The 72,089-nt window shown below is 34.8% G+C and overlaps 2 protein-coding genes and 3 pseudogenes across 3 annotated transcripts; all 5 read right to left on the bottom strand.

Moving 5' to 3' along the window:
• LOC120166815 overlaps positions 1-382 on the bottom strand; it is a 9,643-nt pseudogene extending 9,261 nt beyond the window's left edge.
• Positions 383-8,457: 8,075 nt separating this feature from the next.
• Positions 8,458-11,479, bottom strand: LOC120166863 (annotated as a pseudogene).
• A 5,041-nt stretch (positions 11,480-16,520) lies between these two features.
• On the bottom strand, positions 16,521-18,989 carry LOC120166836 (annotated as a pseudogene).
• A 5,420-nt stretch (positions 18,990-24,409) lies between these two features.
• On the bottom strand, positions 24,410-27,655 carry LOC120166867. Its single transcript, XM_039176049.1, has 5 exons — positions 27,463-27,655; positions 25,334-27,359; positions 25,116-25,176; positions 24,799-25,022; positions 24,410-24,591 (listed from the first exon to the last, which is right to left on the bottom strand). Exons 1-5 carry the CDS (start codon positions 27,575-27,577, stop codon positions 24,537-24,539), a joined length of 2,481 nt encoding a protein of 826 aa, XP_039031980.1. The 5' UTR covers positions 27,578-27,655; the 3' UTR covers positions 24,410-24,536.
• A 1,818-nt stretch (positions 27,656-29,473) lies between these two features.
• On the bottom strand, positions 29,474-34,739 carry LOC120166880 (COP1-interactive protein 1-like). Of its 2 annotated transcripts, XM_039176061.1 has the most exons (4): positions 34,642-34,732; positions 34,126-34,183; positions 32,195-32,367; positions 29,474-32,059 (listed from the first exon to the last, which is right to left on the bottom strand). In XM_039176061.1, exons 3-4 carry the CDS (start codon positions 32,286-32,288, stop codon positions 29,649-29,651), a joined length of 2,505 nt encoding a protein of 834 aa, XP_039031992.1. In that variant the 5' UTR covers positions 32,289-32,367; positions 34,126-34,183; positions 34,642-34,732; the 3' UTR covers positions 29,474-29,648. The 2 variants fall into 2 exon arrangements, with proteins under 2 accessions (XP_039031992.1, XP_039031991.1); XM_039176060.1 differs by lacking the exon at positions 34,126-34,183 and having other exon boundaries at positions 34,642-34,739.
• Between the last annotated feature and the right edge of the window lie 37,350 nt (positions 34,740-72,089).

Below are 72,089 nucleotides of genomic sequence, written 5' to 3' on the forward strand. Positions count from 1 at the left end.
CAAAATCTGAGAAAGCTTTTCCAGAGATTGAGGAAATATCAATTAAAGCTCAACCCTGCTAAATGCACTTTTGGGGTAACTTCTGGAAAACTCTTGGGATTTGTGGTCAGCAAAAAGGAATCGAGATTGATCCAGATAAAGTAAAAGCAATTCAAGATCTTCCACCACCCAATACAAAAAAGAAGTTCGAGGCTTTTTGGGGAGATTAAATTATATATCTCGGTTCATTTCTCAATTAACTGACAAATGTGATCCAGTGTTCAAATTACTTCGAAGAATAACCCTGAAGTCTGGAATGAAGAATGTCAAGAAACTTTGGATATTATTAAGAAATATTTATCCAATGCCCCCATTTTAGTGTCACCAATACCTGATAAACCATTAATTCTCTACTTGACGGTCTTCGAAAATTCGATGGGATGTGTACTAGGACAGCATGATGAATCAGGAAGGAAAGAAAAAGCTATTATTATCTGAGCAAGAAATTTACCGATTGTGAAGTTAGATATCCACCAATACAAAAATTATGTTGTGCTTTGGTGTGGACTACTCGAAGACTCGACAATATATGTTATACCATACTACTTGGTTGATATCCAAACTTGATCCTTTAAAGTTCTTAATGGAATCACCAGCTTTGACAGGCAGAATGGCTAGATGGCAGATGTTATTATCTGAGTTTGATATTGTATATGTCAACCAAAAAGCAATAAAAGGAAGTGTCATATCTGATTTTCTGGCCAGTAGTGTATCAAATGATTATCAGCCTTTGAACTTCAATTTTCCCGATGAAGATCTGTTGTGCATATCCATGAATGAAGAAGTCAAACAAATGATGAATTTGCAACTTGGAAGCTTTATTTGACGGAGCATCTAATGCTTTGGGACGAGGAATTGGGGCAGTGTTAATTTCTCTCAGAAAATGTTTATTATCCCTTTACAAGTAGACTGGAGTTCTTTTGCACCAATAACATGGCGGAATATGAAGCTTGTGTCATGGGATTGAAAGCAGCTATAGAAAGAAAAATCAAATTTCTCAAGATATATGGAGATTCATCGTTAGTGGTGTATCAATTGCGAGGAGAATGGGAAACAAAAGATCCCAAATTGTTGGAATATCGAAATTTTACCCTCGAATTAGTGAAAGAATTTGAGAAAATTACCTTCAATTATCTCCCTCAAGAAGAAAATCAAATGGCAGATGCTTTGGCTACATTAGCTGCTATGTTTCAGGCAAATAAGAAAGTTGATATGATGCCAATCAAAATGCAAGTGTATGAAATTCCTGCACATTGTTATAGTGTGGAAGAAGAGGTAGATGGTAAACCATGGTATCATGATATCCTGCAATATCAAAAATCAAAGTTATCCACCAAATGCATCATAAATTGATAAAAGAACCTTGAGAAGAATGGCTGCTGGATATTTTCTTGATGGAGAGATTATGTATAGAAGAAGCAGTGATCAAATGCTATTGAGATGTTTAAATACCAGTGAAGCTCGAAATGTCATTGAAGAAGTACACAGTGGAATATGTGGAACACATGCAAATGGTCTTTCTATGGCCAGAAAAATAATGAGATATGGATACTATTGGGCTACCATGTACACAGATTGCATTGATTATGCAAGGAAATGTCATAAATGCCAGATATATGCAGACAAAATTCATGTACCTCCATCTCCTTTACATGTAATGACAGCACCCTGGCCATTTTCTATGTGGGGAATAGATGTCATTGGAGCAATCACACCAAAAGCATCGAATGGACATTGTTTCATCCTTGTGGCAATTGATTATTTTACCAAATGGGTTGAAGCTGCTTCATACACTAATATTAAGAGGTCCACAGTCTGCAAATTCATAAAGAAAGAGATAGTTTGCCGGTACGGCCTACCAGAAAGGATCATTACAGATAATGCTCTGAACCTGAACAACAAAATGATGACCGAACTTTGTGCACAGTTTAAGATCAAACATGCAAATTCAGTGGCATATCGTCCAAACATGAATGGGGCAGTTGAAGCAGCAAATAAGAACATCAAGAGAATCATTACAAAGACTACTGAAACTTACAAAGATTGGCACGAGAAGTTACCTTTTGCTCTATATGCATACCGAACTACTGTTCGAACATCTACTGGGGCAACGCCTTTTTCTTTAGTCTACGGGATGGAAGCAGTCTTACCAATTGAAGTTGAGATTCCATCGCTTCGAATATTGAGAGAAATAAAATTGGATGAATCTGAATGGATCCAAGCTAGATTTGATCAATTGAACCTTATTGAAGAGAAAAGATTGAAAGCTGTTTGCCATGGACAGATGTATCAAAACGGATGATGAGTCTCATGATAAAAAAGTACATCCAAGAGAATTCCAAGAGGTGATCTAGTACTAAAAAAGATCTTGCCTATACATAAAGATTTCCGTGGGAAATGGATGCCTAATTGGGAAGGGCCATACGTTGTGAAAAAGGCCTTTTCCGGAGGAGCATTGATCTTGGCAGAAATAGATGGAAAAATTCTGAGAAATCCAATAAAATCAGATTCTGTCAAGAAATATTATGCTTGAAAAAAAAAGAAAGAAAAGGAAAAAATAGAAAATGAAAAAAAAGAAAAAAAAAGAAAGGGGGTCAAGGTGAAAACCCGCAAAGGGCATCTTGTAACCAAAGGAAGGATTTGAGTTGAAAACCTGAAAAGGCGGCTCAAATGCAGGTTGATATTAGGCATCTGGCAATTGAACTTTCTTAAGATTTTGATAGTTTGGGAGAAACTTCACATCTACAAGCATTTTGACAACGTTTGAGATCTTCCAGACAAAAGCTTACATCATTACTCTAAATTGTGTCAACTTGATTAATTTAGAAATACTTATGCTTATAATTTGTTGAGACATTTGAATTTTTATTCTTATGCTTGCCATAACTTTGAAAACAATTATATCTATTTCAATTTCAATTTATTTGAGATTCAATTTATTTTTGGAAATTCAATTTATTCTTTTGAATTAACATAATTTTGAAATAAATTAAAGATTTCTGAATATCACTTTATGTTAATACCTTTTAAAAGCATGGAATACAAAGTAAGCAAATCATCACTAGCTTAAAGCCATGAACATCAAGATTGTTACAAGTGGTGCTACCGACAACAAGGTCGAATCCGCCAAATCTACTCATCAATTGCTCCAACTGATCACCATTCAGTTCTTGCACATCTGTTTTCAAAGATATACTAAGGCAATAGAAAGCAACCTTTTGTAGCATTGATTCCGGCAAAAAGAAACAAGACATTGATATCACTGGGAAACATGTCTCTATACAGATCCTTGTGTATGGTTTTTTTTAAGGAAACCTAGAAGCATTTCCACCTCATCAGGTTCAAATAGAGCAACTTTATTCCTTCCAACCCATACTAGATACCTTTTTCAACAATCATCAAGAACATACTTCTGGACACTCGAAGGTGGCTCATTGTCATAAGCTTCAAGAGCCTTACAGATCCTTTCTGTCAATTTGGCACTTCCTGTACATGTTTATAAACAGTTCAACTTTGTTCTTGAATCCCATGAAAGCCATCATTTCTTTGTCAATGGAAAAGCATCAGCACATGGAGGAAGCAGAATAAGAGAAAATCTGTTCTTAATTGGCAGAATTATGAATATAGCCCTTTTCAGTGTAGTAGCATGGAAATACTTCGAATCTACAAATTCTGGCTCTACATCAAATAAGTGTTGTGATATATTAGTCCAATCATTGAATTTGGAAGATGAATTTGTTAATAGCATCTTCTGGAAGTGTTCTTTGAGTTATCTGATCTGGTTGGACAGAATCAATCATTGAATTAGGAAGATGAATTTGCCAATAGCATCTTCTGGAAGTGTTCTTTGAGTTATCTGATCTGGTTGGACAGAATCAATCATTGAATTAGGGAGATGAATTTGCCAATAGCATCTTCTGGAAGTGTTCTTTGAGTTATCTGATCTGGTTGGACAGAATCAATCATTGAATTTGGAAGAAGAATGTGTTAATAACATCTTCTGGAAGTGTTCTTTGAGTTATCTGATCTGATTGGACAGAACAAGCATTGAATTTAGAAGATGAATGTGCTCAATAGCATCTTCTGGAAGTGTTCTTTGAGTTATCTGATCTGGTTTGGTAAGAACTACAGAACCAATCATTAGAATTAAAAGATGAACTGCATGATCGTCTTCATTAAGAAGTTTCTTTTCAAGCTTATTTTGCTTATTTCTTTCCCAAAAATCATAGCACAAGTTTCGCCTTTGCTTGTAACTGGGATTATCACATAATGGCTTCCCATCTTTTACCAGAACATGGCTATTAAAGTTTCAGCCCATGATAAGCCCATTTTTGTCAAGTATAACAGTTTATTCTCCTCATCAGAATCAGAGTTCAAGATTTCTCGGTATTAGAAGAACTATCGATATCTGTGAAATCATCTTGAAAGGTCACTTCATAATCAGATGAGCTGTTATCAGAATCAACATGTTGCCTGAATGCAAGCTTTTCAAGAGCTTATACTATTGAGTTTTATTCTCAAGAGATTTTTGTGACATTATATCTATATTGGTCAAAGATGATAGATTCTTTTATTTGAAGAAGAAAAATCTATTGGGTTTTCACAATTGAAGAAATACTCAATTCACTAATCTGAAATCAAATAACTCAACATTCATGCATCATATTTTAGGTGTTTACAAAAATAGGTGCATTTTCATTCATTTTCATCTATGTTGAATTTTCAACAGGAATTTCAAAGAGTTTAGCAAAGATTCAAATCCATCACTTGATGGATCAACATTGCCAGATAAGTTCATAATGAGAAGAACTCATCTGAAGAAGGAAGAAGAAGTTCATAATGAGAAGAATTTGTTCAACCTTTTGTTTGAATTCATCATTGGATGGATCAACATTGCCAGAGAAGTTCATAATGAGAAGAACTCATCTGAAGAAGGAAGAAGAAGTTCATAATGAGAAGAATTTGTTCAACCTTTTACATGAATTCATCAATTGATGGATCATCCTTTCCAGAGAAAGTTCATAATGAGAAGAACTCATCTGAAGAAGGAAGAAGAAGTTCATAATGAGAAGAATTTGTTCAACCTTTTACCTGAATTCATCAATTGATGGATCAGCCTTTCCAGAGAAAGTTCATAATGAGAAGAACTCATCTGAAGAAGGAAGAAGAAGTTCATAATGAGAAGAGCTTGTTCAACCTTTGTTTGATACTATCACAGAAGGAGATAGATTAGCATTAGCCTTTCTAGAGAAAGTTCATAATGAGAAGAATCATCAAAAGCTTATTCAACCTTTTGAATGACTCTATCACAGAAAGGAGGTCATCATCATCCCCAGCAAAAAGATCATAATAAGAAGAACTTATTTGGAGAGAGAGAAGAATTTATTCAATATCTCCATCATGATCAAAGTAAAGTCAGAATGGATAAAAAATTTTATTATCTTTTCATCTTTGCCCTATTCTTGTTAACACAAGAATGAGCAAAGAGGGGCAGCTGAAGATATTAATTTTTTTTATCCATATTATATTATTATTATTATTATTACTATTACTATTATTATTATTATTTATTATATTATTATTATATTATTATTATTATTATCATTAAATATATAAACATATATAAATAATAATAATTACAGGCCCAATTACAACTGGACCGGCCCAGTCACAAACCAACCAGAACCGGTCCAAATCAAACCAGAAACCCTAAACATTTGGGTTTCCAGTTAGGGTTTCCTAACCCTAATCTAAACCAGCCGCCTCAGCTTGCTGCCGTTGGATCTGGAGAGATCCAACGGTCCAGATGGTGCCAGAGGGAAACCCTAGGGTTTGATACCCTAGGGCCACGCGGCGCCGCCCCAGCTTCCACGCGGCTGCCGACAGTTTTCTCGCCGCCTCCGCCGCTGCCACGTCCCCAACCGAAGACTCCAGAAGATAGAATACCAGCCGTCCACGCCATGGCTACTCGGTGAGTCACCACTGGTAGTCCGGTGACTCACCGAGAGCCCTTCTTCGGACCGGTCCGACGGCTACAACGGTGGTGGCTATAAAAGCCACCACCCGAACCTGAAAAAAAAAAAGGCAGAAAGAAACAGAGACAGAACCGGAGAGAAAGAAAAAAAAACAGAGAAAGAAAAAAAAAACAACAACAACAAACTATACCAACGATCTCAGTCAACATCAACGCAGCAAGAAAAAAAAAGAGAAGAGAGGAAAGAAGCTTACCCTGTCATCGGAGAACCACAACCGTCGCCGGATCTCACCAAAACCTTCGAAAAGCCGAAGGTATTATTTTAGATTTGCTCCGATTGGGAGCGTTTAACGGAAAAAAAACATCGGAACCGTCATTAGGACGGTCCGATCTACATTTAGAATAAAAAAAAATTTTCCGGCCACCGAAGACGGTGGCCGGCGGCGGTGGTTGACGGCGGATGAACGCCGGCTAATGGCTGCCGGCCGGCTGGGCTTCTCTCTGTTTTAGAGAGAAGCGAGAGAGAAAGAAGAGAAGAAATGAAATGGCTGGCCCTTCGGGCCAGCCGGTTTGGACCATATATAGTCCTTCCCGAACGACGTCGTTTCGGGAAGGACTATGCACGTAATTATAAAATAGTTAAATCCCGTCCGTAGTCCTCCCAACTTGTAAATTTTATATTTTGGTCACTAAACTGAATTTATAATAATTTTAATTCAGTCTTTGAATTTTAATTTTATTCATTTTAGTCCTTTTTATTAAAATAATATATTTAGGATAAATGACAGATTTAGTCCCTTAATTTTAATAAATAATTTTTTTAATCCCTAGTTCATATTTTTAATTTATTTTATTATAAAATTCGAATTTTAGATAATTTTATTTTGGTCACTAAATTATTAAATTAGAAAATAAAATATTTAATACCTATAATTTCAATTAATTAGGAATTAGATTTAGTTTTATTTTTATTATAATTTAGTTATTTATTTTATATGTTTTCATTTTACTGCTTAAAATATATTGTTTTAGTGATATTTTTATATTGTTAAATATTTTTATATATTCATAAATATACATATAATAAATAGTAATTTTTAAATATTTATTTTTAAGAAAAGGACAGTCTTAATACAACTGGATGTCCTATTTTGATATTTTAAAATTAAAAATTAAACAATATTATTTAAATTAATATTTATCAATATCAAAGAAAAGAGCTGTCTTAAGGTACCTAGAAGTTCTTTTCAGATATTTTTAAATAAATAAATATTTTTTTATAATTTTGAAATAATAAGATTAAAAATTAAATATATTTTTGAATTTTTAATAATAGATACAATTTATAATTAAAAAGTACCAATTTTGGGCGTTGTAGGGGTGCTAATCCTTCCCTAAACGTAACCGACCACGAATCCCTTTTTACTAAAAAGAACGAATTTTTGGTTATAAAACGCAGATCAGTTCATTTTTTTTATTAGTGTTTTCTTTAAAACTCTTTTTAAAAAAAAAATTTTAGGTATTCGACCTACCTGATCCAAAAGGCCGATGGCGACTCTCAAATTATTTTCAAAATTATTTATTCACATCAATTTCCCCGCCAAATTTAATATTTCGTGCCCGGACGAAAACCGGTTACGACAGAGATGTCACCACTTAACGACATAATGATATTTTATTACTTTTCGATAATATCAATAATCATTTTGTTCTTTTTGAAACTTCAATAAAGATAAGAAAAACTTATTTATATTTTAGTGACCATTTATATAATTTACCTTTAGTTAAAATAGACGAACGTATAGTATGAAAATAAATATAAAATGCAATAGAATTAAACAATGCCAAATTAAAATACAAAAACTAAACATTATAGATTAGTGCAGTACAAAGATGAGAAATATAATTTGACCTCTTTGAAGTACCAAATCGAAGAAAGCAATAAATTCCAAGGGCACATTCGACATTAATCATATAATATTGTAGCTACACAAATCATTCATGTGAAGTTGTGGACTTAAAATATACACTTAGTTACAAAAAAGGAGACAGCATATTTCATGGGTTTTATGGTAGGGTAAATTAATCGTTTAGTATCTAAACTATTAGTTTTGATCCATTTTAGTATTTAAACTTTAATTTTAGTTCTTGTAATTAAAAATTTAACGCGTTAGTACCTAAATTATCAGTTTTGGTTTATTTTAGTACCTAAATTATCAGTTTTGGTTTATTTTAGTACCTAAACTTTCAACTTTTTTCAAAACTTAACGTTTTGTTTTTAACGGGTATTAAAATGAAACAAAAACTAAACGGTAGGTATGGTTTTAAAAAAGTTGAAAATTTAGGTACTAAAACGGTTCCATACTGATAGTTTAAGTACTAAATGCGTAGCTTATCTGTTTATGGTACCAAAGAAGGAGAATTTTGGAATGCTTTCAAGTATTTGATCAGTGCTTAGTCAACAACCACATCACTGCTAAAAAGCTTGAACTGATTGGCATCAAGAATCAGTTTCCTAATAGAAGAAAATGTACCCATGATTCCCACACCTGTGAAGACAAAGATGATGGAGAAATTGAGCCAGTAGGTGATGGTTGACCTTGAAGGCTTAAAAGTCATGTTGTAGAGAAGCATAGGGAGGATGAAATCCAGTGGTATGAAGCCCATGGCTCCCACGACACCGCTTATTTCGCCGAAGAAAGGCAGCATTGCCGCCATGAACCCGCAGAACATCACATACAGTGATCGGAGAATTATCCTCGGTATAAGGTTCCTTTTGGAGAACTTCCCTTGCTTCACATCAGATGATTGTTTTTCCATGATCTCATAAGCCACTTGTGAATAAACCTAGTTTTGTATTGAAGAAACAAAGTGAACTCAATGCAACCGAAGTAAGGCCAAGAATGGTGTAAGGACATAAAGAATGGCTTACCAAGCCAATAGCTAAGAGTTGCAGGAGAACAAAGATAACCGCAAGGCCAAGAACAGCGGTTGGAGCCAATGCAGGTCCTTCATCTGGCATCAAGCTCTTGAGAATGTTCGAGTTAGATTTGTTGCCGAATAGCCAGTATCCGGAGACTGCAACCGAGTAGAATGAAGGAACGCTACAGCGTAACAAATCAGCAGTCCTTTTACCATCTTCCCTGTAGCAGGTGGAGACAAAGTAGCCTATAACAACGAGAATGTGTTCAGATGAAAAGCAACAAGGTCTGAAGCATCTCAGTAAGAAAATCTGAGAGCTGAAATTACTTGTATTTCAGGAAGTATCCCATTCCCGAAAATCGCAGCTATTATGGACATGGAAGTGAAGGCACTAAACACCCTTGATGAACTTGAAGGCTCCAAGGAGTAGTCCCTAGGAGGGGCATTTTTTGATAGACCTGCATGTCAACACCGATAATGAAATGAAGAGAGTTCTGCACATGAAACAATGGTGGAAATCTTTAACACAAAAGGCAGAAATTAAACAGCAATAGAATCGACTAAATTTGCTTTTAGGCACTTCGTAAGTAACAATATCCTTAAGGTAACTACTTTTTGACATTAGCTCCTCATTTCAGTAAATTGGCCATTACAAGCAATCCTTAAGGTAACAATATCCTCGGTATAAAGCAATGTTTGAAAGCAAGTCAATGATTTGTATACCTGCATGAATACAAGCACCAACCACAAGGAAACTGTACCCCAAGCAGAGAGAAGCAAAATTGATATGTCTGAGGGAGTGAAAGAAAGGAAGTTGGGAGAGAAATATCATCACCACTGTCACCATAGCTATAAACTCATACAGCTTCAACGATCCATTTGGAGAAAGGTTTTCATACATGATCTTTCCACAAACCAAAACAGGCTAACTTACAAGAGGTAAATATGAGCATAAATGCTAACAAGTAATAACCAAGAGTTGCAGACCAAATTTGACCAAACTTTTACTTAAAACTATTCTTCTGAGTCTAACATTGGAGCTATCCATTGGACCATACTAGAAGTTTGAACATAAATGGTATGCAAGTTACCTTATCTATCCTTGAAAAATACAAAAATCTTGAAAACTGAAACAGAGAAACACCACGTGTTTAAATGTATTTTTATCAGATAAAACTTGTTATCATGTGTCATATTCAAATTTTGAAATTCCAAATGGAATTAATAGCTAATGGAAGGTCATACCTTAAGGCATTCCCCTGCAAGTAAAATTGCTCCTATTCCAACCCCCGTATTTATAGCAGTTTGGATGAATATAACAAAATAAAACATCCCACCAAACCCTGCTGAACATTAGCATTTCAAACTTGCTAAACCCTCAGAAAAATGAACTTATACACTGTGAATCTTTATGCTAAATGAACATATTATATACTTTCATTGGCTTTCTTTACCTAATGAAAACAAACCAAAATTTTATTTTAAAAACTAAAACAAATCATCAGTAGTTACCCAATTTTTAATGTTTATACATCAGTTCTGTCCTAATTTCAAAAACTCCTTTAAGACTTGCTACCCAAACCTATCAACCACATATTTAAATTGCGATTGTGGACATAGCAGGTGCTATTGATATCATTTCGAGTACGGTCATGCCATAATGATTTCAGACGTTACTACTACCGTTATATATCCGCCGGTATTTAAATCCCTCTATCAACTAAGATCATGTTTATATCTTGTATCATGTGATTTGCCAAAATCGATAAGGAAAAAGTCAACCCTTTTTTCATTCTAGGAATGATATCAAGGGATTCTAAACATGGCTATAAGACAGACAGTAACAGTTTTCCATGATTATGGAGTAATTAATAAGTTGCCCAACTTCTACGTTATTCAAAATCGGATAAATATGGGGAAAAAACAGTGAACCGCAAGCAAAAGTGCAACCGGCCAACACGAAACGGCAATTGCATGATCGAGAGAACAGAATATATATATCGGTGGTGGCTACCTAAAACATCAGCGGCGAGCTCACGGAAGCGGATATGGCGGCGGCCAGCCTTTTCGCAGTGTTCAAGGACCCTGGACATGAGATAGTATGAGTAGAAGGTGACACATCCCAAAACCGTTAAACATAAGAAGCCCAGGCCCCAACCCAATCCCCTGAACGCGTAAGGCAGCGTCAGAATTGATTGCCGTCGTCAGATGAAACCCAGCGTGCCACCACTTCCCTATGAGGAAAAAAACCCAGAAAAAGAAAAAGACGATAATAAGAATTTGGTAATTATACATGGTAAGACTGCTCGTCCAGGTGAGCATAGCTTTACAAATATGTTGTATTCCGATACTTTACCTTTTGCTGCTCCGGCGTCGGATTCCATGCGGGACTCCAGGAACGTATCTCGTACTGGAGGGTCCGCCATCAATCGAAGTAAGAAGAGAAAGAGAAGGGTGAATATGTTCTTTGAATGTAACGAACGGTGCCGGCAGCAGCTAAGCTTGGCCGCCGGCTGTCGTAAAAGAATCTATAATACTAAATTTTGTATTAACATAAAGCATTGCCTGCTCGACTATTCTATTTTTCATCTTTATAAATATACTAAAATGAACAACGTCCAAGGGATGTGAAAATTCTTGACAGCCTTCAGAAGTATGAAGTTGAAGATGATGATGGGCAGGGGTTATTTGGCCATTTTAGGATCTTGAAAGGTTTTTTTTTATTAATTTGGGATTAAAATAAATATAAAAAAATATATATTTAAAAATAATTTTTAGTCATTTTACATTAAATATTTATATGTCTGATATTACTAGAGATATTACCGATATTTAAACTCAAAACTTTAAAAAGATAATAATAACTCGTTAGGATTCCTCCACCTTAAAAGTTGATACGTCTCCATTGAGAATCAATTATTGGAAGGGTTATTTTCACTTTACAAATATGAATTAAGTTACCCAACCGGAAGTCCACTTAAGGGAAAGAAAAAGAAGAAACCCAAGTATAAATACAAATTTCTTGCTTTTTGTTACAATCAATACACCTCGTATAATTATAATTGGTATAAATCAATATTATATACAACTGTTGAACTCATCAATAACAATCAAACTCATCAAATAATCCTAATGGTAAAAGAATATGTTATTCTTTTTAGAAGTCTTAGATTCAAGTAGTTGTATCTGTAGAGTGTGTATATTGTCATTAGATTAAAAAATATTATTAACCAATAATGTTGTTCAATCATCCTAGCAAGGGCGGAACTAGGATGAAATTATGAGAGGAGTCAAGTTGCTCATCTTTGTAACTAATAATGTTCTAAAAGGTAATTAAATCACAAAAAATAGAGGATTGTGGATTAATTTTACTAATTTCAAAATTTTTATGTCCTAAAAAGTAATTAAATTAAATCAGTTAGAGCCAAGACTTAATTTTATTTAACTTTAAAATAGATATTGTCTTAAACATAATTAAACAAGAAAATTTTAAGAAGGTTAGGATTTAATTTTAATAATTTCAAAACTTTTAAAGACTTAAAATACAATTAAACTATAAAAATTAGGGTGGGCCATATTCCCCTTTCGCCTCCACGTGATTCTACCACTACATAATAGACGGTTAGAAAATAAAAAGATTTATACAATTGGCTTTTTTCCCTCCAAATTCTAAAACCAATCTTGATCCTACCTGGAGGGGAGGGGAAATGAGACTCTATGGGAATGAAAAAGAGTACTTCTAATGTGTCAAGAATCGACGATCTAAGAAAATATGAGAGAATAAAAGTGAGTAATTTAATCAATCGATTAAATATACTTGCTCAAAATTATACAATTGTTAAATAAATATTAATAATAGGAATATATTTGAACTAAAACGACAATAGTCTAAATATAATTTATACATAATAAAAATTAACTAAAACTAAAATCTAAACATCTATAATTCAAATATAATAAAATTTAAATTGTCTTTTCTTTTCACATTATTAAAAACAAAATTCACATGCTTTAGTGTTTAATTTTTTTTACAAAAATATGGAGATTTTTTTGTATTACTCTAAACTGACATCAATCAATACAAGGTCACGAATGGCTTGAATAGTTTTACTATATTGTACGGTAGGTAGTCTTAATATACGTCTAAGGAAATGTTCTACCAGAAATGTTATTATTTTTTGTAAAACACTACCTAAATATTATTTTTTTACCAAAAATATTATTTTTGCTAACTAATTTCCAGTAGAACCCAATATTAACATTTCTGATAAAAAATAATAATGTTTTAAGTAGCGCTTTACCGAAAATGTTAAAAAAATAATAATGTTTCTGGTAACGTATTTTCTTAACCGTATATTAAGGCTGTTGTACCTGAGACATCCCGAATAGCTTGCGAATAGTCAAAGCTAAACTCAAATCGATCATTACAATTAAGACCTAGCGAGGCTAATGTATCAACTACCTTATTTGCCGACTGACAGATGTAATTAAAAATATAGAATGGGTAAAATACATCATTCCTCACTAAATTATACTCTTTTTATCTTATTTTACTTATCGTATTTTTAATTTTTTTTAATTTATCCGCTAAATTTTTAAATTGCTTATGTTTTGATCATTATGAATTATTTTATTATTATTTCTGTAGGACGTGACTTTTTTTATTATTTAATTTAAAATAATTGAAAATATAAAATAAAAACATAAGGTAGTCGGATGCTACTATCGGCCACCGTCGACCGTCGTAGATGGTGGTTGTTCCGCCTCAAATTTCATGGGTCTTGTTCGTCTCGACCTCGTAAGTCTGAATCTGATGGTTGTTTCACTAGAAAATATCCCAAAACTCATGAATCTTGACTGAAACGTTTCTTCTTCCTCACTTTCGATCTCCAATTTGTGGACTTCAAAGCAAGTTCTCGCAAAATGAAGGGAGGATTCAAACTCAAGGTGTCGAGACAAAGTTACCCATGAAATTTGAGACCGAACGGCCACCATCTACGATGGTCGATGGTGGCATCTGACCACCTTCTGTTTTTATTTTTTATTTTCAATTATTTTATATTAAATAATAAAAAATATCACATCATAAAAAATAATAATAAAACAATTCAGAATGATCAAAACAGGAGTAATTCCAAAGTTTAGTGAGTAAATTAGAAAATTGAAATTACAATGAATAAAAATTTTTACAAATTTTTCGAAACAAAGTACAATGAATAAAGTAGGAGAGAGTGTATAATTCAGTGAATAATAGTGTAATTTACCCATATAGAATTTGATGCACCTCTCTTGAAACAAATTTTACAAGTAAGATCTCCATAGAAATATCTCTGAAAATAAAATAGAGTACTTGAAATACATAAAAAAAACGTCCATGAATTTTTTTTTGAGTTCTCTAAAATATATAAAGAGATCATCTCTGAAAGAAATATCTTAAATATTTAATCTCTCTTAAAAAGTTATGATATGTTGACATGACTTTTGATAAATTCACGTGATTTATTAAAATTAAAACTATCTCAGTTAATTATATCCACCTAGTATGTTAGTTTGCGATAAGTCATAAAGACCCTACACCTGACATTAATTTTAAAGAGACACTATAAAACCTCTTGATTAAGACGAAGAGAAAAGAGTGAACTCAAATAAAGCCACTTCACTCTCATTCATCTCTTCTACCCTCTTTTGTAAAAAGAATACCTAAACACCGACTAATGTTTATTCAATCAACGGCTATGATTCTCCGTCCAAATCAAAAGAGAGTGAAACACCTATAATCATCACAAATAATTTTTTCTTATAAAAAAAATGATGTGGTCAACGTGGACACCTCATATAAAAAAATTATTAGTCAGAATACACCATTAAAGACAAAATAGCTAATATCACCGCATTCTTATCCCGAAGTCTTCCCTGATGTAGTTACCTACCAAAGTTAAATAATAATACTTGTATACTCCACTGTAGAGCCTTGGGAAAATGGACATGGAAGCATAACACACCCTCATCGTTTATTTCTCTCTCTCTAAACATGTTAAAATGCTAATGTAATATTATCGATCGCGAAGCTTGGTGAGGTATCCTCAATGAAGGATCAATAGAGTAAATAAGCAAGACACGATGACTGATAGAAGAGAAAGGGTTCCAGGATGTCGGTCTCCAATCGTCGATAGTTCTAGAGGTAGCGTCTAAAAGAATAGAGGCTCATCTCCGAAAGCAACGAGAGAATCTCCCCAACCATTCCTCTGAAAAATGAATTCGGTAAGCCACACATGTAATATTAACAGTCATTGCATAATCAGTAGAAACGAAAGTTACCTCCCTACTAATCCAACAGATTAGGAACTAGTTTATATAAAACCTACCAGTTAGATATTCGTCTTCGGCTTAGACTTGGACAAAGATTAGAGTATGAGCCTAAAGATAACATTAAATAGAGATATTTGAATTAAGACCAAATAAAGGGACAAAAGGATAAATATATCGGTGAGGAAATCATGATTGATTTCCCTCATTTCGAAATTAATGGGAAATTTGAATTGCTTATCCGTTCCTCTTTTATTCACATTTCTTTCCCTTCTATTATTTTTCTTTCAAACTCTAGGGTTTTAGAAATTAAAAAAGAAAACTTTATGATGATTGTGTTTGATTCAAGAGCAAATGTGTAAAAGAGAAGGAAAAGATTGGTAGGAGCTGAGCAAAGAGCTTTTTTGTGTGTTTTGAGCTAAGGTGTTATACTTTGAAAAGATTCAAAAATTCTGCTTTGTTATTCCCATCATCCGGTAACCACAGGATGATCCACAAGAAAGGTGGCAGGATTCGAACCTATGGCCGGCCCGACCCTGACCTGCGGGGTTGGGTGGCCGGCTCCGCACCTCGGTAAGCGCTCATGTTGGGTGTTTTGATTGCTAATTGATCAAATAGATGAATCTGTTGCTAAACATACGTAAGAATGAGGTTATATGACCCTAAAAATATGACCCTAAAATACTTCCACAAGCCTTAGAAATAATAGTAAATTACATGTTTAATACCTAGAGTATTACTTTTATTCTATTTTGGTATCTAAACTTTATTTTTTTTCACTCTTATCTTTTAGTTTATGTTTCTATTTGGCACCGTTGTTAAAAAATTAACAGAATTGCTGACGCAATATTTTTTAAATTTTTTCAATGACAACGTAATATTATCTTATGATGACAAATCAATGATAAGTACTAAAATAAAACCTAAACTAAACGTTAGACATGATTTTTTAGAAACAAATAAAGTTTGGATACCAAAACAAAACAAAAGCAATAATTTAGGTATTAAACCTGTAATTTACCAATCTCGGGACCAAAAATTAGGGAAGGTACATGGGGCATGCAAATGCAAATGCAGTAAATATGCATAAAGTACAAGTTTTCAGCTTATCTATACAATATTCACTGAGTTATAGAATCCAAGGAATGAATTACAGACAAATACGATTATCTAAAAATGTTCTATCAATTCCTGTATGCATCCAGGGAAAGATGAATGGAAATAGGATGCTTGCCATTGTCAAAATTTCCAAGAAAAATCGACCTCCAAAACGGCTTGGAAATGTATTTTTTGTTTAACCCCGAACCGACATCTCCATAATCACATCGTTCCAAAAGTCCATCGGTCCCGGTAAACACCAATGTAGACAGTCGTTTTGAACCACTGCCGTTTTGTTCTCCGCAAACGGCTGAAACTGTCGGTATGGACCTGGATGTCCATCTGGTCTCATTAATAAGAGATTTGCTTGAGATTCACCTCGTTGTTACCAGCTTTTGCAGCTGCCTTCTCAAACTCTTCTAATTCGACGTCACGTAGAATTCGGTTCAAGTCCTTTATTTTAATCTCCCCTTCTTTAGCCGGTGTTGTCTTCGGACAAGTCCCTCCGTTATGCCATTCCCCATTCTCAAAGTGATCCGGTGTGGATGTTCTGAAAAAGATCAACCCCTTGTGCTTTGAGTTTGCAATGAAGTCCATGACATAGTGGAGGGTTTTGTTGTATGCATGGACAAATCCTAATTCGGTCAGGTTCTTTCCCGGACATAGATGGCAGCTGACTTTTGTGTCGTTCTCATGGTAGATTGCAGCCTTGAGAAACCATTTCCCGGTAGAGATTATCATGTAATCTAGGCTCGGGTAGAGATCTGTCCATGTCTTATCAAGTTTATCCAGATGAATCTGAACTTCAGCAGAAGAAACACAGTCGTTATCTTCGAAAATAGCAGCCTTTACAAGGAAAGGAGACCAAATATTTGATACTGTGAAATTGTACGACTCAAAATGCCATCTCTTTGATTTGTACTCCTCATCATGGTAAACTTCAACAGGTTGTTCAACCTGAATGTTTTACAAAGAAACATCAACATCGTTAATAACCCGACAACAGCAAAAATGCATTACGAAGAAGAAAGAGTTTTGCTTACAACCATAGTCGACATACAACAGTTTGATGCTAGGCATCAATTGCAGAATAAATTTCTTGTAATCAAAATCTCGGGTAAAAAGATCACAAGCCAAGGCCTGAAAGGAACTGGACAAACGATCGAAACTTTATCAACCATCTAGATTTGGCTCAAGAAACTTATACAAACATCGCAACAGAAACTCGAGGGAGCCAGATGTATGACGGTTATTATCTACGGAGAACAGCACAAGCAAAGCTCATCTATTTTAACACAAGAATACATAAACGAAATAATACAAAAAGCTATCTCCGCATATTATAATTGAATGATGATGGTTATCAGCCGGAGTTATTCAGTATATGAAATGCAATCCACGACAAGCAAAGCACATGAGCATGTTCATGAACAATCTAGGAACCATTAAAAAAGCAGAGCAAACGTTTTCACAGGATTTGATAAAGTCCCCAAATGTCGAGATCTTTTCAATTTAACATCGAACAGCATGCTAACACACCCACCAACACATTACACATCAACTAGTTAACATTAAGTAACCAAAAAATCACTACTTAGAAGTGTAGATGCAGTTATCACAAGAACAACGATGCAACTAAATAGCATAGTTTTCTAAAAAGTCGAATGATAATCCTGTCCAAAGTTCAGAAATTAATAAGCTCAAAGACATTAGTGCAACACTTGAAATAGGTTGCAGAGGCAAAATGCTAAACATGTTAGTAGTAATATATTAGCATGAACATACGGTTATGATAAAAAGGGAAGTCGAAGCCAGAGGAACAAATTCCATTTCTACTTTATATACTAAATCAAAAGGCAAAGACATTGTTGAAACACATACTGTGGAGAGCATGCATAAAAATGACTGCACATGGTTGCGAGATATCGAATCACCGATCAACGCCCACGCTTTATTTCTCATCAACTTAAGAAATCTCTCGGCATCGAACCGAGGCAACCGACAGTCACGAGGCTTCCACCTCCAGTGTAGATAACCGGAATCGGGGCGGCCGTTCCTCATACAATTCTGATGACCTTCAATAAAGGGACAGCTCTCGTTGGTGTAGGTCGGGCTTGAGGGATTGGGAACCCAATCCCCTGGAAAGAGATCACACTTCTCTATAACAATATCTGGTGCAACCATAAGCGGTAACAGTTTAAGCCACTAAACCAAAAGAATCAACAAAATCAACTTGTGATAAAACCCCATCAAAATTTCCGGTCTTTCAAACAAAATCACAAACAGTAGATCTGCAGATCTCAGATTAAGAGCTCTACTTACATCTGATTCTACACCAATGGAACTTAACAGGGAAAGAAAAACAGAGGAGAGATGGGAATTTAGTTACCTAGAGGTACCTGGTCTTCATTTTCAGGCATTCCAACGGGGACAGGAGGATTCAAGTCTGGTTCTTGAACATGTTGTTTCACAAACATGGCGGATTGGATATCAGCAGCAAATCCATTGGAACGAAAGAGGAGGAGCCTAAAAGTAAAACCCAGCAAGGGAATGGAAATTGCAAGCTTTACGAGCAAGTGTTGGTCCTTGTTCAGAGACCATGAGTTGCAGTGAAATCTCATTTTGTTTTGTCTTCTTCTCTTTTCTGGAACCTGAAACAACTGATATCCGGGTGCTTGTCTGAAAGTGGGTCGTAAGCCGAAATCCAAAATAATTGAACCAGAAACTCTGAAGACCGACAATACTTGTAACTTATTATTTACAGGTTTTGTTTTAGGGTAAACTACATAAGAGATCTCTAAACTATACTCAAATAACGTTTCAGTCGCTACATTTCAAAAATTATAAAATAATTATTAGATTTAGGCTTAATGCAAAAATGATTGACCAAACTATATCTAAAGTTCAGAATTTTTTATTAAAAATAAGTGTTTAATATTTTCGACGTTACACTTTTAAGTGTTTTCCGTTAAATCCTATTGTTAAGTGACACATGTCAGAATTATAAAATTTTAAAATTTTATTTTAAAAAATTAAAAAATTTATTTAAAAATTTTATATGCTTGACACGTGTTACTTAAAGGTGCTAACAGTCCAGACACTTAAAAGTATAATGTTAAAAATGTTAGGCACTTATTTTTAACGAAAAATTCTTTAGGCACCTAAAGTTAACTTTAGGTATAATTTGGACACTTATTTTTATATTAAGCTTTACATTTATCAAACTGCTACAAAAATGATCATTTTAAGTAGGAGTAAACAAAACTCGACTCGGAAAAGCTAAATATTTTGACTCGACTCGACTCCAATAAATTTCAAATGAAGTTTGAGTTATAAAATAAGATTCGAATAACTTGAAATTTTAGTAATTAGTGGATTGGTTTTTAAGTTTGAGTTATAAAATAAGACTCGAATAACTTTAAATTTTTAGTAATTAGTGGATTGGTTTTCAAGCTTGAATTATAAAATAAGACTCGAATAACTCAAAATTTTTAGTAATTAGTGAATTGATTTTCAAGTTTGAGTTGAGTCTCTCAACTTTACATGATATATCAAATATAATTATAGAAAGTTGTTTAAATTAGAATTAATTAGTACTATAATAATATAAATATTTACAATTAAATTTAAACAGAAACATGAACAACTCGACTCAACTAAAAAAAAAATTAAAATAAAAATTGAGTTATAAAATTTGACTTATCATCTCAACTAACTCAAATTTTTTGTGACTCAACTCAACTCAATTCGATTGAATACTCACCTCTATGTAACATTACAAAATGACCATTAAATTTATAGAAATGTTACAAAATATTTCATTAAATTTATTAAACTTTATGATCATAAAAGCATTGAGATGGTTATTTTATAATAATTTGGCAAATTTAATGATTATTTTATAATCATTAAAAGCTCAGTGACTAAAAGATTATATGAGTATATTAAGGATCTCCAGTGTAGTTTGCCCTTTGTCTTAATTAGGGATGTGTGCTTTATTTTTATTCAGTTTTTTTTTTCCGGGATACGGGTTTTCTCAATTGTTAATTTTAGGGGTTTCCATTTTTATTATTTTTTCAATTATTAAGTAATTATTAGTCTTAGTTAGCTTGCCATATATAATTATTTTCGCAGATGACGGCTTAGAGAAGACAGTGGATTACTGGTTAATAATGGTAGTTTCATGGCAACTAATTATGTCCTAAAAAGTGGTCTATAGATAGTTTGGATTCATGCTCGTTCATATATAAGTGTAGCTTATCACACGTTATACGATTTTAAAATTTGAGGATCTACAATGAATGCCGTTTAGGTTCGTTGATCAAATTTTTGTTTAATTCTCGAAAAAAAGACATCAGAAAATTACAAATGAAGATTTTGATAACATCTTTAATCATTTTTCATTATGAATTTTGATAAAAAAAAGCCTCGTAGATCCCTCATAATTTTAAATTCGACAAATTAATATTTATTATAAAGGCATAATGTCAAAATTAACCTCCAACGTTTATCTCTAACGTTTCATTTTAGGGTAAAAAGTATCATAACATTTAACATAATAATTACTTTGTCCTTTATTATTTTTTATAGGGCATTTTAGTCCTAAACGTTTGATTTTAGGTTAAAAAGAGTTCTCTTTGGAAATGTTAATCATGTGTTAATTAATAGCTTTCATTTATAGAGTGATTTTTTTGTCCTAAATTAAAATGTTAGGAGACAAAATGCTCTAAAAAAAGATAAAATGACATTTTTTATAAAAGTTGAAGGCTATCTTTGAAACAATGCCTAATATAAAATATTTTAAAGACCTCTTTTTAAAAACATCATTTAGGATGGACTCATTGGGTTCAAGAATAATTATTTAATATACTAAAATTTAATTTTAATTTCACAAGTTAAATTAAGAAACTCCTTTATTTTTTATTTAAAGATTAAACTTAAATAAATATGTTATATGGTGATTTTTAGTTATTTGTTCATATAGAATTAAAGATTTCTATTATTAATATAATATAAAAATGATTTCACAAATTATTTTTGGACTAATTATGTTTACAAAAAGAGACAGTAACACGAATCAAATAATCTCATTAGGTTTTTATTTTTTGGGTCTCAAATTCAACCACAAAAGATATTCAAAAATACGAACATTTAATGTCAAATAATGAAGGGTTATTTATTTACTTTTATCTATTTTTGTATCACTCAAGGCATCTCAACAGTAAGGGTGTATATTATCGGATATCAAATATTATTTGATCCAAATTTTTAGATATTTGAAAATTTCGAATACCTAAAATAATGATCCATATTTGATTCGAAAAAATTGAATATCCGAAATTTCGGATCGGATATCTAAATATCCAAATCCGAATCCGATTTTTTTTAAAAAATTAACATAAATTAAAATATTCATATTTACTTGTTTCCAACAATTTATTTATGTAATTACATGTCCCACTACAATTAAAATTTTAAATAACATAGTACAATAAAATAGTCCCCTAAATGTTAAATAACATAAAGTAGTGTACATTAACAACACAATTGTTGAAAACATTTTGTTATTTTAATATACCAAACAAATTTGTTAATTAATTTTTATAAATTTTAAGATTATATTCGATTTAATTATTTAAATATATATATTTATTACTTAAAGTTTAAAACATCAATTTTTACTCCTTACTCAAATGAAAAATTGAGATCTATACTGGAAATATTTTTGAAATAATTTTTACTAAAGATTTCGAACTTTAATCGAGCTAAAAACTCAATTTTAACTAAGTAGTAACGATATTGCTAAGGCAGTACCGATACTGCCCAAATTTTTTTTCGGGTTTTCGGATAATCCGAACATGATTTTTTATCGATCCGTATCCAATCTGATAATCCGAAAAAATTTTGGATACCCGATTCGAACTATCCAAAAATTGAAAAATGGATAGGATATACAAATTTTTGGATCAGATCAACGGATCGAATCTATCGGATCAAATTTTTTTCACACCCCTACTCAACAGCCCACACCTTAGCACATATTTTAATGTTTATTTAATAACACTATGCCCTGCTTTACCAACTCTGGAATAATGGCCCCTTTAAGTATTATTTTTGTCACGTTTAATATGTAATTATTTTACTTGATAATTTTCAACCGTTCATATAATTTAAATCAATAATATTATTTTTTAATTGATTAATCCAGATCGGATTCTCATATAGGACGATCTTCCTAACCCGGTTTGCTCCATACACAATTGTCACGATTTGAACCTTTGATCTTACTTAAAAACTCTCAACCATTTGACAATGAACGCTCAAATACCCTACAATTTCTGGGACTCGAACTAGAGACCTATAAGAATAACAACAATTCATTTAATCACTTAGCAAAAACTGACAGGGGCCGAAATATTAGACTATTTAAGAAAAATACAAAAACTTATTAGATATTTAAACTCAAAATTCAGCACGAACCAAAGGACCTTAGTGATTAAGGGATTGTTGTTATCCTTGAGGTCTCGAGTTTAAGCATTACGTATGTAGGAGTATGAGAGTTCATTGTCAAATAGTTGAGAGTCTTTGTACTTATATTACCGTACTCACCCTAGATTTATTAAAAAATTAAAAATTCATAATATAACATCTAATTTGTCCAATATTTAAACTTACAATGACCTAAATTGCTATTAGATCAAAAATTCTGAGAACATTGGGTTATCATTCTTTAGTTCGGTCATTACTTGATTAAATATTTAATAAATTTTTATATTTTTTAATTTAAATATTTATTTTTACATGAATCAAAATATCATTAAACCAAAATTATATTGAATATACAAATTTTAACGGGGTCGAGGTCCTTTTGAGCCCTCACTAAACTCCGTCTCTATCACTTAGGTAACTTGGTTCGTACACTATTTCATATAATTTAAATCAATGAATATGAATTGTTTTGAATATATATTATATTTTAATTTTTGTCCATCTTAGTAATTTTAAGTTTAAATTTATATTATTTTTATAATATAATAAATTATTTTAAAATTTATATAATAATTTAAATTTTGTTATTTTAATACTAAGCTTAAAGTAAGTTTATGCAGTCCAAAATTAGGTGTCATTATAAGACAACAAATCAGCGGTCAACTTAATAAATCGGCGAGGATTCAGGTGCTTTTAAATCGAGCACTAAATTCATTTAATGTTGTGGATGCAAGAAAATAAGGGTAACTATTTTTATAAAATTTTGAGTTGGAGTTTTGAAGTTTATGTTGAAATTTAATTGTAAATATTCATATTGTTATGATGAGAATTAAATTGGTTTAATTTAACAATTTTTTATAATCATACAATATATATAAGGTTATGATCTAATTACATAATGTAATTTTTTTTAGTTTTATTTAAATTTAGAATCGTTAAATAAGTGAAAATAGATAGCTGAGATTGACTCTTTGTTTTTTTTTTCCAGTGAATATTTCATTTCCTACTGTTAATCTCAACCATCTATTTTCACTCATCCAACAGTCCTAAATCATTGATAAATCAAATTCATCTAAAAATATTTATAATTTTTTAAAGAATACAATTTGGGGCAACATCATTGATAAGAGTATAGAATCAAGGAATTAATGAAAAAATAATTTGTAAAAAAATTATAATAAAAAAATAAATTGAATAAAATGTAATTATGAGAAATTAAATTGCAAAAAAAGAAAAGAAAAAAAAAGAAAAAATTGTTGTTAAAAATAAAAATTGAGGTTATATAGATATTTATAATATCAGAGGAGTCTGTGATTTAAATTTGATAAAGATAAACTTAAAATATGAAGAAATTAGGAGTAGGACAAATTTGGATTCAATATTCGATTAGTCGAGTTGATTCGAGTTAAAAAATTTCATCTTAGTTAAGTTGATGAATCATTTTTGTCATTCGAACTTTATGTGAAACTTTTTAATTGAATCGAATGTATGAAATTTAAGTTGAATCAAATCATTTCTCAAATCAAATCTACTTTTGCCAACTCCTATAAGAAAACAGTGAGGATGTTGTTCATTTCTCAAGCCTCACATATACACACACTTAATGTCACAAATACAATGCAGGGATGAATGCAATTCATCATCACGACAGGCTGTTTGAGCTGCTTCCAATAAGTTCATGAAATCTATCGAGCTACTCGATCTTCAATCACTCGACCGCACGGGGGACTCGCATGCCAAAGCCGATCATCTCTTTCTCGACTCTGTTATCCGATCATCGATGGTTTAGTATCAGTTAGAAACAATCTATAAAGCTTTGAGTAAAGGAAAAGGCCAAGCAAAAACAAAGTGACAATCATTTCTTTTCCACAAGATTGGACCCTCAAACATGGCTTCTAGTGGCAATGCCTTCAATATAAGTATCCTATACTGGGGTGACAAACAATGAAAAAAGATAGTGTAGGACTTACGTTGGGGCCAGTTTGCCAAGAGTGTATAATTCTATGCCGGAGTCTTGGTCGAAAACTCGACCCGAGAACTCGATAATATAGCTTTTATCTCTTGCAGTTGGAAACCCTTTGCAAGCTAGTAGTTCCAAGTCCTTCTGATGCAGTTCTCTCCCATTTATAAAGACACCTGTGTTTCCAGCAGCACAGTTTTTCGGCATGGGGTAATTGAATTCTTCGATGAACGGCTGCAACATAAAAAACCCAGAAACATCAAGACCTTAGCATGAACAACGTTCTGTCTGCAATAAAAGTTTTAACTAAGAATCAATTGATCTCACAGGAATTATGCCAGAGCATGGTTGGCCCATTACACCCCAGAATCCGGCTCGAGAATCATACCTTTCAAAGCCAGATTAAAAGAAATATCATTACTACCTCACACGAAGAAGAGCAAATGATTCAATTCTTGAGTTTAAAACATGTATGTTATATTCTAGGAGTCTGATATTGCTCAACTGATGCATGCTTAGAAAGAAATGAATGACTCATGAGTTACCAGTAATTTCCCGGATGAATTGGCCCAGCTTGCTTTTCAGCCTCCCTAACTGCATAGTCAGATATAGGCTGTCTGTTCACCGAAACATTAGGCCGTTTGTCTCTGATGTTATCGTTAGATTTTGAGAAATCTCTAAAGCTTTTCTTTATAAGGCCTACTAAAATTGATTTGCTCCCCTTGTGGAGTTTCAGTTGGCTATGCTCTTTGCTTGCTTCCAAAGAGTCTCGAGATGAACTTGAACTCCTATATCCATTGAAAGAAACCCCTGCCTTGGTTGTCACCAGCGATGAATTCCCCCCCGAAACACCTTGAGAAGCATTGTTCAATAGGATAACCTTCTCTTGATGTTCTGGTTTAGTCCTATCCCTATGTTCACTGACTGTTCCATTAGATGATGGATTCTTAGCCAGCTCTTGAAAAGGTAAACTTGAAACGGTAGCGGAAATATCGGAACTAAAGAGCAGATCAAAAGATCCAGGAGAATCTCTGCAAACAATAACATTATCAAGGCTCTGATCTTCCTTTGAAGATTGTTGGATGGTGCCACCAGAATTAAAACATCCATGAGAACTTGGGTGGTTTTCAGTCACTAACTCATCGGTAGATGTTGCTTTGGCATCGGTTGGTGTTCGATTGGGATTTCCGGGAATGGAAATAACCAGTCTCTTTTTCTCCATTTCAAACACAATCACGGTGGAGCAAGCACCACATTGTAATCTCTGCTCATTGTTCATCATTTTCCTGAATTTTCTGGGCAGCCTTAACAGCTCCAAGCAATTATAGCATGTAATAAATGGAGCACCACTGGCTACAGGTTGACAAAGCCGCTTACTCCTTCTGGTTAGCATGACCCTTCTAGGACGTCGTCGTCCACCAAAACCATCAGTATCTGAATCGATCTCACTTGGCCATAAGTGCACTGGTGGATCTTCAAATTTTGGCTGTGGTCTAGGTGGATAGTGTTGCCCAACTCTATTAGAACTCACATAGTGGTTGAAAGTAGAACTGCAAGGGTCTTTCAAAGACCTTCTATTGCCAAAACCAGCAGGTTGAACTCGCAAAGGGCCTTTACGGTTTTCGTCATAGCAATATAAACATGAACATGCAGGGAGGTTATGCAAGGCTCCCTCCTGATTCAGATACTTTGCTGAAGAGTAGCCAAAAGTCCTTTGCTGAGGGTGTTGATGTGTTGCTTGATTATGAGGTCTTCTATTCATGCCTGGAGATAGATAATCTCCATGAGTCTCACGATGACCATGCTTTGAAACTGAATGGAAGTTTCCATAGAAGTTCTGCATATGTTCATCATCATTCATGGAATTATGATTCATATATGTCAACTTCGAAACATTAAGATATCGTGCAGACCGAGTATGAGCCGGAAACATTCCTATAGAACCACCCAAATGATCATTAGAAGCCATCTTGTCACCACCAGGAACCAATTCCCTAGGCCTCTGAGGCATATCAAGAGATCTACTCAGTTGATCCTTCAACTCATCCAGCTTCTTAAGCAGCAGAGTTCGATCCCTGTCGAAATTTCGAACCCCATTAGGTCCATCTAGGTACACAAAGCTCTTAACTGGTTTATGGTAGCCATAGGCAGGAACATCCCCATAAGTTGAAGGTCCCTCATCTATTGTTTCCAGGCTCCTCTTATAAAGCCCTCTAAATTCATCTCTATCAACAGATTCAACACCCTTGAGCCTCAAGGACCTAGTCAAATGATCTAATCTCGGCGAGTAGACCCCGAAATCGCTCTCCCTACTCGAACTAACAGACTTAGACCTGCTGATGTTGATGTCATGATGATGACCATGGAATTGATGAGCCCAACAATCATCAACATATCCATCTCTTTTCTCGGTTCTATCATGATCAAGCCTAAAATTTTTATCATCATCAAGGAAGCCATTAGCCTTATCTGTTCTCGATGAAACAATAGTTTTTTCTCCAAAAATCCTCTCTTTTCTCCTATTTTTACCCTTCACGCTAACCCCACTTCCATGCTCATCTTTCTTCTTTGCTATATTCACAAAGAAAACCAGCAAAATCTCTCAGATAATTACAATATATACATATATAGGAACCGACAGAACAAGAATACAATGAAAAGGGAGAGTTATAACCTCGAAGAGCAGCACCACAAGAGCCACACTTGTATAAAGAATACTGGGGAAGCTCCTTTATAAGACTATCACACTTTGGGCAACGAACTAAACGAGCTTTTGATTCTTCAGCCATTAATATCAAAGATCAAGAGACTCCATGAAACTATACCAAAAGAAAATGAAGGAAACTTGTGTTTGAGAGACGAGACGACTTAAGTGTTTAAAAGTCAAGAAATCTATGAGTATGACTGGAATTTGGAGGGAAAAATAATACAAAAAGTCACAATCTGCTGTTGTTTCATTGCTGGGTCAGTCGTTGGAACAAGGGGCCCAAGACGATAACGTGTAGTAGTTTCTATGACAGTTTTGTAGGAGAAAAAGGCTGCCATGGAAAAGCAAAATCCTTGCTTTATTTAGTTTGAAGAAGATTGACATTTCTTGTTTCAAAGAATACTGAACTCATCCTTTGGAGAACTGGAATTTCACTCAGTTTCGGAAAAGGGTAAACCACAAGAATTATCAATTTTGATTCGTTTTTTTTTCATTAATTTTATGGGTAAATTACGTAAATAGTTCCCTGCTTTGTTGAGTTTCGGGATACTATTTTAATGAATCTCATACTATTAAAAATTATAAAATGACATTCGATTATAGACATTGTTTGTTGAGGTCCCCGATTATTATAAATTATAAAATAATCATTGACTATTTATATATTACAAATTTGTATTTTTTCGTTAGAAATTTGACGATAGTCTAAGTTGAACGTTAACCTTCTAACTGAGATACAATAAAATTAAATTTTAATGTATACACCATAATCATTAGGAGAGTTTTAAGTACTGTCTCAATAGTATAACGTAAATGGAGAGTCCTCATAGTCGAGGACCATGTGTATACTTTACCCTAATTTGTTTTGAACAATACCTAATCTAGGGGAGGAAGAAAAGGAATTTTACTTCTAATGGGTATTAAACTCACAACATAAGTGAGATGAAAAGTGTCATTTGAGAGCTTTTAATTATCTACTATAGAAATTGCTTAATATAAAACAATAGTTAAATTTGCTTCAATAATTTTAGTGCTTATATATTCTCTAAGAAATCAAAGTTCAGTTTCTTTAATTGTTACTTTTGTTTTTATTATAATACAAGATAAATAATGCATATTGTAAGACTTGAACGAGATATGATTGTTGCTGTATTGGTAAAAACACGCCTCATAATCCTGGAGACTCAGGTTGAAACCCCTCCAATTTTCTTTATTTAAATATAAATTAAATTTAGAAAAAACCCTCCAATCATGCTATAACGTATGTCATCATATAATTGAATGATTAAATATGTTAAATTAATTTTAAATTATGACTAATTTAATGGGTATAAATAATGAATATTAAATGTATAATTATATCAATTTTCTTGTCATGTTATCAATTTCATTATATATTAACAATAAATAACTTAATTGATATTTAAATAATTAAGTGATTTTATTGACAAAATTAAAAGTTAACAGTCAAAATGGAAGTAAATAATATTTCAGTGATTGTTTACCCAAAATTTATTCACCTCACTCTCGATCCATCACTCTAAACACACTTGAAAGAATATTTATAAAAAAAAAAAAACAATCAAACTTGAAAGGAATCATATGCCATTTAGAATACAGTTAAAAAATTAATTAAAAAACCGTGAAGCATGTCATAACCTTTTATGTCACACATGACACACCCATGTAAGATTCCACCTACTTGTACACAGTTGCAGATGCAAGGCTTTGCCTAGAAAATCCATCTTAAAATTCGAATATTTTTATATTAATATTTCATTTTATTGCATCTATTCTAAAATTTTATTTGTGTTCGTCTCATATGATTTTTTTTTTCATTTCTCAAAAATATTTCTAGATCCGTTACTGCTAGTACATAAAACAATCTAGAAAGACCATTTACTATGATGAGAAAAATCTAATAGTGGTCATTCGATCTTTAGAGGCAACAAAGTTTATGAGACATGTTTCTTCATATGATATAAAAAAAAGGATGTTTTATCAGACATGTTCTCCGGACATCACCTGAAAATGTATTTCTAATATCAACAGCCAACTTGAGAGTTTTCAAAAAATTAAACAATGGAAAACAATCCACAAATGCAAAACCAGAAAGAACGTGACAATGTAATGAAAGATATAAGCAGCTTACTCTACGCTGCCCTTTGTACTCGGGCGGTTTCCTTCAGGTCATCGCAACGGCTGCGGTGATAATCGATCCAAATGCAGAGTTGCCTAATGGCCTCCCTCTTCTCCTCTCCTAGACCTAATATACCTTGATCCTTCTCTTTCATTGCCCTTTCCAAGAACTCAACCTTATTCTCCAGTTGCTTCACGGTTTTCAGCAGATTCTCCTTCTCCCCTTCTTCCTTGTTCGCCTTAATCTGTAGCTTCTCGACTCTTTCTCGTAATGTAGATCCTTGTTCTTTCTGATCTTTCAACTGCTCAATCAAATTAGTCACTTCATTTATAAGCTGCTTTTTCTCTCTTTTTGTTTCTTGACCCCAATGCTTAGCAATCTTGAGCTCTTTTGATGTTTCTTCGAGACAATGCTCATACTTTCTATAGCCTTCTTCGAGTTTCTGGATGACAGCTTCAAATCCAGTCAAGGTATTATTCACATTCTCTGAGATATCGGTGATCATTCTGTGATAGACTTCCTTGTTTGCAGCAATTATTCCAGACAATGTCGTGATCCTTTCTTCAAGCATTCTTTGTTCTTCCAGGAACTTGGCTTCTGCTTTTCTGAAGCTCTCTTCTTTCTCTGTTAGTAACTGTTCTGTGACTCGAAGTTTTTGGTTTGACAAACGGAGCTTAACTTCAATTGTGCGGACGTTTTCGGTGAAAGTACTGAGCTCGTCTACTTTCATTTCTAAATCCCGCCTCAAGTCTTCGATAGTTTGCTCCAAATCAGCTACTGTTTGGTCCTTGCATTGAACACTCTTATCATGCTCTCCGGCCATTTCTTGCATTTTCATTTCTGTGACTTCGATAATTGCCTTGCAGTCTTTAAATGAAGCTTCGAGTTGTTTGTACTCCTCGCATAGCTTGTTAAATGCTTCTTCTTGTTCTTTCAGAATTATCTGATGATCTGTAATCTGGTTCACTAAATCATTTTTCTCATCTCTCTCTGCTTCCAAATCCCTTTGAAGGCCCTCGACCATTCGCTTCAGATCAGCTGCCATCTGACTTTTAGATTCAAATTCTTCCGACATTTCTTGCATCTTCCTTTCTGCAACTTCAAGATTTTCCTTGCACTCAACCTGTTGGCATTCCTCGGTCAACTTCTTATATGCCTCTCCCTGTTCCTCTAGCATTCTCTGTTGATCATTAATTTGACTTTCTAGCTCCAATTTCTGATCATCCTCGAGTTTCTTTTTGAGAGTCAAAAGCTCTTCTTCTCTCTTTTTTGACATCATCTCAAGTACTGAAATTCTGGATTGGAGTCCTATATTTTGTTCTCCCAGATGTTCTGCTTCATTTGCTTTGTTCTCTATCTGCACCGCCATATCTCTGCTTGCTGCTTGCAACATCTCCAACTCAAGTTCCAAGCTTGCCACATGTCCCTCTAGTCCTTTTATCTGAGCAGATGATTGATTAACATGCGTCTCATGTAACTCTTTTAGAGTTGAAACTTCTCTTTCTTTCTCAACTAGTTCATCTTTTGACTGACTCATTCCAGTCATGAGTTCTTGTATTTTGTCCTGTGCCTGCTGAACCTCATTCAAAGCCTCGGAAAGTTTTGAGTGGAGAGATTTATTCTCTTCTACAGTAGCATTAAGACTGTATCTCAATTCTGTAACTTGGTTTTCTGCAGATTCTAGCTTTGGTTGCAAGTTGGAAACCTCGCCCCTAGCACTTTCTAGCTCTTGCTTTAAGGTTATATTTTCCTCTTTCAGCTGATCAACTTCTCTTCTAAGATCTTCTGTAAACTTCTCACCATCTTCAATTCTTTTAGAAGAAGACTCTTTCTCGAGAATTAAGTTATCATTTTCTCGGTTGAGATCTTCCAATCTTTGATTCACCTCAGCTTCCAACTTTGCAGCAGTGTCCAGTTTATGCCTCAGTTCTTCATTCTCGACCAGAACTTGTGTTATTTTGTTCTCTGCTCTTTCAGATTCAAGCTTCAGACATTTTATGATTTCCTCCGCTTCTCGCACCTTGCTTAAAGAGGCTAGATAACCAGAATTCAAAGCATCTTTTTCTTCACTCGTAGTCGTCAGCTTCCTCTTAAGATTGGCAATTTCCAGATTCGCTGCTTCGAGTTCTTGTTTAATGCTGTCTGCCATTTTCCAAGATTCACTTTCCACTTGTCCATTTTTACTGCCTCTGTTTTCCGAAGAATGATCGGAGTCTGAATCTGAACTTGATGAGGACGAGGCATCTTTTTCTCGTTTTCCATGAACTTTTCTTCTCAGCTCTCCCGTGAGATGATCATATTGCTCATAAAGACTTTGATAATGTTTGTGGAAATCCTCAATTAACTCAACAAGTGGTTCCTTCGTGGAGTCATTTTCTTCATCTTTGACGAGCTTCAATATTTTTGTCACCTTGTTATCAATTTCTGCCAACAGAATATATAGACTTGAAATTAAAACAAAACTAAGAAGTAGCAGAACTGGAAAAATCCATGAATGGAAGTTATCATTAAAATGCAAAATTGCTCTCAAAAGATACAATTAAAAATATAGAAATTTACCTATTTTACTTCCTTTAAGCTGCTCATCCTTTTCTGGATCAACATGATTCCCAAAGAATGACTTTATAGACTCTCGAAAACGATGCTTTGTCATCTCTTAAGACAGATCACAAACTAATTTTGCTCAGCAACTGTGTGCGACGACAAGGCAAATCCCCATCACGAAAATAAATCTGAAAAACAGAACTAAGGTTAACAATGATCAATGAACCAGAAAGTATACAAGATAACTCCTAACATGAGCAGATTGATTGCGGAAATCGCAAACATATCATGTCATGAGAACTCTAAACTACTAAACATCCAATTCAATACTTAATTAAAGTAATTTAAACCAAGTACCCTGGTTTTATAATAACCAACCAACAGATGACCAATTCAGGGTATTGCTTGGAGAGAGGCCCTTGTTAACTGATAGAGAAGACTCTCAAAAGCAAAATGCTACAAACTCGTAAAGAAAAATATGTAGGAAATCTTCTTAAACAGAAAACTATAGTGGTTTCTGATAGATCAGTTTGCTTTAAAATGAAAATAAAAGTATTGCAACGATCCAACTGAGTTTTTCCATCATGCAGATTCCAATTTAATTCCAAAAAATCCAGAAAGATCACCAAAATGAAAATCTACCAATATTTAATGCGTAACATTTTCCCAACTTTTCGCACCTAATGAGCAAGTGAGCATTAAGTTTCAATAAATGTTGATTCATGAACGTCTCCCACAAAGCTATATAGAATCTATAGATACAGTGGTCCCAGAGCCACTACCATATATTGATGGAAATTGCTGTATTCATATATATTTGTACAAGTTTTGATATTTTAATAATTCATATTTATATAAATTTTGAAATTGATGTATTCAATTCATATATTATTTACATTGTGTTTTAATTGTTTTTTTTCCTATATACTATAATCACATCGTGTGTAACAATTTCATTATTTACTCCCATTACCACAGACAACCAGTGAAACAAACTAACCACCCTAAAAGAAAATGTTTTACTGTACTATTTTCTGAGCAGGAAGAAACTATTAATATATATCAAAGGCTTAATTAAAAAATAAGTTCCTAAAGTATATCACATTTTTCATCTAGGTACCTAGAGTATACGACATTTTTCATCTAGATACCTAAAGTAATTTTTAGTTAAAATAGGTACTTATATACAAACTTTTCATCGAGGTATCGTAAGTATTTTTTTATCAATACCATGGTCCACTTTAGATAAAAGAATGATATACTTTAGGTACTTACCTTGATTGAAAAATACTTTAGGTACCTAGACAAAAAGGTGATATACTTTATGTACCTACTTTGACTAAAAAAATATTGTAGATGCCTAGATGAAAAATATGATATACTTTATGTACCTATTTCTAGAATAAGCCTATATCAAACCCCAATTTCATTCTTTCTTCCTTCCTTTCTGTTTACAATCGATCCAGAAATGACAATATAAAAGCAACAATATTTTGAAATTAATTGGTTAAGTTGGAAACTTGGGATCTAATCAACTGATGTATAGAATTAATCAGATAATTTATTTGATTGAAAAGTTCCATGAGCATGATTGAAGAACTATGGGTCCACGTAATCAAATCCATAGAGTTACTAGATAATTTCTAAGCATTATAAAAATTACTAATGGTTTTGATTAGATTATTACAAGGAATAAAGGGCTAAAATACGTCACCATCGTCGCCGATTGGAAATTTACCTAATCGAAAATAATCAGCTGTTCTTCCCTTTTTTTCTTTTTCCCGTTTCATAAAACATAAGGCAATCCCCAGTCAATTATAAATCAATTACTCAAAAGCTTTTTATGGTACAAAATGAGCAAAAATAAAACAAAATAACAGTAAGCAACAAAAACTTTTACACTTAATAATAAAAAAAACTAAACAGTTGTATTTGGAATTATTCACCTGACACCTCATATTCACCTTGTTTTCTCAGTCTTGCTTATGAAGCTTTGCTAAGTTTCTACAGAAGCAAACATACTTTTTATAGTTCAAATTAAAAGAGTAATATACTAAATTTAAAAGAAGAAAAATCTGGAAATTTTTGAAAAGTCGAAGAAGAATTTCATGAGTCAATTCAAATTCACAATCTCAAATCATTAGAAAAAAAAAAACAAAAAATATGAAGATATTTGGAAATCCATATACAGAATACAATAGAAATTTCAACGAGATTTAAAAAAAAGATCTAAGTTGATTTTCATGTTTAAGAAAACGAGTGACTGGAAAATAAAGTTATCCTACAAAATCATAAAAAACAACAACAGAGAAAAACAAAAACAAATAAGGGATAATCCAACTAAAATTCAACTATTAATTCAACAAAAACAAACAAGAACAAAGGCTTTCACCAAAACTGAAGCTCAAGTAATCAAAAGAGAAAACACGGTGATGATTAATCAGTCGATAAGAAAAGATTACCTCCGAGCCAGAGCTACAAAACCTGTTTGGTTACCACGAAAGAGAATCTGAGAAAAGAGAGTATTTTCTTTTAAAATCAGAAATGAAATTACCAGTGAAAGAAAAATAAATGGAGAAAATGATTTTGTTTGTATTTGATTTAGAGCACTTTCCTTAGCTTTAGATTGAATCTACACACGTTCTTTTCATCAATTGCCCTTCAATTTTGCTATTTATTGCAGTTATACCCTTCAATTTCTCGTCCAAAGAAAACGTGAGATGATTTTATTCCTTTTTATCAAAAGAAATAATCAATTTTCCCGCGCTTTTTGATGTTTTTGATTTTCACATTTATTTTAAGGGTAAATTACGCATTTAGTACCTAAACTATCAATTTTAATCCATTTTAATATCTAAACTTTCAATTTTTCAAAATCATACCTAACGTTTAGTTTTTACTTCATTTTAGTATTTTATAGTTAAAAAATTAACGTGTTTAGTACCTAAACTATCAATTTTGGTTCGTTTTAGTACCTGAACTTTCATTTTTTTTCAAAACTTAAGTATAGTTTAGGTACTAAACGTGTTTTGATACTTAAACTTTTAAATTTTTAAATACTTAAATTTTTGTACTAAAATGAAATAAAAATTAAACTTTATGTATGCTATTGAAAAAAATAAAAGTTTAGGTACTAAAATGGATCAAAACTGATAGTTTAAGTACTAAATAAGCATCTTACTCTTATCAAATAATTCTCAAAACGGTAAACTACACGTTTAGTACCTAAACTATCAATTTTATTTCATTTTAGTATTAAAACTTCTATTTGTTTCAAAACTATACCTAACATTTATTTTTTATTTCATTTTAGTACCCGCCGTTAAAAATTTAATGGAACTACTGCACATGACGTTTTTATAGGTAAATTACTTCATCACATAACTATCTTCTCACTCTTATTTCGATCACTAATGTTTAATTTTTTTTAATTTAACTACTCAACTATCAAATTATTCATGTTTTAATCAATCTAATTTATTTTCTTAATAATTTTTGTGACATGACATCTTATTTTATTGTTTTATTAATATATAATTAAAATAAAAAATAAATTTTAAAGTTAAAATGATTGAATTAGGAGTAATTTGAAAGTTAAGTAATTAAATTAGAAAAAAATAAATTCTAGTGACCAAAATAGGAGTGAAAGGATAATTGAGTGATGAATGATGTAATTTACCCATAAAAAGTGTTATGTTGTAATAGTTATGCTAAATTTATAATGGCAAGTACAAAAATAAAACAAAAAGTAAATGTTAGGTATGATTTTAAAACAAACAAAAATTTTAGGTATTAAAATAAAATAAAATTAATAGTTTAGATACTAAAAAGTGTAATTTACCCTTCTCAAAATTGTACCTCAACTTTTGTTAAATGTGTATTTGTATATATAAATTTCGATTTTGTGCTTAAAAATACAAAATTTTAATTTACTTCAATTTTTTTATGAATTTCTAAAGTAGTCAATAATAGCATCATCTTACATTTACATATTATAAATACAAATAATTATATTAATTCAATACAAAAATATATGGATACATGTATTTTTTTAATAAATCTAGAGTAAATATAAGATAATATTTGTTCAAAGACTTTCAACTCTTTGACAATGAAGGCATATACCCCTGACTAGGAGGGTGCATTTTTAGATACAAATATTATATGATTCGAAATTTTGGATATTCAAAAATTTCATATCACTAAAACTACGATCTGTATCCGATCGGAATATAAACTTTAATTTGACAAATAAAATTAATAATTTATAACTTTATACAATATATTTTATACCTCTACTATATATTTATCAAAATATACTTGAATAATTATAAAATAAACACTTAATATCTCATTTAAAAGCTTGAAAATAAATAATTTAAAAGTTGAAAAAAATTAAAAAAATTAAGCTGACTGGGCAAAGGTGCTGGGGCTGGGGGTGTGGGGTTGGGGTAAGGACTGGAGGGGGCTGGGGCTGAGGGTCGGGGTTGAAGTGGGCCTGAAAAAATCATATAAAAGCCCAAATATTTTTTTAGTTTTTTCAAATAATTTGAAACTGAAATTTCATTGATCCGTATTCGATCTGATTATCTGATTTTTTGAATATTTGATCTGAATTATCTGAAAATTAAAAACGGATTGGATATTTAAATTCTTAGATCAAATCAACGGATCGGATTGGTCGGAGTAGATATTTTGCACACCCTTACCCCTGAGATACAAATGCATGTACTTTAAAATAAAAAAATTGAAGTAAATTTTTTTTTTATGTGTACAATTAAATAAAAATCAGAATTTTATCAACATAAACATATCAAATCAAAATTTATGTATTACATGAGACGTTAATGTATAAATTTGATATTTATGAAAGCCCTATTGTGCCGCCAATTGGTCAACTCTTCCTTACGAAAGACCCGGCAACCGATCACAAGAAATCTTTCCAAGCTTAGAAAGCTCTTTGGCGTTAGAAAGATCATGTTCCCCTCTTGGTCTAGACATCCAACGTGAGTCAAAGAAAAGCAAGAATAATGTTGAGACGAATGATGTTGATCATTCTAGGAAAATGGATATGGACCATATAGGGAGTCTCGCCCCAATATGTGATAATATGAATGATGATGAATCAATGGGTGGTGTTCCCATGGATGCTACGGTGCTTGCAAATTCCCCAATATGTGATAATATGAATGATGATGAATCAATGGGTGGTGTTCCCGTGGATGCTACAGTGCTTGCAAATTCCCCGGTTCTAAAGGTAAGGCTTTGTTGGGTAATAAACGAGTAAACAAGTAATTTCCCTATAACCAGATTAGTAAGAATACGGAATAAAAGCGGAAAAATAATACCCAAAAATTGATAACGGAGTTCAGCCAATTGTGCTTACATCTCCGGACTACTGCAGATCTTTTACTAAGAGAGAAAATTTACAGGTGCTTACCAAACACTCACTACTCACAAGAAACTCTCTAGTATTGGGAGAGAAATGATTTGGGATTTGGGATGATATTGAAGCTAAATGAGCTAGGGTATTTATAGTTGAAACTTAGGGACTAATCTTTGAAAATACCCTAAAGTGCAATGACTAAAGTGAATTTACTCATTCATATTTTCAACAAACATCTACCAAACTTTACCAAACTTTGAAAACTAACTTTTAACAATTTACCACTTGAAGACTGATTTTAATCTGTCTTCACACCTCGATCAATGCAACAGTATTTCTAGTTTTGTTATTATAGCATGCCAATTGAAGCTGAACACAACTTCAGTTTGTCCGTAGTCACCGTCTTTGTCAACATGTCTGCCGGATTTTGAGCTCCACTAATCTTTTCAAGTTTCAAAATCCCATCTTCCAAAAGAGATCAGATAAAATGATATCTCAATTGTATGTGCTTCGTCCTGGAATGAAAAGACGGATTCTTTGCTAGATGGATAGCACTTTGACTGTTGCAATACAAGACATTGTTTTCTTGTTTCTTGCCTAACTCTTCCAAGAAACTTTGGAGCCAAACCATCTCATTGCTAGCTTCCATAACAACGGCATATTCTGCTTCAGTTGTGGAGAGAGCAACTATCTTCTGTAGTTGAGAAACCCAATTCACTGCAGTTCCTCATAGAGTATAGACATACCATGTAGTGCTCCTTATGATGTCAATATTTCGGCTAAGTCAGCATCTACATAGCCTGTCAGTATCTTATCTACACCTTTGAAACAAAGTGCTTTGTTTGTAGTACCCCGCAGATATCTGAGGATCCATTTGACTGCTTCCCAGTGTACCTTGCCCGGATTATTCATGTACTTGCTAACAGCTCTCACTGCTTGAGCAATATCTGGTCTGGTACAAACCATGACATACATTAGACTTTCAATTATTGAGGCATACGACACCTTCACCATGTGTGCACGTTCTTTCTCCGTCTTTGGTGACTGTTCTTTGGAGAGTCTAAAATGAACACCTAAAGGTGTACTTACTGGTTTAGCATCTTGCATGTTGAACCTGGAGAGTACTTTGTTAATGTACTCAGTCTGTGATAACATCAAAGTCCCCGACTTTGTGTCTCTCTTGATCCTCATCCCAAGAATCTACTTTGCAGCGCCCAGATCCTTCATAGCAAACTGCTTCGACAATTTTTGCTTCAAGCGTATAATCTCTTGCATATTTGAGCCTGCAACGAGCATGTCATCAACGTATAATAATAAAATAATGAAACTATTATCGAACCTCTTAATGTAGCAACAATGATCTGCTTGGCATCTGGTAAAACCACTACTACCCATGAAGCTATCGAACTTCTTGTACCACTGTCTAGGAGCTTGTTTTAAACCATACAAGCTCTTTTTCAACCTGCATACCAGGTTTTTCTTGCCTGCCTCTATGAAGCCTTCTGGATGCCTCATAAAGATTTCTTCCTCCAAATCACCATGAAGGAAAGCTGTCTTTACATCTAACTGCTCGAGATGTAAATTCTCTGCAGCTACAATTTTCAATACCAGACTGATTGTAGACACTTCACGACTGGAGAGAAAATTTAATTGTAGTCAATACCTTCTTTTTGTTGAAAACCTTTGACAACCAATCTCTCTTTGTAGCGTTTGCTCCCATTCCTGTAAATCCACTTGTTGTGGAGCGCTTTCTTGCCTGGTGGTAATTCAGCTAATTCTCACGTCTGATTTGACATAAGCGAGTCCATCTCATCTTTCATGGAAGACTCCCACTTGACTGAATCGTCCACTTGCATTGCTTCATCATAACACTCTGGTTTACCATTGTCAGTCAGCAATAAGTAGTGCAAAGAAGGAGAATACCGTTGGGTTGGTTTAGGAATTCTGGAGGAGCGTCTCAATTCTGGTGTGCCTGGTTCTTCTTGAACTGCTTCAGGATTGATCTGAACATCATTTCTAGAAATCTCCTCGAACTCAGCAAATTCCTTTGTTTCAGCTTCGGTATTGGAGCTACTTGATTCTACAGTTGACCTGTCTTTGTACATCACATTCTCATTGAAAATGAAATCTCTGCTTTTGATGATATTTCGATTTTCGTAGTCCCAAAACCGGTAACCGAAATCATCACCACTATAACCAACAAAGGCACATTTGTTGGACTTAGCATCAAGTTTACTTCTTTCAGCAGAGTCTATGTATACATAAGAAATACAACCAAACACTCTTAAGTGTGAAAGGTTTATTTCTTTCTTGCTCCAAACTTCCTCTGGTATTCTGCCATCCAAAGGAATTGAGGGCCTACAGTTGATCAGGTAAGCTACAGTGTTGATAGCTTCAGCCCATAGAAATTTGGGAAATCCGACATGTATCCTCATACTTCTGGCACGTTTATTTAGAGTTTTGTTCATGCGCTCTGCTACGCCATTCTGTTGCGGTGTCATGGGAACTGTTGTCTCTATCTTGATCCCATTGTTTGCGCAAAATTCTCTGAATCTACGATTTATATACTCTCCTCCATTATCAGACCTTAACCGCTTGACTTTCAGACCAGTCTCATTTTCCACTATGGCCTTCCATTTTCTGAAGGTATCAAAGACTTCTGATTTTTTCTTCAGAAAATAAACCCACACCTTCATTGTAGAATCATCGATGAAGGTGACATAATATAATGAGCCTGTAAGAGATGAAACTGGAGATAGTCCCCATATATCAGTATGAACCAACTCTAACTTTTCAACCTTGGGTGTCTTACCAATCTTTGCAAAACTGACTTTCTTTTGTTTGCCAAAGATGCAATCCTCGCATAGTCCGACATCTACATTCTTTAGATCCGGCAGCTTCCCTTTTGACAAAAGTGTCTTCATCCTTTCTCGCTCATATGGCCAAGCCTTTGGTGCCATAGGTTTGATTTTCCATCAGAATCTGCTACTGCAATGATATTCTCTAAGTTTGAGGTTACATAGAGAGTACCAGTCTTCTTACCACGAGCAATGACGAGTGCTCCTTTGGTAATCTTCCATTCACAGCTTGAAAAGGTTGTGCTATATCCTTCTCTATAAAGCTGTCCAACAGAAATCAAATTTCTTTTGAAACCAGGAATATGTCTCACACCTTTCAACGTCCAGGTGGTCTGTTTTGGCAACTTTAGTCGGATGTCTCCTCTTCCGACGATCTTCAAGGTTTCATCATTAGCTAGATGAACCTTCCCAAAATCACCACTGATATAGTTCTCCATGATTTCTCGGCATGGAGTGGAGTGGAAAGATGCCCCTGAATCCAAGATCCATGATTCAATCAGACTGTTAACGCTTAGAATCATGGCATCACCTGTCTCCTCTATCATGTTGGCAGATCCTTGTGCGCCGGTATCTTTCTTCAATGCTCGACAGTCTCTTTTAAAGTGACCCTTCTTGCCACAATTATAACAGGTAAAATCTTTCTTTCTTGTTCTTGATTTTCCTGTTCTGGATTTGGATCTGCCATGATTTGAATTTCTTTATGAAGTTCTCCATTTGGACTCCGTGTGCAAGGCTGAGGAGGTTGATGCTTCACCCGATTCTCTCCGTTGAATTTCTTCACTCAATACCAGATCCTGAACATCGTCAAATTTTAATTTGCTGTTTCCCGATGAGCTGCTGACTGTTGTAACAGTAGCATTCCAACTGTCTGGTAGAGATGATAAGAGAATTAAAGCTCGAACTTCATCATCGAATTCAATTTCCACGGAACTCAAATGGGTTGTGATTGTGTTGAGTTCATTTAGGTGTTGAGCCACTGATGCCCCTTCCGCCATCCGCAAATTGAATAATCGCCTCATCAAGTGAACTTTGTTTGAGGCTGATGGCTTCTCATACATACTAGAGAGAGCCACCATAAGACCCGCCGTGATCTTTTCCTTTGCTATGTTGAAAGCAACATTGCGGGACAACGTCAGTCGGATAACTCTGAGGGCTTGTCTGTCGAGAAGAGCCCAATCTTCATTCTTCATGCCCTCTGGTTGCTTTCCTAAGAGAGGTTGATATAGATTTTTCTGGTACAGAAAATCTTCAATCTGCATCTTCCAAAAGCCAAAGTCCGCACCATCGAACTTTTCAATTTTCATCTTCCCTTCGTCTGCAGCTATCGCTCCCACTTGAATCTGGCTTCGTTTGGATCGTTTCTGACAATTCTTGCGAACCACCGTGTATTAGAACACCTCCGTCGACAAATTCGTATCGCTGACAAAATTTTTACTATTCATGAAATTCACTATTCATGTGAATAGTAATGAATAGTAATATCAAAAAAATTGACAAAATTTACAACCAAAAGCTCTAATACAAGTTGTTGGGAAATAAACGAGTAAACAAGTAATTTCCCTATAACCAGATTAGTAAGAATGCGAAATAAAAGCAGAAAAATAATACTCGAAAATTGATAACGGAGTTCAGCCAATTGTGCTTACGTCTCCGGACTGCTGCAAATCTTTTACTAAGAGAGAAAATTTACAGGTGTTTACAAAACACTCACTACTCACAAGAAACTCTCTAGTATTGTGAGAGAAATGATTTGGGATTTAGGATGATATTGAAGCTAAATGAGCTAGGGTATTTATAATTGAAACTTAGGGACTAATCTTTGAAAATACCCTAAAGTGCAATGACTAAAGTGAATTTACCCATTCCTATTTTCAACAAACATCTACCAAACTTTACCAAATTTTAAAACTAACTTTTAACAGCTTGTATACGAGCAAAGTTATTTCTGGTGATTGCACTAAGGTTAGTGTAGTCACTCATTTTCGTTCAGAGTTTTACTTAATATACATATAGCGTATATAATATATAGTGTTGAAAACAGTTTTTTTAAAAATATATATAATATATAGTTTTGAGAAATATTTTGAATATATATAATATATATAGTTTTGAAAACATTTTCGAAAATATACATAATATATAGTTTTAAAACGTTATTGAAAATATATAATATATATTTTAGAAAACATGTTGGAAAACTATATAATATTTGGGTTTTGAAAATGTTTTTTGAAATATATATATATATATATTATAGTATATTTATTTTTATTTTTATTTTTATTTTTAGGTCCAATAAAGTCCAGTAGAGACCCAACAGGAAGCCCAATTGGGTAAGCCTGACCCAGTAAACCCGGTTAGATGGGCCTGACCTAGCCCAAAATCCAAAACTAGGGTTTCGTATAAAACCAAAGGTGTCACACGGGGAGCGCGCATGGAGTCACGCGCCCGAACAACTCGAGCACCGGCTGAATTTCTTGACCCTTGAACAGGGAATCGGAATAGCAACAATGTGATAACAACCGACCAAAGATAGGGACTTAACCATCCCTGAAACCCCGGCCAACAATACACGAGAAAATCGGAGCAAAATACCCACGAATCCCCTTCCGATCGGGACTCAAAAAGGGCCAAAATCGAAGCTATAAAAAGCCTTTGGCGAGGCCAACCAAGACACAGAAAACATACGAAGAAATCTAGTGAACAACAAGCAAAATCCAAGCATAAACCACCAAAATACCCAAACAACATTCGACCATACAACCCAAAACACAAAAAAAAACCAACAAGCAAAGTTTGGATAGAAAACTAAATAAACATATATCAACAACAAGGGTGCAGAGGAGCATCGTCGGATAAGAGAACGTCGGGTAGCCAAGAAGACGCGACGAAAAAGGTAAAAGTCGAGACCTTGTTACTTAGATCTACGCCGACTCGGTTTGTTTTAGGATGATCAGGCCTTAGATTCGTGATTACGGGGTCAGAGAGAGCATTTTCGGATAGTTTGGGTTTTATTGGACCACCGGTGGCGGCGACAGGAACGGTGGTCAGTGGTCGGCCATCGGGGCCGGTTTGAGTTGAGAGGATTTAGAGATGAGAGAATTCAATTTTTGGGGGAAGAATAAACGATAAATGATATTTTTTGTGAGTTTTGGAGGGTATTTATAAGGGGACCGAAGTGTAATTATGAGATTTTAAAATTATTTTTGCAGTCCCTATATTTTTGATGTGTAATTCATTTTGGTCACCTGTTACAATTTTGCCTCCGAATTTTTAATTATTTCAATTTAATTCTTCATTATATTTATTATATTTCGTGATTTAATTCCCTAACCTTTTGTTTTTTTACAGCTCATTTTCTAATATTAATTAGAACCATAAATATAAATTTAGTTTAATTGGATCATTTTTTACTCATTTATTTATTTTTCTTTCTAGCATTTTTTTGTTAACATTTTTCTTCCTTTTAACATTTTATTTTTTTCTTTTTTCCTCTTTTAAAATTTAACATTTTTATTTTATTTTAATATTTTCTTTATTTTATTTCTTTTCACTTTTAATATTGTTGTATTTAACTTTTTTTTTATTTATTTTATCCTTTTTTTTGTTTTTTTATATTTATTTCACGATGTAATATGTCTTTTGACTTTTTAAGAACAATTTTAACCAATCAAAGGTAAATAATTCGAATCGAGTCTTTAAATTTGAATTTTAATTTTCGCAATTAAGACAACCAAGAAATTAAAATTGTACCGAAAGGGCAGTTCAATGGTGCTAATCCTTCCTTGACTATAACCGACTCCTGAATCCGACACATTTCTGGTAAAACGCAGATCAGGTAAGATGGTGTCTGATCAACCAATTTTTTTTATAAAAAAAAAACAAATGATCAGTGGTAGCTCTAACGTTTTTATTTAAGTTGAAGCCCAATTCTGGGCCCATCCGAAAGACGGTTGCGATAGCTTGGCGACTTTGCTGGGGACAGGTAAGTGAGTCAGGCTAAAATTAATTTCCAGTTGTCTTTTTAAGCGAAAATTATAAGTTTAAATTTTAATTTATTTATTTGATCCTTATTACTTATCTTTGATTATTTTTCAAATAAATAGTTATACTGACGTTTTTTTCAATGATTTCAGCTTCTTAAAAATTTCATCTCAGGCTCTATACCCGTACTCCAAACCTTTTTAAGTGGAGGTGAAAGCAACGCTTTTGTGGGAATTTATTCTCCGTATAGGCCTAGCAAATAACCTTCGAGATTCATATACCTTATGTCTTCGTGTGAATTTATTCTCCGTGTAGACATAAGAGAATGTATCATCTCGAGTTTAACTTGGTCCACATAAGCTTGTAATGGGCTTAGGACTGAGGGTCTGGCAAGCCCAAGGGGGCACCAGTAAGGAGAACTCGAGTACTCTTCTTTAAAACCTCAATTGGGAGACTACAGGGGATTAGAACCCTCCCCGAAACTCTATTTCAAAACCTAGTATGTTTGAAATATTTCATGTTTTAGTTTGTGTTCAAAGCATGTGAACTAGAAAATATGCGGTTAGGATTTGCTCAAAAATTAGCATGCGGGATAGAGATCATGTCCAGGTAGGAATAATAAGCATGTGGGGTAGATATCATGTGGGGTAGGACTTTTTATTTTCATTATTATTTTGATTATTATCTTTATCTCACTAATTTTTTTCCTTTTCCTTTTATTTTTGTTTTCTTTTATTTTTTATCATTTACATCATTCAAAAGAGGTGTTGATCCACAAAAACGTATTCGTTAAATATTAATAGTTTGTATTAATGGTCAAAGGGGTTATAATGCAAGAGGTGAAAAAACAGAGGTCCGATTATGGTCAGAGAGCACTCAGAAAGAAAAGGGAGACAATTTGCAAGGCAGCTATATGTCAGAACTAGTTGGTTATGCTTCTGTCAACCTTATGCAGAATGATGTTCACAAACTGTGAGGCATATGGGAGAGCTAGAAAGGTGACCAAAAACATAAATTTTGTCAGCGATATGGTGATATCGCACTTCTACTCCATGTCAAGATAAACGAACCCCTAATTTGAGCCTTAGTGCAATTCTAGAATCCAGGGTATAGTTGTTTCACGTTTAACCAAGAAGACATGGTACCCACCATTGAAGAATATACTACTTTATTGCATCGCGAAGAAACCTGAATGGACTGGGTCTACACCAAGTTCATCAAGAGTCATCCTTTCAAGAACGGGCTAGAAAAGATTGTAGGGCTAGATGAAAAGTGGGTAATTGACCGGACTCAGCATAAGGGTAAATGAAAAGTAATTGCTTGGACCCACATCAAGCAATTAATTAAGAATCATCCTGATGAATGGAAGGTGATTGATCTCTTTGCTTTGGGTATTACGGCTTAGTTAATTTCCCAAAGACTTTGGGATATATTGAGACGGCTGTGGTAGAGCTATTCGAGAAACTTCTGAAGCGAGTAAACCAGGCACCAACCATATTAGCTTAAACCTTCCGTTCACTCAATCATTGCATAAAGACAGGCAAAGGAAGATTTATATGATACACTCAACTTCTTCAGGTCTGGATCCATAGTCACTTCTAGAAGACTAACGAGCCGATTCAGCACCACTTACTCTCTTTTGGGGGGAATTCCTCACACTGAAATGATAAGAAGGTGTCCCAAAAGAGAAATGGTTGAAGGTTTTCACACATCTCCAAGATAAAGACATTGTCTGGAGAGCCCATTGATTGACTCATAGTGACATCCTTTATCGGTGTGGAGACTCAGAAACCATAACGTTGCTTGGATTATAGGGAGGAGTCAAATATTCTCCACTTTTAGCACTTCGGTAGTATGGGGCACGCCAGTTTGTCCCAATTACACATAGGATATTTGGAGCGGAATTCACATACCATGAGGATAACTATAAGAAGAGGGTTAAAGATATAGCTGAGTCATGGAAGAAAATGTTTCGTATAGATGTCATAGCTGCTAAAGACATGATTACTCCAGATTATTTGGAGTGACAGGGAGTGAGAAAGAATGACATTGTTCCTGTAACAGAGCATGAAGATACTCGGACCATGGAAGAACATCTTAAACTAGTTCTTTCCGAACTAGAGATAGCAAAGAAACAATAAATTAGATATAACAAAGAAAGAATTCGAAGCTGAAAAAGATGAGCTGAAACGAAAGATAAGGGAACTCGAGGTTGAAAGATTCCAGTGGAAGTTAGATGTTGATACTCAGAAAAATCCAGCAGACAAATTAGAAACAGAACAAAAGAAAGTCTGCTTCAAATTAGAAGATCTGAGAAAGGGGTATCAAGAATAATTTCAGAACAATTCCAGCCTGAAGAGGTCTTCTGAATACTGGAAAAGTGAAGCCAACAGCTTGAAAAGGAAATTCGAAGGACAAGATGAAAAAGAGTCCCTGACAGAGCAACTAAAGACTTCCCAGAGACGTTTGTTAGACAACCAACACCAGAACAAACGTCTAAAGACTAAGGTATCAGATCTAGAGAAGTCTCTTCAAAGACAAAGAACATTATGGCAAAACCATAGCTGAGTTAGAGGCCATTGTGGACGGATTCAAGAAACAAACGAGTGAGTTATAGATAGTTCCCTTTGATGGAGGATTTCAATGGCGTTTTCTTTGGGAACAGGCTCAACAAAGGGTGAAAGCCAGAGATGCAGTCATTCGAGACTTCTTAGAACTAGTACAAAAAGTAGCTCGTCACTTGCACGGTTTAGCGAGAGAAGCCGGAGTGGTTCGACAGGGTATTCAATCGGTAACAAATGAAGGAAGTAGATTAGTCAACCTGTTAGATGTTGTTCGGGGTCTAGAGGACTTAGTCAGAATGTACCTTTAAGATGTCTTTTGTCTATTAAGAAATAACATTTTTTCCCAATAAAGATTATTTATAATAACATACGTGTTTTTGGATCAATGCCTCTAACATTTCATGCATTATGCATTTATTATTTTTTCTTCATTTCTTTACATTCACATTAACTAACAGAAAATGTCTCATAAAAAAAGGAACAAACACTGGATGTACCACCCCAAGCCTTGGACACACCTCATCCACATAACACTCGTTCAAAAAAAAAAAAAAAATGGAAGAGTCTATGTATGAGTGCTGGGATCGATACAAAAGTTTTCTTCGCAAGTGCCCCAAACATGGATTCCACAACTGGACTCAAGTTGTGATGTTCTACAATGGAGTCAATGCACCCATGAGGATGATGCTAGATGCCTTGGCAAATGGGACATTACTTGACAAATCACCAGCAGAGGCATTTGACATTTTGGATAGGATTTCCATCAACGATTATCAGTTTCCATCCACAAGGCTTGGACTTGGGCGAAAGTCACATGGAGCTTTCAAGCTAGATTCTAAAGATACGGTGTCCGCCCAACTTGCTGCTATCACCAATATGTTGAATAATTTGCAAAGACCAAGTGAGGTGAAAGAAGTTAAGGCAACCAACTCAGCATGTCTATTATGCCATGTCAATCACAATGAGAGTGAGTGTCCGACCAATCTGGAATTCATCAACTATGTAGAGAACTACAATCGAGGTAACAACAACCCTTATTCTAACAATCTTGGATGGTGTCAGCATACAAACTTCTCTTGGGGAAATCAAGGGACCAACAATGCTAGTCAGCCCGCTAGGCAGCAGAACTTCAATGACTCCCAGGGTTTCCAAATGAATATGCCATGGCATAATTCTAATGAGGGAGTACCATATTCATCTAACACAAGCTATTTGGTGGCCACAATGCTAGATTTTATACCAACCACGAAGACCATGCTATGACCATGCGACCTCTATAAAAAACCAATAAGCTTTGCTTCAAAGCCATATCTCATCTTTGAGGGCCTTGGAGGGTCAAGTTGGTCAAATTGCCACGACATTACATTTTTGCCCACATGGCAATCTACCTAGTGATACTGAAGTCACTAAGGCTCAAGACATAGAGCATTGTGGTACATTCACCTTAAGGAGTGGCACCAAAATCTACAAAGATGCAAAGTTTGGGGGGTAACAATCGGAGAGTCCGGTCATGAGATTATGCACGAAGATTCAAAGGTGCAAGAAGATTCACATTCACTGGAAACAAAGATGAAGGTTCGAAGAGTGCAGCCAATGAAGACAAGAAAAATTTTGCCATAGCGAAAGAAAAACCCCCATCAGTAGGAGTTGATGACCAAATGAAAGCTGCAGAATTTTACCGAAACAAATTTTTATGCACTAATAATCACTTGAAGCTTGATGAAGAAGATAAAGAGGAGCTCAAGGATATACCAAAGGAGATGAGTCAGTCTAGCTTACCAGGTATGAATTTTGAACCTTTGGATTCTATTGAACTCACTCATCCTAAACCCCAAGTGATTGATCATCTGTCTAGGCTAGAAATTATAAAAGAATTAAGGAATGAAATGGAGATTAAGGAAAAATTGCCTAATGAGAAATTATTATTTGCCACGATAATTTTGTGGCATGCTAACATTGTCAATTTTCTCGTTAGTGTTGTTTTTATTCCTTACTTGACTAGCCTAGGAAAGAATAAGGTCATACACGATGGTGACTACTCGTATAGGGATGACCTCGTCCTCTGCAATAGTAAAAAAGAGCGAAAAGAGATCTTATTCCACTACCATTCAACTTTAGGAAAAGAGCACTTTGAAGAAGATAGGACTACTGCAAGGGTCCTACAATTCAGATGTGATAGACCCGAAATGCCAGGGTAAAATATTTTGAAGGCGGAACTATTATATATGTGGGGCATTTTGGTCTACACTGGTGCTACAATCGAATGAGACAAGAATGCCATCACAATTTGAGATGTTTCAAAAAGTGTAGACTCCCAAACATGTGGACAAGGGTAAAACCCCTACAGAAGCTGCACACACATAGAAAGAATACTCAATTGGTGTTGGCACAGACGATGACATTGTTGATAATGTCCACCCATATGCACAAATGCCACGGCAAATTGCAATACTTCTGGCCAAGCAGACCAAGATCAAGTGGCGAATTCGACCAGGAACCTGATGACCTTCTTTGTCTATATCAAGATGAGATAGGATGTGGCAATAGCCTTCATGGAACTCATTCCACAGCCCACTGAGGAGACACAATCCGAGATGCCACGGCAAGTTCCTTTGCGAAGGAGCAGACGCCGACTGAAGAAGGCATCTAAAAGCAAAGAGCCTCAGCTCTCAACCGTCCCAGAAGGTCCCTCGTTGCACGACCGCCTCACCACCCAATGCATGAAGTCAAGGTACCTTGCCTTGCATTACATTTTATAGCATGTAGTTTCATTTTTCTTCGTTTTAGTAAGCATTGAGGACAATGTTTCTTTTAAGTTTGGGGGAAGTAGGGTTCTCGCATCATTGCATGATAGTATCAGTAAAATAAATATGCCATGACATTAGTAAATGTTTAAATAGTTTTCTGGAATTAGTTAAGGATGCCCGATGATGATGAATCTTGATGGCTAGAATAGAATGTACATGACTAGTTGAGGATGATAGAACCAACTCTAGGACTTGCTTCTTTGAAATCCTTGAATACACAATTGTATGTTTTCCATGCTTGAGAAACTCAGAAATTTGTTATAAGAGAATTCTTAAAATGTTGTGGAATAAAATTTTGAATGATGAAAAACTCACTTAAAAAAATGATGAAAAAAATTGAAAAAAAGTTGAAATGAAGAGAAGTTATAAATAAATGCCTCGGCATATCTATAGAGGGACATTCCGCTATGCCATGGCATATGAGTGAATGAAAGTAGTCACGGGATGACTCTACCTGACTAGCTCGGGGGTGGAAGGTATGATCATTTTCACCTAGAGTGTGGGATGGTAAAGTGATGGGCTGACTCGTGACTCCCCTCGTAGCAGAAATAAAGGAAAGAAAACAAGGTGAGAGTAAAAATTTGTAAATGTCATGGAAAATTAAGAAAGCTTGCTTAGAAAATTTTTAAATTTGTTAAGCACGGACTGGATATGAACACGCACACACCCACACAAAGAATCTTGCCATAGGGGACAGTACTAGATTTCTCGACCTAGTCTAGCATGTTGAAGCCATATGTGCTGAGGGCTGAAAATTTATCCCATAAACTATTATGCTTTTGAACTTCTCATGGTATTTTTGTTTTGCTTAATATTATCCATTGCTTGAGGACAAACAATAGCTTAAGTTTGGGTTGTGATAACTCTGTAAAAATGTCACATTTTGGAACCTTTTCACTTTAGTTATTGAATGTTTAAAAGATCATTTAGGACCATGTAGATGAATTTAGAAGTATTTAGTTGCATGTGGTGGAATTCAGTATGCCGCGACATTTTATTTTTAAAGCGGTGCTGCCTTATGGGAAAGATGTTTGTCTGATGATGTGCAGGTTTTGAAAGCAATGAAAAGAGGAAAAGAAATGCCATGACATAAGGAGATTGCTGAGCAGAATGAAAATGCAAAGTTCAACCGGCATTTCGAAAGCGCTTAAAGTGCGAGAAGATATTTTTGAAGCCAGCTGTATCTTACTCTCCGAGAGTTCTGCCCGAGAAATCTACCTCGAAGATCCACCTGGAGGGACCGACACTGTAACCGTCGGTTCTGCTACTGACGCCGCCTGACCCTACAATCTGTATCTCCTTGGGTGCCTGTAACAGGATTATGCCGGTCACTCAGCCAGCTACCCAGGCTGTATCATAGCCTGTTCAGACCGACTCCCAAGTAATTTAACCATGGTTTTGGGGTTTCCTAGGAAAGTCAACACCAAGTCCTAGGATTAGTTTTTCCCTATAAATAGAGGATAAAGCCATATTGTTGAAGACTTTGGTTTCACCCAAATTTGAGCTTAAAAAGTTAGAGAGAGAATGTCTCATCTTTCTCCGTCAATCCTACTTGCCGTGGGATTTCTCCTTGACAAGCCTGAGGGAGTGGCATCCTGAGCATCCGAGAGGAGCCAGTTTGCTAGGAGCAGTGCTTGGTGGCCGAGGGAAGCATTGGGCAGTGCACATCGAAGGCTTTCTCTCCCACTTTGTTCTTTGCTTTCATATTTTGTTATTGGTTTGTAAGGAACAAATGATACTTGCTTTGTGCTTGTGTATTTCAAACCCCACCATGAACTAATCCTATTTGTGGGAGTTCACTTGGATGATTAAGTTTATATTTCAATGAATGGTTGCTTTGCTATGCTTTAACCTGTTTTGTTTATGAAACTTAATGCCTTAAGGTTGTAGAAGCTACGAGAGTAGCCTTTCCTTAGGAGATCTTGAGGGTTCGAGAGAATGCCTTGGTAATTTATCCTTAGTGTTCGAGAGAAACTAGGGAGGAACTAAATAAACAAGGGGTTTTAGGTAGTAACTAGGCCTAATCCACCTTAGAGATAAGGATATGATTTCATTCGACTAAAAGGAGTTGTGCAAGAACGATAGGTTAGATATTAATGCTGCCGCAAAAAAGTATTACCGAGACATATCCTGTTATCTGAACCAATAGGATCACTACAGGGGTTTACGCCAATCGGTTTTGCCATGGCATCTTTAATCTGTCGAGTCCCTTACTAGAGATAGCATAGGGCACCTTAGTAGACTCTGTTGGGCAGGCTAGACATAGAAGAAATATCATTTGGTGAAATAGACTTAGATTTTCCCAGTGACTCCTATCACTCATTCTCATAGCAGCTTGTCGTGTGAGAAAGCTAAACTCATATATATATATATATATTAAATCTAGTAATTGCACTTTATTTTGCCTTGACATTTCTATTTGTTTGCACTTATCACAATTGAATTTGCCACGACATTTCATTCAACTTGCCACAACATATTCAATTACAACCACACTACCACAATTCCATTTGCTACCATATCACCATTCAATTTCCACAACATTCATCTTCTTTTACCACAACATTATTATTTGTACATACCCTCACTAACTTTACTTAGGTGATAAAGTAAAGCGCTTTGATAGAACTTATTCGACTTCCTCCAATCCCTGTGGAGATGATACTCACTTATCACTATATTACTTGTTCGATTGTGTATACTTGCACATATATCCACACTCATTTTATAGTACCCACAAGAGAGAACAACTACCTACCCCGCAAATGGTTGTTCCACCTGGATTTTACCAGGACAACAAGGGGACTCATCTACTGCAAAAACAAAGGCCTCGTCTGCTGTAAAAGTATAGACTTTTGTATCCAACCCTGAGAATAATCCGGATGATTACCATATACCAGATTTTGATGAAGAAGACAAGACAAAGAAAATGGAAGAAAAATCAAGCTGTTGGAGGACCAAATGAAGGTGGTTAAGGGAAACCATGATTACTATAGAGTCGATGCCACGAAACTAAGTTTAGTCCCAGATTTGGTTCTTCCTCCAAAATTCAAATCCCCTGAGTTTGAGAAATTCGATGGGAACAGTTGCCCGTCAGCCCACATTACCATATTCTGTTGAAAGATGACAGGATACGTGGAAACAACCAACTCCCGATTCATTACTTTCAGGAGAGTTTGTCTGGTTCAACCATCCAGTGGTACGACCAGCTGAATTGATCTCATATCAAGACATGGAAGGATTTGACCAAGTCATTCTTGGAACAATAAAAACATGCAAATGATATGAGACCAGATCAAGTTATGTTGTACAATATGAAGAAGAAGCATAATGAAAGTTTCAAACAATATGCACAAAAATATAGGGATTTAGCTGTGCAAGTTCATCCACCTTTGGATGAGAAGAAAACCAGGAAGCTTTTTATACAGACACTGAAGTCTCCTTACTTAGGACACTTGGTTGAAATCACATATGGAAATTTTTTGACTTGATTATGGCCGGGGAGATGATAGAAATGGCCATAAAACAAGATAAGATCGAGGGAGAGGAGACTAGTAAGAAACCTCCTATAAAGAAGAAGGATGGAGAGGTCAACAACATCAATACCTACAACAACAAAGGTGTTACAATCTCCAACCCAAAATCAACTGCAACTGTACCGTCAGGTACTTCTAGACAAGATTCAAGGGAACTCAGGAAAGAAAGAGAAATGAAACATTTCAATCCAATTCCCATGACTTACAAAGAACTTTACCAGCAACTCTTTGACACTCATGTAGTGTCACCATACCCGGTAGAACCTATGATGTCTTCATACCCCAGGTGGTATGATGAGAACGCAAATTATGAATATCATTGCGGTGTTCTAGAACACACTATCGAGAACTGCCTCACATTCAAAAGAATCGTGCATAGAATGTGAAATAAGAATTGAATCCACTTCAACAACTCAGGGGCACCGAATGTTACACGGAACCCTTTTCCTAACCACCAAGAAGGCGGAGTTAATGCAATAGTTGATGAAAGGAACAAGAGAGTCAAAACAAGTGTTGCTGAAATAACGTCTCCCCTAGCTGGGTATGGAGACAGATGATGAAAGCATGGTTTCTTGTACCCCATTACAATAAATCGAAACAAGAATATGGTAATAACTGTTGTTACCACAATGAAGAAGTGCATAATGTACAATAATGTGCCGAATTTAGAGCCTTGATCCAGCTAATGATGAACAGAAAAGAGCTGAAATTTTATGATGAAAGCAAGGACACTCCCAAAGCGGATGTTTGTGCAACTAGAGATGCATCTGAAAAGTGAATAAAGGAACAGGGTATCTTGGGACGAGAGGATATCATCACTATTACCACAGAGTTGTGTTTCTTGTGAAATAATGTCTTGTTTAAATTTATTTTTTATATGCTTGAACCTTCTTTTTTAAAAACCGATGCCATTTCTTTAAGAAATAGAGAATTGTTTGAAACTCAGTGAATATCAAGTATAATGAAATGAACATTTTGATAAATGAGGTTAGCCTTTTAACATATACTGAGATCAATTTCCTTTTAAAAAAACACAAGATCCATATCTTTTACCCGAAAAAGAAAAATAATATCTCACTCGTACAAGTATACAAGTAGACAAGATGGGGCATCTTTGATACATGGCATTGCAAGATCAAGTTTAGGATGTTCCATGACGATATACAATTTTCGCAAATGGAATGGTGGAATAAACAAATTTGGCTTAGATCAGTTGTTAGAAATTGAGCTCTAAAGATGAAGTTTTCTGATTTTCACTAACACTCAGACTATAACAAATTCTTCTTGACAAACTTAGGAAATCTCGAAATCAAAGAATTAATGTGATATGAACGATAATTTTAACAATTTTGGGGGAACTCCACTGAAAGTAGTAGGTTGTTAATCTTCGGAGGTAATGTCTGAAGCAGCTATGGTGGTAATGTCCAAGCTTTATGAAGTGAGTTTCGTTTGAGTTTGTCAAGTCGAAGACTTTCTGACACTTGAATCCTTTAATTAAGGGTATTTCACTAAAGTAATGGGCAATGTTAAGTCCCCTAACTTTATGAATACGAGTACATTCATATCATGACACTAGTCTTTATATGTCGAGATGAATCTCCCAGCAAAATCTAAAACGAGGACATCAACTTTAACAAAGTATAATTTAAATAAAGACGATAATACCTGAAATAAACATGGATTTGAAATTAAATTTTGATGAAAGATGGACTAAGGGAGTCAGGAAACATCTGTTATAGTTGATAACACAAAAACACTCAGAGGTTTTGTTTTTAGATCGATATTTCGATACTATCTCTATTTAAGGAGCCTTTGAAAATTGAACAAATGGAAGATTTCTGAGAACAAAAATAGAAATGCTCTCTAAATATCCTTACAGTGAAATCCATCAGTTGCGCTATTTTGTTTACATTCTATTTGAAAATCATGAAATTCAAAACCAAATTGCATTGCCTTCCCCTATCACCCATGGATCTTGATACTTGTCAAAGGGCTATAACCTTTGAAAACAACTTGTGTGATTCATTTATTTGATATTCAGTGAACTGATATTTTTCTTCAATTGATCTGACATCATTTTTATACCAATCATTTTTTTTTAAAAAGGAGATATATCTTAGACATGACATAATTTCTCGAAAAATCGGTTGAAGGACCTAAATCGATGTGGGACATCTCTAGGTTCCCGATCTCTTCTTTTTCCACCTCCCGTGCCTCCTGACGTTTTACCTATCAAAACAAACTAGATTTAGTGAAAAACAAGGTAGTGTGACAATCAATGGCCAGGCATGATACTAGATCGAAGGAACAAAAAATAACCATTATAACCAATCATTTTAAAGTGAGTATGAGCAATATAATGGTTACAGTCTCTCTCTTTACTATGAAGATGGTCGTCCAATAAAGTGCAAGAGACTTACAACAATGAGTTGGCCGAAAAGAGTTTAGCCTGTGATGACTATAAATTCATTCACTACCAGGTTGCTCCTGAAGCATGAGTTTACTGTTGTACTTGAGGATGTCGTATCAAAGAGAAACAACATGAATGCAAGCCCTGATGATAATGACACCCCAAATGAGAGTGAAAGAAAGAAATCGAGATGCATATAACTCAACAACGTTTAGAGTAAAGACAAGGTTTGTTTCCAAGATTCCCATACAAGAAATTCAAAGCACTCTGCAAGAAACGTTGAGGGTACTTTATATAATTTCAAGGTAGCACACCTTCTTGTTTGCTAGATTTGTTTCCATGACAATCAGAATAATTTCATGGAATTTGAGCTTCCAAGCTACTTAAGAAAGCCTTTCACTGAATATTAATGTGTCAAATACGATGATGATTCAACCAGTTCCAGTAGTTTATTATCAACCCAAAATGCAAAAGAGTCTTACTCACTCGAATAAACAAAGGCTAAAAGAACACTCAAGAATCTATGGATTAAAATTAATCAATTGAATCAAGAGTGTAAGATCACTGGATTTAGCTAACAAATGAGAAAATGTCAGATATTTTCCATTAAGCCGTCAGTGTCGGGAATGATCGATTCCAAGGATAATACCAGCAGACAAAGAATGAGACTCCATCCAAGAAATAAAACAAGAACTAATTCATTGTGCATACATCTTAAACATACTTAAGAACATCACATTTATCATTTTTCGCATACATAATTTTTATAGCTTTAGAGTCAAGTTTCAACCTCACGACGAAGGATACTCGATTAAAAAACGCCTTCAAAAAATTGGTGATGGTTACCTAACTCAGCGGCGAGGAGCTACACCTTAACCAACTTGACCTATAGAAAGATCAGCAGATCTTAAAATCAACTTCAAACTAGGTTCGAGAGCCAATTCAATCGGGTTCGAGAGCTAATTTAGAATGGTTTCAGTTTAATTCAACGGTGAATGGCTAATTTAAGTTTTCAAGACAGATTTCAACTACATGATGGATATCCGGTTGACAGACCACCTCACTTGACTTTCTCTCAAAGAGAAGTCACTCGAAGAACATCTCACATGACTTTCCCGTGAAAGGGGAGCCATCCGAAGATCATCTCACCTGGTTTAGACCTGCAAAGGGAAATCACCTGCAGAATGTACCACTTGGCTTTCCTGTGAAGTAGAGTCATCCGAAGAAACAAGATCGACGTAAATCGTGAAGGGGTGTTGTCTCACGTGACTTTTCCGTGAAGGGGAATCATCTAAAGAATTATTACTGGCTTAAACCCGTGAAGGGGAGCCATCATTCATTTAGAGGAACCATTTACAACATAGCTCAATGCGAGAAGGGTTATCTGTCAACAAAAACTTTCGAGTTTGATTCCATTCAGCTCGAGGGTGTATCAACTGCATGGTAGCAGCGAGGAACTACTTTCTGGTTGAAGTTTAAACCGAGGTCTTTAACTCAAGAAGAATACTTAGGTTGGCTGCGATTTAGCAACAAGGAACTATCTCTTAGCCTAATCTACAACATAGCTCAAGGCGAGAAGGTATATTTGTCAATGAAACTTTCGAGTTTGATTTCATTCAGCTCGAAGACATATCAACCACATAGTAGCAGCAAGGAACTACTTTTCGGTAGAATTTTCACACCGAGGTCTTTTAAGCCGGGAAGAAGACCAAGGTTGACTATGATTTGGCAATAAGAAGTCACCTTCTGATTTAAATTTTGAACTATGATTTCAACTTCAAAACGAAGGATATCATGTTCAAAGACATCTCAAGAGTGACCACAGTAGGACTCAACAATAGGGAGCTGTCCTATTTTATTCTCAACTCCACAGTAGAGGGTAGTTGATAAGAATTCAACGGCAACATTGAGTTGGACTTCAGAAGTCAACAACTCTCACAAGAGCAGGCTTGTTTCCAAGCCCATATGCACCGAACGAAAATTTGTGCCTTTGTGTCTTTGCCCTATTTCGTTGCACGATAATAGGCAAAAAGGGGCAGCTGTAGTCACTCATTTTCATCCGGGGTTTTACTTAATATACATATAACATATATAATACATAGTGTTGAAAGCATTTTTTCAAAAATATATAATATATAGTTTTGAGAAATTTTTTGAATATATGATATATAGTTTGGAAAACATTTTTCAAAAAAATATATAATATATATTTTTAAAACGTTTTTGAAAATATATAATATATATTTTTAAAATGGTTTTGAAAATATATAATATATATTTTAAAAACATGTTGGAAAACTATATAATATTTGGGTTTTGAAAACATTTTTCAATATATATATATATATATATATATACTTGTTTATTTATTTATTTTTATTTTTATTTTTTAGGTCCAATAAAGTCCAGCAGAGGCCTAGCAGGAAGCCCAATCGGGTAAGTCTAACCCAGTAAACGCAGTTTGGTGGGCCTTATTGAGATCAGAATCAAAAACTAGGGTTTTCTATCAAGCCAAGGCGCTACATGAGGAGCGCGTGTGGAGTCACGCGCCTAAACAACTCGAGCACTGACCGAATTTCTCAGCCTTTGAACAGGGAATCGAAACAGCAACAACGTGCCAACAACTGGACAAAGATAGGGACTGAACCATCCCTAAAACCCCAGCCAACGACGCACGAGAAACTTGGAGCAAAATACCCACGAATCCCCTCCTGATCAGGACTCAAAAAGGGCCAAAATCGAGGCTATAAAAATCCTCCAGCGAAGCCAAGCAAGACACAAAAAACATATGAAGAAATCTAGTGAACAACAAGCAAAATCCAAGCATAAACCACCAAAATACCCAAACACCATACAACCATACAACCCAAAACACAAAAAAACTAACAAGCAAAGTTCGAATAGAAAAATAAATAAACATATATCAACGGCAAGGGAGTAGAGGAGCATCGTCAGAGAAGAGAACGTCGGGAAACTGAGAAGACGCGATGAAAAAAGGTAAAAGTCGAGACCTTGTTACTTAGATCTACGTCGACTCGGCTTGTTTTAGGATGATTGGGCCTCGGAATCGTGATTACGGGGTCAGAGAGAGCATTTTTGGGTAGTTTGGGTTTTATTGGGCCATCGGTGGCAGCGGCCGAAACGGCGGTCGGTGGCCAGCCATCGGGGCCTATTTGAGTTGAGAGAATTTAGAGAGGAGAGAATTTGATTTTTGGGGAAGAAGAAATGAGAAATGATATTTTTTGTGAGTTTTGGAGGGCATTTATAGGGGGACGAAGTGTAATTATGAGATTTTAAAATTATTTTCGCAGTCTTTGTACTTTTGATGTGTAATTCATTTTAGTCACATGTTTCAATTTTGCCTCTGAATTTTCAATTATTTCAATTTAATCATTCATTATATTTATAATATTTCACATTTAATCCCCTAACCTTTTGTTTTTTTGCAGCTCATTTTCTAATATTAATTAGAACCATAAATATAAATTTAGTTTAATTTGATCCTTTTTTACTCATTTATTTATTTTTCTTTCTAGCATTTTTTTTGTTAAAATTTTTCTTCCATTTAACATTTTTTTTCTTTTTTCCTCTTTTAAAATTTAACATTTTTATTTTTTATTTTTTTTTATTTTAATATTTTCTTAATTTTATTTTATTTGTTTTTTTTAAAATATTTTCTTAATTTTATTTCTTTTCGTTTTAATATTGTGTATTTAACTTTTTTATTTATTTTAACCAATCAAAGATAAGTAATTTGAATCGAGTCTTTAAATTTGAATTAGAATTTTAACTTTTGCAATTAAGACAACAGAGAAATTAAAATGGTACCGAAAGGGCAGTTCAAGGGTGCTAATCCTTCATTGACTGTACTCGAATCATGAATCCGACACTTTTCTAGTAAAAAGCAGATCAAGTAAGATAGAATCCGATCAACCAAATTTAAAAAAAAACAAATGATTGGTGGCGGCTCTAACATTTTTATTTAAGTCGAAGCCTAATTCTGGGCCCACCCGAAAGACAGTTGTGACAGTTATTATGACTCCTAATTGGTTAGAGGAAGAAGTTACTGTTCTCGAGGAGGATGTTCTTGTAAATAAGATAGGTCCATTTCCACGTATCCTTTTTCTGACAGAGTCCATGATTAAATTGATCACAATATGCGTAGTGTGATAATTGTTCAGTTGCTTGGTAAGACGATCGGTTTCAAAACTTTGTTAATTCGGATCTAAGCTCTTAGGAATCCGTGTAGTTATTTTCAATTGATTGATATGGAAAATAATTATTTCTTGGTTAGATTTGCTGATGAACAGGATTATGCGAAAGTCTTGATAGATGGTCATTGGACAATTTATGGTAGTTATTTGACAGTTCAGCCTTGGAGTATACTTTCTCCACTTCTGAGAAATATCTTTCACATGTTATTGTGTGGTTCGTGTCATGACCCAGGAGGAAAAATTGGAGACTGATGAGAAGAAACGGGGAAACAATTTAGAGGCTGATGAGGAGAAAGGGGGAAACACGGGGAAATTAGGGATTCTGATTGGGAAATTAGACGAGGAGCATAGAGATGGGGCAAAGATGTTACCTGATGAGCAAAGGGCTAAGCGTGGGCTATTGAAGCAAGAGACCAAGTGCTTATTGGACCAGGAGATGACGAGCCCAATAACCTGCATCCAACAAAAGAAAACAGAAACGATTAAAGGAATCTAAGCTGTTAGAGAAATGATACAACTGGCAATTTGTATGAACTAATTCCTATAAAAATTCAATTGTAATGAGATGAAAATTATCAATGGAATTAGTATGAATTCTGTTTTCTCTATTCTATTCTCTCCATCTTCTTAAATCTTTTCTTATTTCGTGAGCATTTCATCATAATTGGTATTCAGAGCAAGGTCATTTTGATCCAAAAATACTAAATTTTGTTCCAAGCTGGGTAAGACACAAAAACTACAGCAGATGAGTCATAATGATCAACCGCCGGTCATTCCTGCTGATCCAGCAGAGTCTTTTGAGGTGGAGGTAGTTCTAACTTGGTGGCTTAATCAACAGAGTGCTAAGGAGCAGAGGTTGCAGACACTAGAGGCTACAACAACTGAAACAAAAAATGCTTCATCAACTATTGGGGTTGATGCATAAGGCTGGGACTGAATCTGGGCAATCTACTCTTGCAGAACGACCATAAGCGCCAACAACTTAGATCAATGACGCAAATAAGATGCCATTACAAGTGACAGTCATTGATGATAAGGAGAAATACTCATTTCAACTAGGACAACCGAGAATCCTAGCATCTAAGCCGATTTTGCCACATGATATTAATCAATCAACTCATGATATTTTTAAGATGAAAGCAATAGCAAATACAATGGAATCAGGGGAACAATCTATCATTAAAGGTCCTACATTTATGGAAAAACATTCAAACAATAACAACACTGGTATGTTTCTTCCAAAACCAAAATAGAGCTTCAGTTCTTTGATGGAACTAATCCTAGGAGTTGGATTAGAAAGTGTGAGAAATATTTTTATATTTTTGTTGTTCCTAGTTTACAGAAGTTAGAAATAGCTGCTATATACTTCACTGGCAAGCCTGAAGTATGGTTTGATGGATACATTATGAAGAAAAGTAGAGTTACTTGGCATGCGTTTATTTCTGATATGTGTCATCGTTTTGCTGATAAAGAATATCTTGATGTTATTGATGAATTTAATAAATTGACTCAAATTGCTTCAGTAGAAGAGTATGAAGCTCAGTTTGAGGAACTTCAACCTTATCTCCTTCAGATTAATCCTGAATTAGGAGAGGAATATTTTGTTTCTAGTTTTTTGAGTGGTCTTAAGGAGGAATTGAAACATAAGGTGAAGGTTTTGGAACCAAAAACTGTAGCTGAAGCTGCTAGAAAAGCAAAACTTTATGAGCTTTCAATGGAACTGGAAAGTAAAAGATTTAGAAGTATTTCCAGACCAATGCTGCCAGGAAATTCTACCAGTTCCAGAATATCTAATCCTTCAGTGAGTTCACATTTGAAAACCAGTTCAGGGCTTACACCAAACAGACAACAACTACTGGAGTATAGAAGGGCCAATAATTTATGCTATAAATGTGGTGACAAGTTTACTCCAGGACATCACTGCAGATTAAAGCAATTGAATTCTATGGAAGAGGTAGAAGAGCAAGAGGAGCCTGAAGAGTTACAAGCAGCTCAAACTAATATTGATAAAGTACCATTAGAGGAAAAAGATCATGAGATTTCTATGAATGCAATTACTGGCAGTTCAGGAAGTAGTACCTTGAGGATTCAAGGATTCATAAAAGGGAAACCACTAAGTATATTAATTGATAGTGGCAACACCCATAGTTTTGTCACTAATAGGTGGGCTAAAGAGAAGGGTTAGAATTAGAGGAAACTAATCCATTAGTTATCACAGCAGCTAATGATGATAAACTTTATAGTACAATAAAGAGTAAACAACTGAGTTGGGAGATGCAAGATTTTCTTTTTGTACATGATTTTAGGGTTTTACCCCTTGGAGGTAGTGATATGGTGCTAGGAGTTGATTGGATGAAGAAATATAGTCCAATATTAATGGATTTTAACAACATGACTCTTAGCTTTAAAATTGGTGACCAAGAGATTGTGTTGAGGGGAGGGCTGCACACTACTACAATGAAGATAATTTCAGGCAACAAAATGCAGAAATTGATGAATAAAAATCCTGAAGCAGTAGGGGAGATTTATATGTTGAATGCAGAGGGTGGCCATAATGAAATTCCTCCTACAATTCAAGCAGTAATTGTTGATTACAGAGATGTATTTGAGGAACCTATTGGAATGCCTCCACTAAGGAAGCATGATCATTCTATTATTTTAAAATCAGGTATTGAAGCAGTTAATGTTAGACCTTACAAAATGCCTTATCATAAAAAATCAGAGGTTGAGAAACATGTAGCTGAAATGTTGGCAGCATCAATTATTCAAACTAGCAAAAGTCCTTTTGCTTCACCTTGTTTGTTAGTTAAAAAGAAAGATGGCAGCTGGAGAATGTGAAATGATTATAGACAGTTAAATGCTTTAACTGTTAAAGACAAATTTCCTATACCTGTGGTGGATGATCTCTTGGATAACTAGCTAGAGTTAAATTTTTTCTAAACTGGATTTAAGATCTGGATATTGGCAGATTAGGATCAAGCCTGAAGACATTCCAAAAACTGCCTTCAGTACACACCATGGTCATTTTGAATTCAATGTAATGCCCTTTGGCTTAACTAATGCACCAACTACTTTTCAAGCTCTTATGAATGATTTATTTGGAGCTTATATCAGGAAATTTATCCTAGTATTCTTTGATGATATTTTTATTTACAGCCTTGATTTACATAGTCATGCACAACAGTTGATAATTATGTTAGAAATTCTAAGGCAAAATAAGCTTTTTGCTAAGAGAAATAAATGTTTCTTTGGCCAATAAGAGGTGGAGTACCTTGGTCATACTATTTCCACAGGGAGTATCTACAGATTCCTAAAAAATTCAATCTATTCAGGAATGGTCTATTCCAAGAAATTTGATATCTTTGAGGGTTTTTTTGGGCCTTACTGGCTACTACGGGAAATTTATTAAGGGTTATGGGGAAATCAGTAAACCCCTCACTACTATGTTGAAAAAGGATTAGTTTTTTTGGACTGAGGAGGCTAGGGAGGCATTTATCAAACTTAAAGAGACTATGTGTAGGGCTCCTGTGCTAGCTTTACCAGATTTTACAAAGTAATTTTGTTTGGAAACTGATGCCAGTTCTAAGGGTATAGGTGCAGTCCTATCCCAAGAGGGCAGACAATTGCTTACCTCAGTAAGGCTTTGGGACCAAAGTAGATTGATTTGTCTATCTATGAGAAGGAGTATCTAGCAATATTAATGGATATTTCTACATGGAGGCATTATCTTGAAGGGAGTCCATTTATTATTAAAAAAGATCATGAATCTGTGAAGCATTTGTTAGAATAGAAGATCAGCACTGTCATTCAGAAGAAAGGTCTAACAAAATTGCTAGGATTGGATTACTCAATTCAGTTTAGAAAAGGCAAACATAACAGAGCTGCTGATGCTTTATCTAGACAGTTTGAAGACAAATTAGAATTAAATTAGTTATCTGATACAATTGTTATTCCTGTTTGGGTACAGGAGGTGGAAAACAGTTATGAGCAGGATTCTTTGGCAAAAGATTTAATTCCTAAGTTGCTACTTGATAATAATTGTATAGCAGATTGGTCTTATACTAAGGGTGTTCTGAGATACAAAAGTAAAGTTTACGTTGGTGAGATAGGTGCTTTAAGAAAGCAGATCCTTTCTATACTTCATGATTCACCACAAGGTGGCCATTCTGGGATACATGCTACTTATTATAGATTGAAATTGTATTTTTATTGGAAAGGAATGAAGACATTAGTTAAACAGTATGTGCAACAATGTGATGTTTTGTCAGAGAATCAAACATGAACATGTTTTACAGTCTGGGTTATTATAACCTTTACCTATTCCAGAACATGTTTGGGAGTTTATTACTATGGACTTTATTGAAGGGCTACCTACTTCTAATAGATTCAATTCTATTTTGGTGATAATTGATAAATTCACCAAATATCGACATTTTTTACCTCTGGTTCATCCTTTTATAGCTTTTGAGGTTGCTAAAATCTACTTGGACCAGGTCTACAAACTTCATGGTCAGCCTAAAGTTGCACTTTCTGATAGAGATAGAATTTTTACTAGTGCTTTCTGGAAGGAATTATTAAAGTTATTGGGCACTACAACACTATTTACTACTGCCTATCATCCTCAAACGGATGGTCAAACCGAGAGGCTTAATCAATGTCTTGAACAGTATCTAAGGGGACTGTGTTTTTTAAAAACAAGTTCCTGGCTAAGTGGTTATCCCATGCAGAATGGTGGTACAACACTAGTTTTCATACAACATTAGGTACAACACCTTTTCATGCCCTATATGGCTATACACCTCTAACAATGACTTGGTCAAGTGAGACAAGGGTGGCTGATGTACAACAGTTTATGCAGGAGATGGATAATATCAATAGTATACTTTTGGATCAACTCACTAAATCACAACATCGCATGAAATATTATGCAGATAGAAATCGCAGTGACAGGGAATTTAAGGAGGGAGAGGAAGTTTACCTTGAGGTTCAACCTTACAAAGAAACTTCCTTAGCTTTACACAAAAATTTGAAACTCTCTGCTCGATACTATGGTCCCTAGAAGATACAAAAACGAATTAGTTCAGTCGCATACCAATTAGAATTACCAGTTCATTCTAAACTTCACCCAATATTTCATATCAACCTTTTGAAAAGAAAAATTGGGGATAGAAGTGTTGCTTCACGAGACCCGCCTAAACTCACTGCTGATGGACAACTTTGGGTTTATCCTGCAATTGTTTTGGATAAACGAGTTATCAAAAAAAACAATAAGGCAGTGACTCAATTGTTGATTCAGTGGTCGAATTTAGGGATTGAGAATGCTACCTGAGACGATTTTACGGTGCTACGTTCCCAATTTCCTGATTTTGATCCTTAGGGACAAGCATCCACTGTGGCTGGGGGTATTGTCATGACTCAGGAGGCAAAATTAGAGACTGATGAAAAGAAATGGGAAAACAATTTAGAGGCTGATGAGGAGAAAGGGGGAAATATGGGGAAATTAGGGATTCTGATTGGGAAATTAGACGAGGAGCATAGAGATGGGGCAAAGATGTTACCTGATGAGCAAAGGGCTGAGTGTGGGCTGTTGAAGCAAGAGACCAAGTGCTTATTGGACCAGGAGATGATGAGCCCAATAACTTGCAGCCAACAAAAGAAAGCAGAAACAGTTAAGGGACTCTAAGCTGTTAGAGAAATGATACAACTGGCAATTTGTATGAACTAATTCCTATAAAAATTCAGTTGTAATGAGATAAAAATTATCAATGAAATTAGTATGAATTCTGTTTTCTCTATTCTATTCTCTCTATCTTCTTAAATCTTTTCTTATTTCGTGAGCATTTCATCACAGTTCGCTTACCTGGGCTTCCCTATCGTTACTATTCTAAAACTTTGTTTCGGAGACTTGCCGATCATATTGGCAGGGTGGTGAAAGTTGATATAATACTCAAGCCGGAGAACGGGGTAAATTTACTCGTCTTGCTATTCTTGTGGATCTTAACAAGCCTCTCCTCCTTGTATTGTATCGACGTTTTTGTTCAGCGGTTAGAGTATGAAGGCCTCCAATAGATTTGTTTTGGTTGTGGGGTCTATGGCCATGTGAAAGAAATTTGCCCTTTAAGTTTGCAAAGTGGTGATGTTCCTAAAACAATAGTACGATTAATTTAAATCCGTCTAATATTCCTACTGAGGAAAATCCTTTTGGGCTTTGGATGATTATGGAGAATAGACGCAAACGACTGAACCTTCAAAACTCTCGTAAACAAGATGCTACAGCACCGAAGGGTAATACCTCTGGATCTCGTTTTGTGATTCTTTGTGAGAATAGTGAGGATCAGACTAATCTGCTATCCTTCCACCTTTGAAGGTTTCTGATAATGGCTATGTTAACAGCATGTCGGGTGTTGATTCTCGTGGACAAATTCGGTCCCCACCTGTTCAACATGGTGCTGTGAAAAATGCCACTTATATCGCCTCTAACCCAGATAAAAAGAATAAAAGTAATAAAGTTGCCCAGAAGGCGACGGTTGTTCCGATGATTGAAGGTGAGTTTGCTCAAGTTTTGGTTAATAACTCCTCCACTTCGAAAGGTCAGAATAAGGGTTCTCATGCTTCGGTTAACATACTTGAGAAAGGCATGGAAACGCCAAAGAGATCATGTTTAAAAATTGCTTATCATATAGCTCGTGGGAGCAATTCTAATAAAGAAAATATTGTCAGTGGCTTGAAAGGTCAAAAATCTAATGGAGCTAGCGTCTCTGCTGGTCCGGTTTTGGGTGAAAGGGTGCTAGATGTGGAGGCTCAACGTGTCGGTGATCAAAAGGTGGGTCCTTCGACCGTAGATAATCCTCCCGATGATGCCCAGATTGTGTTGATGGATCATTCTTCCGATGAAGAAGAGATGATGGAATGCTCGAACATGGTGGATATGGTTGATGAAATTGTTCGTAACGGTCCGGGGCCGCTATGTCTTAATAAGGTGCACTCTTTCTTTTCATTTTCTTTATTTATGATGAAACTATTTTTTTTTTTTTGGAATTCTCATGGCGCTGCTAGCCTTACTTTTCGCAGGTACTTCAATACTTTTGTTCGTGAGCACCACCCTAGCGTGATTGCTTTATTTGAACCACGTATTAATGGTTTTGCTGCTGCTCGTGTAATTTCCCATCTTGGCCTTGTTAATTCTTTTCGGGTCGAAGCCCACGGTTTTAGTGGGGGTATCTGGCTTATCTGGAACGATTCTGTGGAAATGGATATACTTCATATTGCCAATCAATTCATCAATACAAGAGTTTGCTCGGTTAACTAAAATAGTTGGTTTCAGTTTACGACTCTTTATGCAAGTCTGAATGCTTCGAAAAGGAAATTTCTCTGAAACATCTAGAAGCTCTCGATTCTGTGATGCTTTGCCGTGGGTAATTGGGGGTGATCTTAATGTCATTTTATCAGATCCCAAGAGAATCAGAGGTGATAATAATCAACGCGTCGGAAGTCGCTTGCTTGTGGATTTTATCTTCAATTGTGGGCTATTTGATTTGGGGTATTCTGGTCCTCCTTTCACTTGGTCCCGGGGAATTTACATCAACGTCTTGATCGTTGCTTGGTTAATTCTTGTTGGTTATCCATTTTTTTCTGTTTTTTTTTTGTGCTCACCTGTACAGGTTTGGTTCGGATCATCGTCCGATTCTTCTAGCTCTCAAGTCCAATGATCCTGTGATTCCTGTTCGTCCGTTTTGTTATATTGTTGCTTGGCAATCTTATCCGCATTTTCAGGAGTTTATCTTGAGCAGAATATTTCCAATTTCATCCCTGCTGTGGCTTCTTGAAACTCTGATGTCTTTGGCCATATTGGTAAAAGAAAAGAAGAATTATTAATTGTCTTTGGGGTATTGACCGTGCTTTACTAGTGCATCATTCTGACTTCCTATTAAATCTAGATCTTAGACTTAGTTGGCTAGTATTCTTGAACAAGAAGCAAGTTTGTGGAGACAAAAAGCTTGCTCTCAATGGATTTCAATGGGTGACATAAATACTAAATATTTTCATGCGTCCACTATGGCAAGACGTCGTGTTAATACTATTTCTGCCTTAAAAAAAGATGATGATTCATGGTGCACTGATGTTTCGGAGCTTGCTTCTAGGGCACGATCTTTCTTTGCCTCTCCTTTTACGAGCTATGGAGTGGACGGCTATGGGCGGTGTCATAACCATTTTTTTAAAAAATTATTTATTATTTTTAAAAACGATTATGATTTTATTTGAAAATTTTGGTGATTTTGAATTGATTTGGATTAAATTAGAAAGGAGTCACTATCGACTTTTGTGTTAGGTAGGTCGAATACCTAAAAACGTCTTTTAAAAATAATTTTAAGAAAAAACGTTTTTAGACAAAAAAAACTGATATGCGTTTACAAATATTCGATTAAAATGGGTTCGGGAGTCGTTACGTGTGGGGAATGATTAGCACCCCCACAATGCCCAAAATTAATACTGTGTCGCTTACACGTTGTCGTAACTGGTGGAACTTATAAATCGAATATAAAATTAATTTATGATCCATTTATTAAATTGTTTAATTTGCTTCGGGTTAATTAATTAGAGAAAATTCCTTAACTCGAAAAGAAATCTCGAAATTAGCAATCCTCTATCGGAAAAGTTAACTCGACTATTTCTTGTCAGTAAAAGAATATTCCCTCCTAATTGATTTAAAAAACGTGAATCGAATATAAAATAAAAATCGATTTTTGCATAAAAATAAATCGTTATTTAGTAATATGCATCGCATTGTTCAACTTAAAATAAAAAAGAATTAATTAGAAAAATAGAATCAATTTTATTTCAAGTTCACATTTGTTCAAACGTATTTACTTACATATGATACAAATGAATATTTAACATATAAAATATGTACACACATAAAGGATTTAAATAAATATTACAAACCAAATATAATGACCAAAAAGTAAGTATTTATAATTACAAGAACCAAAATAGCAAAAACATAAACTTAAAGGACCAAAATAGTACAAACATGAATTTAAAGGACTAAAATAATAAAAACAAAAACTTAAAGGGCTAAAAAGAATAAACAGAAACTTAAAAGGCTAAAACAGCAAAAACAGAAACTTAAAGGACTAAACAACAAAAACATAAACCTAAAGGATTAAAATAGCAAAAATAGATACTTAAAAGACTAAAATAGCTAAAACAGAAAGTTAAAAGACTAAAATAGCAAAAATAGAAACTTAAGGGACTAAAATGGTATTAACAAAAATCAAAAGGGCTAAACATTAATTACAAAATAAACCAGAGACCGAAATCATAAATATTAAACAATACATGCACTATAAATGTAAATAACACATAGATAATGTTTAGGACTAAAAAGAAATAAACAGAAACATAAAGGGCCGAACTATAATTAAACAAAATCAAAACAGTGACTAAAATAGAATATTTGAAAATCATAGAGCCAAATTCGAAAATCATCAAACATACACAATACTTTAAATCAGTGACTAAAAATGAAATAATAAAACATATTATGCTTAACTATAAATAACATTAAAGTACAATAACATTAAATTACAATAACCTCATCATTCATACACGTGCTTAAAAACTAAAAATAACCAAATTGCAACATTCATAAAACCAATGCTCAAAATAAAAAAAATAAAACTTTCATTAATGACTGAAATAAAATGATACAAAATCAGAAGGACCCTAAATAGGATTTACCCATAATAAAAAATGTTGCAATGGTCCCCCTTGAAACGACGCCGTTTGAATATAAAACCCAAAATTCAAGCCCAAAATACACCCAACCCCCATTTACTTCTCTTCCTCATGCATGAAAGAGAGAAAAACGAGAGAGCTCCTAAGAGCTCCCAATTTCCGGCGAGTCTCCGCCGAGCCGACCGTCATGGACCAGCGACGACCACCGTTCGCCGACGTCGGAGAAGAGAGAGGAGACACTATTCGACGTGTGATTGAATTGAAAGAGTTTTCTGCTGCCACCAAGATTGCATCGGGATATTTTGTACTTGTTTTGATATTTTTTAAAAAAATTTCTGACTTGGATTGATTTGCGGCTGACTGATGGATTTGGTGTCACTGTTGATGACAAAACCGGACAGTAGGACGTTCGACGGCGGCTCGGTAGCTCGGTGGTCGGGTCACGCGCGTGGGGAAAGAGAAGTGAAGTCCACACGCCTCTAGGAATCTGGAACGTTGAAGATGGCGGCGACTGGCTTTAGCTGATGGTATTTAGGGTTTTAAAACCCTAATTTGCATTGGTCCGATTCGTGTAAGATGGATCTTGGGTTGTTGAACTGTGTTTGGTACTGGGTCTGTTGATTGGGTTGAGGGCTTTGGGCTTGGATGTAATCTGTTTTCCGGTTGGGCCCCGAGTTAAGCTTGTAATTGGGCTCGGGATCGGGCCTGCAAAATAATGTAAACAAAATAAATAATAATAATAATAATAAATAATAATAATAATAATAATAATAATAATAATAAATAAAAAAAGACCCGGACAAAACATGTGTCTACAGCTGACTCTCTTTGCACATTCTTGTGTTAACAAGAATAGGGCAAAGACGACAACATGTTTTTGTATGGTTCTCATTTTTTTGGCTAAAAAATGGATAGGTTTATTTGTGGGGACGACACTGCTCATACGTGATGAAGAGGTCTGGTTGTCTAAGAGTGACACGGCTCCTACGTGATGAGGAGATCTGGTCGGTAGATGACACAACTCATAGTGAAGAGTTCTGGTCATCTTTAGAAAGGGTGATAACACAGTCCCTACACGATAAGGACGACAGGTTATCTAGGGGTGATACGACTCCTACGTGATGATGAGGTTTGGTCGGGGGATGACACGGTTCCTATGCGATGAGGACGGCATTCCATCTTTAAGAATGATAATACGGTTCCTACGTGATGAGGACGGCTGGTTATTAGGGGCGAAACGGCTCCTACGTGATGAGGAGGTGTGGTCGGGGGATGGCACAACTCATACGCGATGAAGAGTTATGGCCATCTTTAGGAAGGGCGATAACATGGTTCAAATGCTATGAGGACAACTGGTTATCTAGGGTGACACGACTCCTACGTGATGAAGAGGTCTGGTCGGGGGGATGACACAGTTCCTACGTGATGAGGACGATATGCCATCTTTAGGGATAATCGTTTCAAGTGAAACCGACTCACAGATAATGCTTCAAGAGAAGCTGCCTCAAGAGAGACAAAATTCATTTCAAGGGAAACGACTCAAAGATAGGTATTTTGTTTCAATGGAAACAAACTCAAAGATAGGTGTTTTCAAAAGAAACTGTCTCGAGAGACAAAATTTTGTTTTAAAGGAAACAAACTCAAAGATTTTTTTCTCAAAAGAAATTGACTCAAGAGACAAAACTTTGTTTCCAATGAAACAAACTCAAAGATTTTTGTTTCAAAAGAAACAACTCAAAGATTTTTTTATTTCAAAAGAAACGACTCAAAGATTTTGGTTTGTTTCCAGTGAAACAAATTCATAATTTGGAAAATTGTCTTGAGTGAGACAACATTTTGTTTTGAGAGAAATTATCTCAAGCGAGACAAAATTTGTTTTAGAAAAATGTCTTTAGCGAGACAACATCAAAGGATACTGGTTAGTCTACTTGTTCCTGCTAGTGGAGGAAAGGCTTCAAAATATCTGATCGTTCACTTTAGGATGTTGAATCCCTAAAGATGCCCCAACATTCGATGTTTATTGCTTCAAAGATGCCCCAATATTCGATGTCGAAGCTTTAGCACTGATTCTAAGCATGAGCTTCGTGTCTGAGAGCCACATGTCAACTACCAAGATCCACTCCAGAGAAATTGTCTTGTTTGAAAAATGTTTTTCTCCTTTTATTTTCAAAAGTCTAAAAATATCAATGAAAAGAGTTTTGAAAAATATTTAATCAAAGATTTGAAAATATTGCCCCTTTTGAGGTTTCACAATTGATAAATTATAAAATAAGAATTTATTGGATATCAAAGAATTAATTACACTGTTAATCCTTCAATAAATTATAGCTATTTGACAAGTGTCAAGATCAATTCTATCTTTGAGAAATGGTTAAGTAAGGAAAGGATAAAAAAGTGTATGGTGTTATCATTT

The sequence above is a fragment of the Hibiscus syriacus genome, unplaced genomic scaffold (assembly GCF_006381635.1).
Source record: "Hibiscus syriacus cultivar Baekdansim isolate YM2019G1 unplaced genomic scaffold, ASM638163v2 tig00111648_pilon, whole genome shotgun sequence".
Taxonomy (NCBI): Eukaryota; Viridiplantae; Streptophyta; class Magnoliopsida; order Malvales; family Malvaceae; genus Hibiscus; species Hibiscus syriacus.

Coding starts and splice junctions, on each gene's coding strand:
- LOC120166867 (XM_039176049.1), bottom strand. CDS start 27,577: ATGGCTGAAGAATCAAAAGCTCGTTTAGTTCGTTGCCCAAAGTGTGAT. Junction 27,360..27,462: donor TTGTGGTGCTGCTCTTCGAG/GTTATAACTCTC, acceptor TTGTGAATATAG/CAAAGAAGAAAGATGAGCAT. Junction 25,023..25,115: donor CATGCTCTGGCATAATTCCT/GTGAGATCAATT, acceptor TTTATGTTGCAG/CCGTTCATCGAAGAATTCAA.
- LOC120166880 (XM_039176060.1), bottom strand. CDS start 32,288: ATGACAAAGCATCGTTTTCGAGAGTCTATAAAGTCATTCTTTGGGAAT. Junction 32,060..32,194: donor GCTTAAAGGAAGTAAAATAG/GTAAATTTCTAT, acceptor TTCTGTTGGCAG/AAATTGATAACAAGGTGACA.